General features: G+C 39.9%; 1 protein-coding gene across 1 annotated transcript; it reads right to left on the bottom strand.

Moving 5' to 3' along the window:
• Positions 1-26,119: 26,119 nt before the first annotated feature.
• On the bottom strand, positions 26,120-55,241 carry LOC148016992 (proteasome subunit alpha type-1-B-like). The gene is made up of 2 exons (XM_087662539.1): positions 54,758-55,241; positions 26,120-26,891 (listed from the first exon to the last, which is right to left on the bottom strand). The coding sequence occupies exons 1-2, from the start codon at positions 55,106-55,108 to the stop codon at positions 26,433-26,435; spliced, it is 810 nt and encodes a 269-aa protein (XP_087518665.1). The 5' UTR covers positions 55,109-55,241; the 3' UTR covers positions 26,120-26,432.
• Positions 55,242-72,089: the final 16,848 nt, after the last annotated feature.

The following is a 72,089-nucleotide window of genomic DNA, read 5'->3' as shown; positions in this document are numbered from 1 at the left end:
ATCAGGGCACGCACTTCATCAATGAAGTGATATCCCACCTACTCTCAACCTTCCTAATCATTCATAGAAGGTCCTCGCCCTACTACCCTCAAGCAAATGGCCAAGCAGAGTTCACGAATAAAATCCTCGTCAACGTGCTTACCAAAATAGTATCCACATCACGAAGAGACTGGGATAATAAATTGATGGCGGCCTTATGGGCCTATTGTATAGCTTATAAGACGACTGTAGGACAGACACCCTTTAGGCTGACTTATGGAACAGAGGCCATTCTACCCTTAGAGTTAAAAAATCTACCACAAAAGCCTCTACAATCAGATAGGAGGTGTCCTCACAGCAATCATCGACGATGCTATCAAGGATGCCAGCGTAGAGGAAGAGCAAGCTATGCACCAAAGCTCACCTCACCACGAGGAAGAAGGCTCGAGCGAAAAGATGGCAAGCGACGAAGGAGAGCTGGGAATACCACCCACTCAAACGACTAAACCACAGAGGCATTTGAAGACTGAGAAGAGCCAGAAAAAGAAGGAGAAAAGACTGAGCAAAGAGGAGTGGGTTGAGGTGAAGAGGGCTCAAAGAGAGTCAAGGAGGGTGGAGGAGCAACGAAGGAAAAAGGAAGAGGAAGAACTCGAAAGAGTTAGAGAAGAGTCAAAAAGGGCAGATGAAGAGAGGCAAAGAAGGGCGGAGGAGGAAGCCGACGAGCTAAGGATGAAAGAACTGGCTAAGTTGGCAAAGGCCACTTGTAGATCTGTTGAAGAAACCCATGGAAGAGGAGAGATCAACCCCTTGAGTCCCCACCATGAGGCCGAAGCAAGTGGTAGCACGGAAGTAGCCCTAGTGATTGTAGGTAAGGGCAAGTCACTGTTGCACCCCCTACCTTCCTCCTTTGTACCGGTGCCAACCGACACCACAACAGCCCCGCAATCCACCCCCTCTCTGGACACGACCCAACTGATGAGCATGATGCAGATGCTTGTCAATAAAGTGGCTCATATTATCGGAGACTAGAGCGAAATGACCCACCGCTGTAGATGCTGAGTCCAGGAAAGATCCAAAACGGCAAAAGCTAGAGGCATCAACCACCACATCCCCTACTCCCATGCCACCTAGTGTGGACTACGATGCTTACGTGGCTGGGCTCCTGGCACAGTTGGAAAAAGCAAAGGAAGAAAAGAAGGTGGCCCTGGTGGAGCTGGTGGAGCTGGTGGAGCTGGAGAAGGCAAGGGAAAATTTGGCAGCGTTGAGGCTCAAAGTTTCAAGGCAAGGAGCCAACCGAAAAAGGGAGGTGAAAGTATTGCAAGATCAACTAGAAGCAAAAATGAAAGAAGCCCATGACAATGAGAGCCGCCTGAGACAAAGGCTGGAGGACGAAGAGCAAATCCTGGTGGCAGAGCAGCAGAGCTTAAAGTTGCTAGTGGAGCAATATGCTGACCTGGAACAAAGAACTGCTAGACTAGAAGGGTATGGACAGTTAGCAGCTCAAGAAGGCGAGCCAAGTGAGCGGCAGGAGGATACCATAGCAAAGCTATGGTATGAACTCAAGGAACAAGACAGGTTGGAGAGAGAGATAGATTTCATAGCATAAGAAAGGCTGGCAATCCTCGCAGCAGAAGCATAAGGGCGGCATCAGGAGACACAATGACTGCAAGGTGCGTTGGAGATTGCCAAGGAAGACACAGAGGCCCTCATGGCCATGGCCTTCACACAACGAAGATTGCACCTTGCGGAGATCCAGAGTCACAAGCAGTTAGCACAAGAAAGTCAGAACTAATTGATGAGGCAGAACAGAGATTCAGCATTGCAAATCAAGCAAAAGAAATTGTTGAAGAATAGCTCGCTCAAAAATCCAAGGAGTGGCACCAACTCTGGGTCTTAACAAATGAACAGCAGCAGGTAACCACCTTGGCAAGTGAGCTGGAAGAGGGAAGAAGGAAGATGGACGAGAGAGCCAACAAGTGGGAAAAGAACAACCTTGAAAGGGGTAGGCAATTAACGGAATGCTTGGCGATGGCTGAGTGCGAGAGAGTGCTTGCTGAATCCAAGGCAGAAGCAGTCGATGTATGCGCCAACGGACAAAGGCAAGCCTTTCTCAGTACATACTACATGTCACCCAAGCAGAGGGCAATGATTCAATGGAGAAGGTAAGAAGGAAGCTAGAACTAACTACCCAAGCACTAAGATATGGCCTTCAAGAACAGGAGCTTCCCATAGGCACGGGAATCATGAAAGAGCAGCAATTTCACTACCTGCGCCGTGCCGGCCTCTCCACTGTTGAGCTTAAGGAACTAGGGTTCAAAGAACAAGAGCAGCCAACACCACCACCACAAGTGGCCCCAACAGTGGCTGAGCAAAATGCTGAAGAGGGTTCGGACTTGGAGCAAGATGCTGAAAAACAACAACGAAGAACGCCCAATCCGCCTCTACCATACCTCTCGCCTGAAGAGCCCAAAGATGCCCACATGCCCGAGCGCATTGTGGCAGCCAGAAGAAGAAGGCAGGAATCGGCAGAGGAAGCATAAGGTAGAGCACGATCACTGCCCAAACAATTCCCTCAAGAGCCGGTGCCACTATGAGGGGATCCCAACCCTATCGAATGACCTCAAGAATTGATCATATGGCGTGATCGGGAGTTCCAAACGAGACCATTTGAGCTTTCATTTGGTTATCCACGCTCTTTGGACCGTGCGTTGCCTCTAGGCATTCTAGCCAAGATCAAGGACCTGGCCAATGATCTGGTGAACAGATGGATAGAAGAGAGGAGCCTTATAATAACCAGGTGGAGGCAAGAGCTTGCATATTACTGGCAGGACAAGGCAAACAGGGTTCCCAAAATCACCCAAGGCTACGAGGCACAACCAAAGTGGCGAAGGAGGATTTGGGATACCAATTTTGATGCCTGGACTGCCTTCTGTAGCTCACTTCCTGAAGAACGAAACGACCCCATCTACATGCCCTACCCCCATAGGCATGGAGTTGATTATGACCACACCATTCATGGGGATTTTGACTTTCCTAGAATATATAACGTAAATGCTCGGAGTCCTAAGGAATGCCTAGTTTTTAGAGTAGAGGGTCTCCTCCCATCCATCAACCACTTCCTCGCGGATTTTTCTTCTTGCCCGAATCCAACCTTCCTAACTACTTATAATTATCTTAGGCTTATCAAATTCCCATTAATGCAGAGACCTACAGCCGAGGAAGCCTGCCTCCCTCTCCTCTTTTTTGACATCAACCTAGGGATAGATAGTAGGGTTATGACTAGATTAATGATGAGGGCAGCCCTGCTTCCCTCCTTTTGCCTAGAAATCTTAGAGAATATAAATGATACCCACTTCACGAGGTGTAATCATCCCTTCTTGTCATCCACACCTCTGAAGGCTCGGGGCGCTATTAAAGAATATCTACAAAGTCGTGCATTTCTATCCCAATGCTTGCAACCACCCCGTGCTCCGGCTGAAGGTGATAGAACGCCTTCTTTGTATGCAATTGGCCAAAAAAAAAAAAAGCAGCACGAGGGCTCACTTTGCTCACTACACCTAGGGTTCACCCCTAGCCCCTCCCCCCACTTCACGCTTAGGGCACATCAAGGGCAGGACTTTCAAACCTGTCACCCTAAGTTATGCACTGCACCTCCAAAAACACACAAACTAGGTCCTTAAGTGTGGGACATTACCAAGGGCCTACCCAATGTTAGACCCATCTCCTAGTTCCACTACACATGCACTTACACCACACCGTGAGACAGACACACCCCTTAGGGAGTGCACAACTTTCTCTTGCAGGCTATGATCATGACTCGTTGACTAATGACCCAGCTAAGGAGGACCATCCACTACATCCGCTAATGACCATGCATTTTTCCATAAGTCGGACAAACACCACTACAGCAGCTTCAGGAGCTTTTGCATACTCCGATGGTTAAATGGACCAACATGCTTGATGTGGCCGACCATATGCCTACTGATGGCTACCATGACTCAACAAAATCAAGTAGACGGAAAACTCAGTGATGGACCCACCATTGGCATAGATCTTGGAACCACATATTCTCCAAATGATTACGAAGCCCCGGTTTTGACAGTCGTCGCAGAAGGGAAGTTACAACTGTGTGACAAATGCTGAGCATCTTCATGAAGATCAAAGCACGTCGGGATCTCTCCCAATCATCAAGAATCAAAACTCCATCATCTCTCATTCCCAACAGCACCTTTTGATTGTGGTCATCTACCCACCAATTCCACTTAGCAGCAACCCCAACTACCCTACTGCTCCCCACCCAGTGCCATGGGATTGGCACTCAGCTAGGAGGGGGATAATGTTTACCGCAGCACAGAGGATCGGAAAATGGAGCAGAGGTGTGGAAAAAATGGAAGAAGGAGATAACCGAAAGGGCACAGGACGAAGGAAGGAAAAGGTGCCCCGGATGGAGATCAGACCCTGAAAATTTGAATGACAACCTCTCTAGAAGGCTTCAATGTCGCCTTGAGAAAAGAAAAGAGTAAAAGTGCGCCATTAAATGTGAAGGCGCTCCTGAATCCTTGTAAAAAGAGGGCTGGGCTCACTCCTATGCAAATTGTATGCATTAGTGGGAATGGGATAAGTTAGAATAGGGGGAAATAGGAAAAGAGGGCCTAGGCTAATGGCCGGCCATGTAAAAGTTGGGAATGACCGCCCAAAAAGTAGGGCATGTATATAAAGTTCAAAAGTGAATGAGAAGCTCATTCTTGTGTGTGGCCAAAGCTTCTTCTTCTTCTTCTCTTGTCTCTTACCTTCTTGCTTGTGCTTGAGTGAGGGATTGAGGGAGTGTGGGGGAGTGAGGGAGTGAGTGTGTGAGAGTGAGGGATCGTGGAGAAGAAGCTCCCCATCTTCCCTCTTCATCTTCTATTCTTCTCTTCTCTTCTCTTTTCTCGCACAGCTATGGAGGATGGAGCTTGATGGAGAGGGCTTTAGCTTCTCCATGATCATATTCAATATACAATGGTTTAAAGTGGTATTAGAAGGAGTAGGACAACCGTTCAATGAGGACCCTCTAGATTCTTGAAGTTAGACTCCGAGAAAAGATGAGCCGATCTGTGCGACATGTTTGTCTTGCGGGTTACCTATGAAGAGGTACATAACCTTTTTTGTTAATTTTTTCACAATAGAAACGGCCACAAATGCTTTTTCATTCTTTATGGCAAGCTCTCATTTGATACTATTGAATAGGTAATCTTCTACCTGAACCCATGACAACCTCATTGGTGGTATGTTGTGCCATAGACACCTCAGAGCACTTGAGTGCACAATAAAAGTAATGTTCCTAGCATACACAAGGAGAATTCGCATATAGATAAGTTACTATTGCAAGGGATGGAGGAGGAGGAGGGCTTGCAGTGTGCAAGTGAGACAATCATGGATAATCTAGGCAAAGAGTCTAGAGTATAAGAATACTTTGAGACTGACGTAGACTTCTCTTTTTGTGGGGACCTATGCATAGACCTTCTAGTGTATGCTGAGCTATGCCAAGAGCTTGATATGGAGCTGTAGAACCAGTTGTATATGCCTTCGCTTATCAAATTTGTTGACTATTCACTTCTATCAATATTTTATCACATATGTATTTTTTACCTAACATCCTTCTTTGCAAATAAATATTATCGTGCTTTACCTTCACCTTTATATTGATTTTGCTGTCATCTTTAATTTGGATGTGCAGGTCACTATAGATGATCCAAAGAGCAAGATGAGCCAAGGGATGACAAATGAGGATCTATAAGAGATCTGTATGTGTATGTCTCTAGATCAGATGGTGTGCTTCAAAGACATGGTAGACTAGGAGTTGTCTTGATCATCATTTGGATGTTTAGTGCATTCTACCTTGGCACACTCCAATGCATCAATCTCCAATAGTGGATTCAACACTCAATGCTAGCCATAGAGGAAGGCTCAAAAACGCACCTCGCTCGACCTGTGGAGGTGATGGTTATCGTAGATACCTCAGAGAGCCACAAAATTCCTCTCCTCCTTTTAAGGGTGGTTCTTAGTAATGGTGGAGATATATATGATATGACTCCACCGTCAATCGCTACCCCTTTCTCCTATGCCAATTCCAAAGGGAGTGATTGAGTTGTGTGTTGTGGAGACACCAATGCAGTGTCTCCATCCCGTTAGTCAAGTGGATCCTTATCACCTCTAGGATTTGCTACAACTATAGAGATGTCTACTCCCTTGACTCCAAGTTTCACTTAGCCATCTGCATGTGGCACCACTATGGGTGCTACTCCAAGAGTACCACCCCTACAAGTTGTTGAAATGTATGGATCTAGAGCATGGCTATGGTGGATGGAAGAGAAAGAGAAGACTCATGATAAAATTGACTTAGAGATATGACTATCACACAAGTGAATTAGGTTTCAAGATGGAAGCTTGGACTCATAAACACAATCTTGTGTGTGTAGACAATGACACTAACTGAAAGGACAAAAAGTACAATGACATTCCATTCAAATGATATGCAAGTACAATGATTATAGTCTTTTGGGTAGGTAGCACTTTTCACCACTATGCTTATGGAATTCGGTCCCTTATCCTAGATTGCTTGTATTTCCCTTGGCCTAGATACTCCATACAAAGAGGCTACATTGGGTGTGATTGCCTAAATTCTCAACACCCCTCCTCAATCACAGCCAAGAAGTCACAAAGTGTGTAGAGGATTTAGTGAGTAACCAGTTACAAAGTGTAGGCACACCACAAACATGGTAATCATCTAGAGGCTGTTGCAAACAAAGCTAAGTGTGGGTACCAAAATACATGGTGGACATCCAGAGGCTGTAACAAGGGCTTCACAAAGTGTACAAAGGCTATAGTGCTAGGTTACATGAGGAGTTTACAAGCTTATAAAAGGAGCATTAGAGCAAGGTTAGACAAGTCTTCAAAAAAGTCTATCAGAGTAGAGTGAATAGAAGGATTGGTGAGGCTTGTCCTTCTGTTCTTGATGGTCTTCTTCTTCTTCTACTTCTTCATTTCCATGGTCTTCTTCTTCTTTCATAGCTGCAAGATAGGCCTTTTAATGCCTCTTTCTAGCACGACGGAACTTTTCAATATGTCTGATCTTTTTGTAGAAGTCACAAACTATAGCTAGTTCTTTTTGCCTTTGTATTCGTTTACTGACATACAACACTTGTTCATCCTTAGAGGTACCTTCTTTATTTTTTATCTTCTTTTCTTCTTCTAACAGGGAGGCCTGAATGTCAATCATTTAAGGATTTGTCATGTTGATTAAAGTAGTGGAGACATTATCATAATTTGGAGGCAGATTTTTTAACAAAACACCAATGCATACATCTTCATCCATTTTAATGTTGATCCCTACAATATGGGTTAAGAAACTTTCCATGTAATTCAAATGTGTTGTAAGACGTGTGTTAGGTTTCATGTCCCGTCTAAAATTTTCAATTAATAAACCATACTTTGAATATGCAACAAACAAAGTATCCAATCTTTTCCAAGTGTCATGGGACATGTCACAAGTATCCACATGGTGGACATAACTATTATCCATCTCAAGTTTTATAATGGCTTGAGCCTTGTTGTCACTTTTTTGCTGGGCAACTACAAGAGTTGCATCCTAGGGCTTCTTCTCTTGTCCACTAGTAATGGCCCATAGGCCCTTCTTCAAGATAAGCTTTATGCGTGCTTGCTAGGTATGAAACCCGAATCCTTTGAAGCGACATGTCGGAGAGTCTTTGCCCATGTTGGAGTGATTGGAATAGTAGCAAATTAGCACCAAATATCTCAAAAATGAGCTGACTTTAGATGTATCAAGAGAGACAAGAAATTGCAATGATAAATAGTATCAAGAGATACTAGTTGAACTTGATTGTTGTTACTTTAATCCTTCAAATCTTCACAAAGCTTCCCCTCCTTTTGTTGGTTTGATACCCAAATGTTTGCTGAGAACTGAGTAGGAACTCGGACCAGAGTGACAAGAACTTTAGTAGGTTTGGAGAAGTGAGAAAATGATGGGATTTTTTAGCTTGAGCTTGAAGGAGCTATGGTGAATTAGGATTTTTAGGATAGGCAATTGGTTTTTTGCTAACAATACCATGTATACATAATCATTGCAAGAGATATCTACTAGGTATAAGACCTATGAGGTGGGCTTCAAAATCCCTATGGTCTTAGGATAAATGGTGGACTATTCGCATAGCATTAATCGTACAACTTCTTGACGGCACGGATATCCAATTTCTACAATGCTAACCTCCAAAATGCTCAAAGTTGAGGTGTAAGGTGCTAGGAAGTTGCCCCTTGAGTAGACCAATAGGTTGGTAGAAGGAAGTTTAGTGACATTTGGCTTGTATGAAGAGATATGAGAGCTCCAAGCAGGGTAGGTGCAAGTTGGTTATGGCTGCCATGAAAGAAAGAGTGGAGTTGAAGTGAGAAATGAACTCATGAGCTGACTAGAGATGAAGAGGAGTTGAAGGAGGAGTTTGATGAGCTTAGCCATACTCACCATGGCTCTGATACCATGTTGAAATGCATGGATATAGAGCATGGCTATGGTAGGTAGAAGAGAAAGAGAAGACTCATGATAACATTGACTTAGAGATAATGGATGCCACACAAGTGAATTAGGTTCCAAGATGGAAGATTGGACTCATAAACACAAACTTATGTATGTAGGCACACTAGACTGAAAGGATAAAAAGTACAATGACATTCCATTCAAATGATAGGCAAGTACAATGCTTTATAGTCTTTTAGGTAGGTAGCACTTTTCCCCATTGTGTTTATGGGATTCAATCCTTTCTCCTAAATTGCTTGTATTTCCCTTGGGCCAAGTGCTCCATACAAAGAGGTTACACTAGGTGTGATTTCCTAAATTCTCAACACAAGTACGCTAGATAAATAGGGGTCTTTTGGTAATGCCCAGGAGCATGATCACAAATAGAAAATGGCACATCTTAGACACACCCCACCAAGGTATAGGTAAATCTATGAGAAAACCACTACTATGATCATGAATGTTGAGGGGAGGAGGGTGATGGTACACTTCAGGGTGCCCATGAGTGTGGTCGCAAATAGAAAATGGCACATCTTAGACACACCCCACCAAGGTATAGGTAAGTCTATGAGAAAACCAATGCTGTGATCATGAATGTTGAGGGGAGAAGGGTGATGGCACACTTCAGGGAGTTGTGCCAATAGATATTTAGACACAATGTTCAAGACCATTAGAAAAACATACCAGAGGGAGCCAAGGAGTATGTGATTGCATTCTTGCACAAGGAGTTCTCAATACCTACAACGGTTGATCGATTCTCCATCTTGGTTTTGTATGTTGATGACATTTGCTGGTAGGGATACTCATGCCTTGGATTCATTGAAGCAAAGTCTTCATGGCAGCTTTGACATGAAGGATCTTGGTGATGCAAATCATATTCTTGGCATGCGAATACTCAGAGATAGATCGAAAGGCTTACTCTATCTATCTCAGCAGGAGTATATCTTCAAAGTTTTGCAGCGTTTCAATATGGAGGGGGGAAAAACAATTGGGGTTCCATTGCCTCCATATGTGAAACTTAGGGTAGAGGACAGCCCTACATCTGATGATGAAAAGGCTGAAATGGCCAAGATACCATATGCTTCAGCTGTTGGCAATTTGATGTATGCGATGGTTGCAACATGTCCTGACATTGCCTTTGTAGTGGGAGTGGTTAACAGATACATGGCAACCCCTGGCAAGAAGCATTGGGATGCAGTGAAATGTATTATGAGATACCTCAAAGGCACAAAGGAGTTGTGCATCTGCTTTGGAAAGCAAAAGGCATCTATTGTTGGCTTTACGGATGCACTGTATGAGTGTATATATTTCATATAGATTGTCAAATGCATACAAGTCAATCAAGAGTGGTGCTTCAAAGCTTAAGTGGTTGGACATAGAGGATTGGTGGAGACTCAAAATGAGGTTACAAACTCTCCAAGACAATGGCGACAGTAGCAGGAGGCGGTGAGGACACGGCTAGAGGTAGGGGTCATGCATCATCTTGGAAGTGGCGAATATAGAACTTATTTGGAGGATTTCATAAGTTTTCTTTTGGTGGTTATGCTTACTTTCTTATTTGGCATAGTACTTGTACTAATAACCTTATTTCTAACAATGCTACTTTGTGTTCCTCGCATCACTCAATCACAAACTGTGATCCCACAGAGTTGGAGACTTGATATGCAAAAATCACGGTCTCACTTCCCTTATCGATAGATTTTATGTGTGCAATGGTCTAGTAAGCTATACCTCTTTTCTGTTTTCAATTTCTAGTTTTCTTGTGATGCATTATGTTATGTAGATTAATCTCTATTTGTTTTATATTGCAGAGTCCATTTGATGCTTCATTGTGTCAGGACAAGCTCTCAAACAATGAGAAGTTGTAGTGATCACTTGGATTCATGAAGCATGCATCCCTTCCTTTTTTGACCCTATAGTCCATGCAGGCTCTTTCTATGTATGCTTCCTTCGATGTACTTCTCATCTTATGTATGAAGTCACATTTTGTGATATTTATTGATACATTTGTCTATTTTGGATTTTGATCACTCAGCTTATTTGTTGAGAGGCTCTCTCTCTCTAAAACTAAAAGGGCCAAATGTTAGTCCAAATCTCCCCTAATGATAGCCAAAGGCAAAGACTAATAGTCTATCACAATATCTGTCTTCAGAAAACTTCTAAAGTTATGAGTCTTAGTCACTTCCATACTCCAAATTTGAGCTTGATCTTCCAACATTGGACAATCTATAAATACAAAAATGATGAATCAAGTATGATAAACTGCAAGGCTTCATGAGTGCATGAGCCCGCTTTTAATCCCAAAGAAGAGGGAGTTCATTTTTGAGGCCTCAATAGAGGCCAATCCAACCAATAGGCCCACAAGCATAGTCACTCCACAATGCCACCATCAATGCAAATAAATCAAGCAAGTTATTTTAAGATGGAGGGCTTTGCAAATAAAAAATTATGATAGAGGAGTTTGCAAAGAAGAAATTATGATAGCTTCAGCTAGGAATCAATTTCATGCCAAGCATCTTGCCCATTTGCAAAAAGAAGTTAGAAGGAAAATGGCACTGCCGTTTGCACCAAGTCCACTTGTTGCTATTGAGCATCCATAGATTACATAAACTCCTCTTCTCTCAAGCACATAGGTTAAGAGATAAACCCTTCTCTCAAGAATACACATTTCTTAAATAAACATGAAGTTGTTGCTTGCTAAGAATCCATAGATTACATATTGAACTCCTCTTCTCTTAGCACACATGTTAAGAGATAAATTATTCTTCCAAGAATACAAGTTTCTTAAGGAAACATAAAGACAAAGAGGAGATTTCAACCAAAAAAAAAAGACATACTAGAGAGATATGAAGACAATGCATTGTTGATTTTTTTTGGAATCAAAGCCCTACCTATACTTAAAGAAAGAAGATAAGAGGTTGTAGACTATGATTATTATTTTTGCCTTGGCTGTTTCATCATTTCAATAATATTTCTTTCTCCCCTTCATTTGCATGGCCCTAGATTGCACTCGCAAATAATAGGGATTTCAAAATATTATGTACTGTTTTTTTGTCTATTGGGCTGAGAGAGAGAGAGAGAAATCCATAACTTACAGTGACATTGCCTAATTGGGGTAGGCGATGGGGAAGATAGAGAGAGAGAGAGAGAGAGAGAGAGAGAGAGATGATTAGCAAAGTTTTGAGGGAAGATCCATGGTGAATGATTTCAATTAGGCAGCCATGGGCCACTACCTTCTGCCTATTAGTGGTGGCAGGTGGGATCGTGTTTTTTTCTTTCAAAGCCTATTGGCCACAAAGTCATCCCCACACTCATTACTCCACCTTTGCCTCTACAGTTTGACACTATTGAAGAATCCACCAAGCCCACTAGTGATGCGCGTCCTACACACTCTAAATAAGCATTCTTATATTGTATAGAGCTCTCTATAGAAGGGCAAACCTCCCAAAGTTGTATATTTGGGAAGAGGAAGAAAGCAAATTATTAAAGAGGCCAAAGAGAGATAGAGACAGAGACAAAGACAAAGATAGAGATCAAACTTTGGCAGCTTCAACCCTCCATCTCCAAGTTTGATGTCTCTATGTTATCGGAGAGAGAGAGAGAGAGAGAGAGAGAGAGAGAGAGAGAGAGAGAGAGAGAGCTTGATCATATATGAAGGCATGCATGTAAGACAAAGCAAGATACACTCTCACTCCCTATCTGTCATCTCCATCTCCCACCATTGTGGCTCCAAAGCCATCAACCACCCCCTATTTCTAGCCAAGCCGTCTCCTCACATTACCTCCTTTCTTCTGCCCCTCTTTGAAAAGGCACAAAGAGAGAGTGGGCACCAAAAGAAAAAAATGATGCCAAAACTTGTACTGTAGAAAAAGAGAGAGCATGTGTGTGAGTGCATTGAATGAGCAACTCCACATGATTCATGACATGAGAGCAAGAGAGAGAAGGAAAGAGCAACCATGCAAGTGGGGTTTTTTTGTGGGTTTTTAAAGCTTCAAATGAAATGTTTTTTTCATAATTTCATATGTTTCTCTAAGGATTCTTTGAGTGTGTGCCACATCAATTTTTATCAAGCTTGGTGATATGCCTGGTATATCATAAAATAAAAGATAATAGGGTAAGGGAGCCAATTCCTCTTAATACCCCTACATGCTCATATATTCAAATCTCAAAAATTTTGCAAAATGTGAAATCCCTCCTCCCCCAAAAAAAAACATATTTTTTCTTAGGTGTTCTATAGTTGGCCCCCTTATCCTACACATGTTCTTAACCAAATGCAATGTCCTTCCATGTGCTTTTCTCTTTCAAACCATGCCTTCCTTCATCTTTCCGAATCCCAAGTATGGTCTTACTAAAGAACAATATTCTTAATCTTTTCTCTTTCAAAACATTGCCTACTTTTTTCCTTCCAACCACAAATGCAAAATGAAACCCTCTTTGAGACTTTTTCACATGCACATGAAAAAAAATGCACTTCTTGCTATATTCCCACAACAAGAGTAATTTTTCCCTCTATTCTTTTGGACTTCTAGAAGATCAATGCCATTGATGCCTCGCTCCAAAATATATTACAACTTGCATGGGGGTGTGCCTCTCTTTTAGAATTAATTTACAACATAAAGTTCTTCAAAAAATTGCATGTGTTCCAAAATTTGCATTTGTGCTAAAATTCACATGTGTATTCGACTGTGTTTATCCACACCTTGTGCTTTTAATTTAATTTTTAAAATCCTTTTCCTTCCTTTTTTTAAAAGAGGAACAACTACTCACTACAACACAAAACACATTAGTCCCTTATCATCTATCTACCAAGCATAATGCCACCAATGACACACACGTGTGCTCATGCAACAAGTCACTATCATGTGGCAAATAGACAATCAAACTCCACAAGACTAAATAAATATGAAATCATTTTATTTTCATATGTCGAGATGCGTAGCTATGTTTCTTGTATTAATCGATGTATAATATATTATTGATCAATGTAATGTTGCTTGTATCAAATGATGTATGACATTAGTCAATGTAGAGTGAAGTAGTTGATGTATAGTTGCATTGTGTATATTAGTTTATGTATGGCTATGTGTTCGTATTCATCACTTTTTTGCCCATATTATTCAATGTACAACTATGTGTTTGTATTCATCAATCTATATCCATACACCTATATGTATGTATTCATCAATAGTCAATGCATAGCTGTGATAGTTGCATGTTTGTATTCAAATCTATAGTCGTGCATATGCATATTTGTATCCATTGATTTGTAGTTGATGTATTATAATTAGCCAATGATATATATGGTAGTATGAGAACATATATATGGTAGTATTAATTAGCTAGCATATAGATTGTAGCATTAGTTAATTAGTCAATCTACATGATAGTGGCTGATATATGAGAGAAGAGATGAGAGCATATAAGGAAGAGAGGATTCATGTCCCCCTAAGAAGACTCGTATAACTTGTCACCTTTTAAAGTACATGAATACAATCACAAGTGCAATTTGATTGGTGGAAGTAATCAAACTTCTAAAAATATTCTTGAAATTTGATTGGTGGAAGTAATCAAACTTTTTAAAATATGTTTGAATTTTTATCAAAGTCCCATTGGTCTGATAACCAAAGATTTTCCAAATAAAGCTCTTAGTATGTGATTTCTCGCATATAGAAACACAAAGGTGCATAAGACTACACTCAAACATTGCCATAGAGATACACACACATGCATCGACACACATATAGAATAATAATAATAATAATAATAATAATACTAAGTTAATAGAGCTATTATATGAGTTTAGTTATTGTAGTGTTATTAGTCTACTATAGTTAATACTCTGGCTAAGTTTAAAGATAGTAGTTAACTCAAGTTACTCAATGTATAATTAAGTTATAGTTTTATACTTGGTAATGTATAGTTAAATTAAGTTATAAGTGCTTAGGCATGGTTATAAGCACAATGAATTCAACAAGATTAATGTGAAGCATTAAAAACACGTGTTCAATTCTCACACATAATTCAAAAGAAACATTTATTTTGCTCAATACATCTAAAAACTTTTTTTAATAAGATTAATATAGTCCATCTAAACTCAACGAAAACAATCTGAAACAAGCAAATTTTTCAAATGTAAAGATTAATGTGTAAAACCATATTTGATGACAAATTGTACTATGATGACAAATAAACACACCTTCATATGCTAATAGAATACATAAGAATGATCAGCTAAATGCAAACACCAAATCATAGGGCCTTATTAAGATCTAGAAAAAGGAAAAGTATGACTTCCAAAAAAAATCACCAAAACTATAAGCAACAACTTGGTTGCATGTCTCAACCTAGTTTATGTTTTTGTGGCCTTTATACTGCTAAACTTTGTATATGTGAACACATAAAATCTTTTTTGAATCAACAAACCATTTTTCCTATCTATCTACAACAAGCATTTCAAAAGTTAGCTCTGATGAAAGCCTCCTAATTCATTATGTGGTGAGAGTGCAATGACCTCATGGTTGAATTGTCCTTGATCCCTACAACATAACCAAAATATTGTGCTTCATGCAACAACATGCAGGACTTTAAGAACGGACGCTTGTTCCTTCAAGAGTTTCAAACCACATTGTCGGAGGGGTTTTTGTCGAAAGGTCAAATCCACTAGGGATCAGAAGTAGAAGGAAGTAGAGATAGGAGATTGAAGAGAAGATAGAGAATACCCAAGTGGTAGACACTACAAAAACAAATCACAATGAATTGAATCAATATGTATTGAAAGAACCTAGAATCTTCGCACTACTCAGAAGCAATCTTCAGGAATTAGATCTCTTGGAGCTTCTTCGTAGAACAAAACGTGCATAAAAAATACAGCTCCTTCTCTGCTACTCGGAACCTAAATCTGATGGCTCCGTTGGCTCCGAAAGGGAGGTAAAACCCCAAGACGCTTGATCACGGATCTCCCAGATTACTCCTTCTTCTTCTTTCTGTTCAATTTGCAGTTTTTAGCCTGTTTACAACAATCGCAATGCGCACGATTTCGTCCCTCTGTCCTTCTTGTGAAAATCCCCTAATTGTCTGAAAAAGCAACTAGCTTTTTGCATGCCATCCTAATCTAGAAGCTTTTTCTCACTTTTTCGGATTTTTACCATAAATAATATCAAAAATAGACTAAAATTATCCAAAAATCTAGTGTTTTCGGATAATCCATGCAACTCACACTAGTACTAATGGCTCATATCACATTGACTCTCTAGATCAATAAAGAAGTCGAATAATGAAGCATTCCATACTTTTTCACATTGTGTCCTCATAACATCACGACATCCACCCCCTCTGAACCTGCACATCCTCCGGTATGTGTCAAAATCCTAGTTGTCACCGGATTCTGAGTCCTCATCCTTTGCAACCATATCATTTACTTCTTCATCTTCCATATCTTCCTGGCTAGCCCCTGTATCAGGATCACTATTTTCTTCCAATTATGGCAACTCATAGGTAGTAGATTCTCACCTTTTGAATATTTTGATTATTTTCCCTACTACTGAAAGTTTGATGGATGTCCCATCCATCTCATTTAATGCATAAATAGCATTATCAAACACATGTCTTACCACATAGGGTCCAAACCATCTTTTGGAAACTTTACGCATGGCACTATGTTGGTTATCTAAACTGCTCTCATAAACCAATACCCAATCCCCATCTTGTATGGTTCTTGGTCTCAGTCTATGTCTTTTGTCAAACCATTTCTTGTTCTGTATCCTTGCTGCCCTTAACTTTGCAGTTGCTGCCTTTATGTCTTCTGACTTTCTTTCCAACTGTCTAATGCGTGATGCCAATAACTCCTCTCCATTCAACTCCTCCTCCCAAGGTAACACACTCCATGTGACTATTGTCTCTTCTATTGACATGATAGATTTTTTACCATACATCAATTCTGCAAGCATATATCATGTAACAGCACTATGAGTGTTCTGTCGGCCCACAAAGCATAAGGGAGCAATCGTGGCCACTCTTTTACCTTCTCTCCACATGCTTTTGCCAATGCCTTCACAATAGGTGGATGACGTCTTTCACTTTTGCCATTTCCTTCAGGGTTGTAGGCTGATGTTAAAGCAAGCTTTATCCCCAACCGTGCAAAGAAATCATGAGCCTCATTTGCATCTAGATCACCCCTATCTGCTGTAATTTTTCCCACACAGCCATGTCGACAAAAGATCTTTTCTAAGAGAAAAGTACATACGGCATTTGTCATCTTAGAACGTAGAGCTCTCCCTTCCACTTGATTAATCAAGTCTTCACGAGCAAGCACAAGATACCTCATTTTCCAAAGACCTATAGGCATTGTGACCAAATCCACCACCCACTTAAAATGAAGAGACAATGGATATGTGGGTTGCAATCCATCCCGTTGTCTCACAGTTGAATTCATTTGACATGCCGTACATGTTTCCACAAAGTGAGCAACATCCTTATACATACCCTGCCACCAATATCTTTCATTGATCTTTATAAAAGTACCCCAAATGCCTCTATGACCGCCCACAAGCTTTCATGAAATTCTTGCATTGCTTTTACTTGTGAAGCTCTATCTCTCAAAACTCGCAATGGCATACCCTATTTCTTTTTAGCATGTTTCCATAAGTATCCATCTTTTTTTTTAAAAACCCATACGCTTTTCTCTTGATTTTCTTAAACTCCTCATCTGACCATTCATCTCTCTTTGTTAATGTACTGAGGTATTGACCAATTCTCAGCAACTCTCCTACATATTTATCTTCCAGAAACACTTCTACACAAGATACAAAACATCTAAAGTGTCTTCTCTTTGTTGTCCAAGCTTTTGTTAATGTTGTAGCAACACATTACATTGCTAAATTCACTCTTGCAACATCATTTTCAACCATAATAAAGTCATGTTCTTCCTCCTCATCCATCATCCCATCTTCATTCTCATAGCGTGCTCGAGATAACATGTCTGCCACACAGTTATCTCTTCCTGCAATATGCTAAAATTCAAGGTTCAAAGATTTGATGTATGCAATCCACCGGAGCATAGCAATGTCCGAAGTAGCACAACTAGTAATCATACCCAATACTGGCAAACAATCGGTCTCAATGACTACAAGAGCACCCATAAAATACTCCTTATCACATTTAAGGGTTGTCACAATTCCCCATAATTCTCTTTTAACCTGTGGATATCTTCTTTGTCGTTCAGTCAATACTTTAGCACCAAAGCGATTTGCATATCTTTGTCCTTCCTCATCATCTTGCCCAATTGCCCATCCAATCCCGATTGGGCTTGTATCAACAGTAATAATGATAGGCTTTCCATGTGAATAGTCAGCCTTTCTCAATGTAGGAGCAGATTTTAAGAGTTGCTTCAATTTCTTCATTGCTTTTTTATGCTTCCTTTCCCAGTAAAATTTCTTACCTTTCCTTAGAAGCTGATAAAGAGCATCGACTACATGTGCAAAGTGAGGAATCCATATCAAATAGAACACACATGCACCGAAGAATCTACGCACCTCTGATACATTCGTGCATACATCTCGCATTCTATCAATCCCATCTATTTTTGCTGGTGATGGCCTTTACCCATAAGGCCCACACATATGCCCAACAATCAAAACCTCTTCAACTCCAAAGACAGACTTTTGTCCAGAAAGAGTTAAATGCACCTCTTCTAGACGTGTCAAAATCCTCTCACAATCCACAATATGGTCTGCAACAAACTGTCTACATCCATGAGCATCCATCTCTTCATTCTTTTCATCCATTGCACACCCTTTGATTGGAACATCATCCAAGAAGGGCATAGTCAATTGTGGTATAAAATCCCTGAGCGCCCTATTCATAGCATTTGTCATGTGTGCCACTGAGTTTGTTGCACCCTGTGGGAGAGTACACATCCGTACTAACCCCAAAGGAGTCTTCATGGTTGTGATATCCCTGCTTTCAATTGCAAGCTGAAACTGATCATAACCCAAGTAAAGATCACCCAAAGAATAGATCGCTCTGCCTGCAAAAGCCTCTGCAAATTCATCAACCACAAGGCCTGCACCCACATTTCTTATGGTCACTTTATTGACCAATTGCATGTCTTGAATAAATCTCAAAGCCCCATTCTTTTTTGGCACAGTAAACCAACGATTTGAGTATGGGGCTAAAGAAGGCTCCAAGATCTTCATACGAATCTTTTCATTTAGAAAATAAATCAGCTGTGGCAAGTAAGCTTTAGGCACTAGAATAGGCCTCAAGTTCCATGGTACATGTGACACAGTAAATATGACCATAGGAGAGACAACATTTGGATCCACACAACCTATTTCACTTGGCTGAAATGCAAATGCCTTCCCATGTCTAGCCAACATCTGCATAAAATAGTCTCTCTCAACAGGCAAAAGAAACCCTTCTGCACCAACTTTCAATTCCTGTAATGTTTCAGATGTAAATTGATTACCTATATCTTTAGGATCCCATAAGCTTGGCTGCCTTGACACTTTTTCATACATACCCTTACTCTCTAGTGGAAGTGGCAAAGCAATTGGTTTCACCTTTTTGTCAATTGTCTTATACTTTGTCTCCACAAGTGCTTCAGCCCATTGTAATCCTTCCTGCTGAGAAAACAATGCTATAACATCATACATATCCAAAGAACATACTGACAACACTCTATTTTCAGCCTTATTTTCTACATGTATAGTTGCTGAAATTTCAGCCATAGTGTCAGTAATATTCAGCCCATAAAAGATGCCTGAAATGCCATCATTTTCAGCTAACAGTCCCAATGCTCTCAGTTTCTTAATAGCCTGTTTCATAGATATGCATTCAACCCTACACATAGCTTCCATAGGCTTAAACCAATATGAATTGTTTGCCGTAAACTGAGAATTACCAATAGTAAATACATGCTTCATTTCATCAAGAGGCAAGTACACCCTCTGAACAGCACTACTGTAGCCCCGCATTACAGCAGTGCTTAATGAAAATCCAGGTCTTTGAATTCCCTTGCATTTGGGACCAAAGGAGACTCTCGAAGTGTATCACGATTTCTAGGATGATTAACACAAATAGTAAGAAATTGGACTGCTTTTCTCCCATCCTTACTTCTGACTCTTGCATAAGCAGAACCATCATCAAGCACCTTTGTTTCCATACGCACATTTGTAATATAGGGCTGTCCTAAAATCACTGCATATGAGGAATTATCTTGCACAAAGAAGTGTTGCTCTTCCTATACATCACCAATCGTCACTTTTACATTAGGACATGCAGCATAGAGCTCCCCTGAAGAATTATTTGCAGCCCTCATATGCCAACCATGATCAGTGTCCATAGGCCATGCACCATTTTCATACAATCCCTGCTCAATGACATTTATCTCAGACCCATGGTCAAGTAAAGCAACACAAGGAGTTTCACGTTCCCCTATTTTCACTACCGTTTCAGTGGTAGCTCTAGCCCAATGATTTCTTGTGTAGTGACTTCGAGGAATAAATCCTAGAGTCTCTTCTCCATATTGTTACATTTGCCTTACTCCACCATGCATATTGCTACAAGATAATGCATTTTCAACCACTTTCTTCTCTTTTCCACATGGTGTCCACTAATTAGTAGCATCCTACATAGATAATCCAATACTTACTTCATGCTCATATTCAGCTTGAATACCCAACAAACCAGTTTCCTCTTCAAATTGCAACAATGCACTAGTAGTATCACCAAGAAATTGATGCTTCCTTTTAATTATGTCAATGATCTCATTATGAAATTCTGGCTTGGCAATGCCAAGCACCTCTCCCAAGGTAAATTCCACTTGATTGTTTAAGATCCATTCTTCAAGAACCTTCTTAAGATCTGTGGTTGTCTCAATGTCAGATTGCAACTTATATCATGGCTGCTTGCCCTTCTTTTTACCCTCTTGTTTGTTATCCTATTTTTGCTCCTAACTGACCTCTTCCATAACATGCTCGGGAGGTGGCTGATTTGCAGCTTTAGGTTGATCCACACTTCTTCTTGTCATTCTTTTAGATGCCCTGCAATATCTTCATCTCTTTTTCGTTTTTCTTCCACAAGTACATCCGTGTTTTGTACCTTTGCTAAATATGCATCTACCGATGATTCCCAACCAGTTATGCCACGAATGTCTTGCCCTGCATGAGACATTTCGCTATTAGTGACCTTTCTCTTTTCAGCTACATGTAAAGCATATGTCCATATTTCAGCCTTTGGACATCACTTGGCCATGCATTCTATCCAACTGTAGACCAAAAGTAGAAGCATGTACCGCCGCATAAGCATTTCGGACAGCCAAGTCTTCCAACAACTTCTGCATATATCCCTTTCCAAAATTCAAAGCAAGAGGCAATCCCGTTTCTTGTGCATGGATCTTGCCATCTTTCCAAAAGATAAGCTGTTGTGCCAAAGCCTCCTGATAGGCAGCACAATCCTTTCTCTCATGCTACAAACTGTCACACCACATACATCTTTTTCCAAGTTTAGGGGCTGTTGCCCGTCCCCTTTCCTCTTATCCTTTTTCATCCAATTTTGTAACCTTCAATTGAAGATCCTACATCCCTTTGACCAATTCATCCAAGACATCTTCCCTAACAGAGGGAACAATAGCAGGTATAGCCATAGGGTTAGCCACAAAAGCGGGTGGCTTACTGGATACTTCAACTGTTTTGCACGTAACAGTGGGCAAGCTAGAGACATGCAATCTTTTTCTTCTTCTATGCTTCTTCACAAGCGCAGTAACAGCTTCCTTGACATGTCTCCACTCTGTTTTCAAACCTGTCTCTGTAGTCTGATCCTCCAGCAAATCATCAAGCTTCTCTTGAAGCTCAGGATCAGCTGCCTATAGAAACAATTCATTTTCTAACTTGCAAGAGCTTGCTGTTCTACAAAATCCAACTGCTCAAATCGACTTTCAAATTCTCTTAACAATTCTATAGCCACAAGACCCTTATTGGGTTGTATAACCCACTCCTGAAAAGTCTTGCGCATAATCAAACTGCTATCCTCAATATAAAATTCTTCCCTGAGTGTCTTCTTGAAGGCTACCCAGTCAACATCCTGCAAGTATAATTCAGTAATCCGTGTTTTCAATTCATGAACAGTAACACGTACAAAATACCGGCTCCATGCAGATTGAGACACTCCAAAGAATTCCATCTTCTGAGCATAGGTATGTACATATACAAATACATTCTTGCCATTGAATAACTTCACCTCACGCTCAACTGCAAAGCATTCATCACAACACTTTCTGTTTGAGCTGAAGCTTGCATCACCTGTTGTTGTTGTTGTACCTGCATAAGCATATTCATATTTTGCACCAACTGTTGCAAAACATCACTGGAGAATGTATTCGAAGATTGTCCCATCTTGCATTTCCTTCTTCTGACGACCTTTCACCTCGAGTTCACCAATGTTGGAGGGGTTTTTGTCGAAAGGTTGAATCCACCGAGGATCTGAAGTAAAAGGAAGTAGAGATAGAAGATGGAAGAGAAGATAGAGAATACCCAAGTGGTAAACACTACAAAAACAAATCACAATGAATTGAATCAATATGTATTGAAAGAACTTAGAATCTTCGCACTACTCAGAAGCAATCTTCAGGCATTAGATCTCCTGGAGCTTCTTCGTAGAAGAAAACGTACATAAAAAATACAGCTCCTTCTCTGCTGCTCGGAACCCAAATCTGATGGCTCCGTTGGCTCCGAAAGGGGGGTAAAACAGCAGGACGCCTGATCACGGATCTCCCAGATCACTCCTTCTTCTTTCTATTCAATCTGCAATTTTCAGTCTGTTTACAGCGATCGTGACGCACACGATTTCGTCCCTTTATCCTTGTGAAAATCCCCTAATTGGCTAAAAAAGTAACTAGCTTTTTGCATGCCATCCTAATCTAGAAGCTTTTTCTAACTTTTTCGGATTTTTACAATAAATAATATCAAAAATAGACTAAAATTATCCAAAAATCTAGTATTTTTGGATAATCCATGCAACTCACACTAGTACTAATGGCTCAGATCACATTGACTCTCTAGATCATTAAAGAAGTCGGATGATGATGCATTCCATACTTTTTCACACTGTGTCTTCATAACATCACGACAACGAATGGCAATAGCTACCTCTCACATAACGTCTACTCATAATCCTCTAACCAATCACACACCTATCCTTCCTATCCAAGAAATAATAAATGCAAATCAACATCAAGTTGTAGCAAGCATCAACTTACATCTTCGCTTTAGTCTTACTCCAAGGCTTGTTGCATGCTCCACAATCTACTTGTGGCTCCTCAAATCATCCACATACTTGCCACTAACTTCACATGCAATGTAGAGAGGAGCATATGGAGAAGAAGAGGAGAATATAGGCAAGAAGAGCTTCAAAACACATTCCTCTCTCACTGAATTTCACACACCCCCTCTACTTCATTTCTTACCAAGAAGGGATGCATAAAAAGAAAGGAGACTAGATGGAACTTCACCTCTCAAGTCGCACTCTAGCTCTCACTCACACTCTCCTTCACCCTCTCACAAGGATGCAAAAGAGAATTAAGAAACTAGGAGAGTCAAGTCTGCGCACATATGAATAGCTTGCTTTATTCTTTTTAATCACTTAGATAAAACTTTCAAGCTTTCCACCCTCTTGAATATCTTGCCCACTTATGGCCTCATGACTAGTCGTTCCCTAATTGCATGCTTTATCTTAGGTTTATGAGCCTTCATAAGATGCAAATTTACATAGAACACTTTGATTTAACCTTGTGAATCCATGGAAATTAATACAATTGGGATCACAATAAGCCCAACTCTCATTTTAATAGAATTTAAAACAAATATCCTTTGAAAAATACAAGTATCCCAATAAATAATCTCAATGAGAGTTGCAATTTATTTACTGGGATACATCCTTCACAATAACTTTTAGCGCTTGCAAATTATCTTCCTTTGGTTTATCTTTCAAAAAAATGCAATTAACACAAAAGCTCATGGTATTATTGTGATTAACGTGGGAATTATAGTAGGAATTTATCTAAAAATTCTTGTGAAGTGACTCTCTCCCATCTCCTCTACAAAGGTGATTTATGTATACTTTATGCTTTTTTTGTATTAATATTACAAATTCTTGCATTTTAATAAGAAATTTACTTTAAAAATCTAAAAAATGAAGTAGACAAGTGCAAGAGAATGCATGCCACTTGGTGGAAAGGCAAGGATCATAATCTAACGTCAAGAGCATCCCTAAGTCGTCAGAATATTACGAACATGTCAAAGCCTCAAATCTTATACATGCCTACATTTATAAAGGAATGAGCTGAATACAATGCAATTCTCATCATGAAGGTGCCGAGTATTTGCATTAGAAATTCTCTTACAATATATCTTTAGCAACCTTCCAAATTCTCTGTCAATTTCAAAATGCCTTATATGTGTATACATTGTGAAGCCGTCCACCTATTTTTCTCTTGTCCAAAATCTAAATAATGTGGAAATGTTACTATGTTTAAGTATTGGTGCAATCAATCCCTCTCTCTCTCTCTCTCTCTCTCTCTCTCTCAAAAGACCCCCTAAGAAGAGGGTCTCTTTGTTGGGTTTGCTTTACTTGGCTGTAATGTGGTTTTTAATCTAGCTCTATAACTTGGTTTGGTGATCTTTCATCTAGGCAAGTACTCAAATTTGCACTTACATTTTAGAAGTACATGTTCATGATTCCTAATGGCAACAAGGATGGTGCAAACAAGTAGCCCATGTTATTCATGGCAAAGTTGATGAATTCAACTCCTTTCTCACAAGCTTTGACTAAGCCATTTACACTTCCTCAAAAGCCAATGATTCTGGCTCTTTTCTAAGAAGCCTCACTAAGCCATTGACATTTCCTCAACCTCTTTTGGCTTCTACTAATATGTTGTATAAGGTGTAAAACACTTTACTTCTCTCAACATTATGATGGTTGCATCTCTGCAATTTTTAGTAAAGTTAGCCACTATTGCATTTGCAAGGATCCAAGCTTTATGTACTCCATGTTTATATTGCTCACTGGACGAGATTTAATTTGGAGAATGTTAAACCAACAAAGATCAAGTATGTAGCTACAAAGCACGATGTGCTTGTGAGAATAATTTCTTCATTGGCTCACATTAAAAACTTCATACATAAACATCAGATGACCATACAATCTTTACCAATTGTCAGCTTAGTCATTACATGATATCCTGTCTCTATATCTAGCAAGCAGTCCATACTGATCCCCAATTTCAACTTTGCTACATTGCATGGTAAGGTAATCGATAACTTTCTATTCAAGTGTCTGAAAGAGCCTCGACCTTGAAACAACTCATAAGTTATGGATCCTTTAACTGCATAATTGTCAAGGAACCTATTTCACACCCTGTTTACTAACCCTCTTTGCGCCATCATCTTGTATGTGTAAGCTTTATATGTCCATTCAAGCATTGAATTTTGTCCACACATTACATACACTCCGCATGCCTTGCTCACTTGATCTGCAGCCCAAGCTACTTAAATGGCTCGTTTCCCTGGCATTTGTGAATTATCTACAAACCCAAAAACTACCATTGTGTTTTTGCCATCCCCAAGGCCTTGTAAAACTAAAGGCCATGTGGGCATGACAATGAGTCATTGCAACATAAACTTTTTAGTTGCGTTCAGCTGGTCTTTGGCTCTACACCTGCTCGCTTTGCATCTTTGCATCTCAGTTCACTCTGCATCTATAAACTTTGCAATGAAGTGTCTCTTTACTTTTCAACAGTTCCTCCTGATTCAAAAGCCAAATCCATGCTAAGCCGGAGTCCAAGATAGTTCGAGTTTGCCTGTATTGAGCAGGCCCTGTCAAGACAGTAGTACCTAGCAACAGTAATAACTCAACTCAGAGTTGATTTCCTAACCATATATTTTCCTATTGTGATCTTAAAGTCCGCAGAATCCAGCAAACTTAACAGACTTCCAGTGAGCTTTCAACCTATCTTCAAACAAATATAATGTACCATATATGGTTTTTCATCTTTCAGCCATTTTCAATCACAACCAAAGCCCTTCAATAACTACAATAAAAATAACAGTAAACTGTTTCAGGTTGCTAAGGTCTAGCAGGTTTCTTCTCTAGACAATTAACCAACACCCACCATCAAAGTCACTCTACTACAAACGAGGCTAAATAAATCCTATGTGACCTTTTCCCCATTTCTATCTCTGCAATGGAAAAGGTTATTAGATCAGAGTCTTCAAAAAACATGAGGCATTTTTCAGTATTCCATACTGTCACTTGAATAACCTTTATGGTCTTCTTCTAAGCCACAACATTCCACAACTTGAAACCCTCTATGGTGGTTGGTCTCCACAAAACTCAGAAGAAAATCTCCACAACTTCGGCTGTCTATGGTGGTTGGTCTCCACAAATTGGGCAGTCTATATGGTGAACTTGACAAATATAGTCTTAGAATTAATGCTAGACCTACATTGACTGACAGCTAAGAGCATATTGATACTTCGAACCAGAGGACAAGCTAGAAGACGAAAGTAAGTGCAAGCAATAAAAATAAATGACTCCCTGCATATTTCATGTTAACAACCATATTTGATTGAAGGGATGAGACTTGAGTGGCCTGGTAACATGCCCTGGATCGTCTATTATTAAAACAATATGTTTTCTCTAGTTTGCAAGGGGCTCAAATTTTTGTGATAAAGGTTGTGTATAATTCCATGTCTAATCAGTCACAACTATGGAACCTCAATTTCAAAATGTCCACTCAATCCAACCATCAAGAAAATGAACCCTTAGGAAGTTGGGACAATTATCAGTCAGAACTAACTGAAGTTCTGTATTTGAGCAACACTACGTCCAGTTTTTAAGTTTCCATAGGTGCTGCACCATCAGCTTGATCTGCTCCCCCTGCACCTGCTTCTGCATCCTCTGCTTCCTCTTCCTCTGGAACCTGTTCTTTTTTCTCTTCTAAACCCTCAATATAGTGTTGCAGTGTCTGGAGATCAAGGATATGGAACGGCTCACCAATTCCTAGCACAGAAACGCTACAGTTTGAAGTGCTCAATTCCTCGTCTTGCAAAGACTCCTTCACTGCAAATAGAGCGTGGCGTATCAGTTCATCCTTGGAGCAATCCATAAATGTATCAAATTTTCTTTCGAGGTAGGTTTTGGCTGCTTGAGAACGAGAACCAATGGCAAATGCCTGATATTCAAAGTAGTTTCCCGAAGGACAATTCTGGTAGAGATGGGGACCAGTCTCATCAAGGCCACCCACAAGCAGACCTACTCCATATGGGCGTTTCCATGACCTTTGGGTACAGACCTGCAAACAACAGAACTGAGATGCTAAGAAAGCAGGAGCAACTTCGTAAAATAACACCAAAGATAATTCGGTTTGACACTTCAACACAGATACCATTGCCCATTGCTAACGAGAGAGAATGAAACCCAATTGCTGCCAGTAACTTATCAGAGGAGAGAGAAATGTAGGAAGAAACCAAGTTGCTATCAATAACCTATGAGAGAAAGCGAAACGGACAAAAGCCCCAAACACACAGATATAGATTCTGAATATCCAATGTATGCCTTCTTTGACCTAGGCTGCTAAATACATCCTACAGCAGCTGAGCTCACTCAGGAATCAATGGTGAATTCAATCAGAGCAGGAAGCAGATGCAACTTGTCTGTTGGAAATGGAACAATTGAGATACACTGAGCTTATAGGTTGCAAGGGCAATCTTACTTCCTGCCCCTGAACAAGTTGTGCTGTGGAACTGATGTCACCGGTAGGTGTTTTGCATTATTTAAATTCCATTTTCTTACAGACAAAATTTAGCTCCTATATTGCAATATTTGCTTAGCAGAAGCAGGGCCCATTTGAATGCAAAGCCAAAGAGGAAAGATAAATGTGCCAGGTTGGTGGCCAAACCTTTAACTTGAGGAGTACTTGTGGACCTAAAAAATGAATCGGTCATTGTTTTTAAAAAAATTAGTATACCTGTAGTCTCCAAAAGTCCAACAATACAGCTTGATTGTAGAATTCCTTGATTAGACCTATGAACGGTGCAGAGTTCACAACAATTTCCTTCATGTGTGGCTTTTAAAACACATTGTGACACACTAATGCCATATTCCCACATTCACAACCCTTATGCCAACATGTCAATCAGCTTGCAAAACCCCAACAAAACAGCCAACAATACTAAATCTCAAAACATAGGAAGATCAAATTTATGAGTATGTGATTTTCAATATTACAACTAGTAAAGCAGTCCTGAAGTGACGCTGCCCCTTGCCCATGTGCTGCTGTTGCTTGCCAGCCTTCAGCCGCCTGCCATACCACCCTCATCCCTGCCCTCTGCACCCATGCACTGACCTGAGTCCTCATGCTGTCCCCTTCCCCTGCCACCTGCCTCCCCATAAACGTCACCTGCCAGTTACCCCACTGTTGCCAGTTCTCCTCCCGTGGTGTCAGCTTCCTGCCACTGCCTTGCTGCTGCCCCAGCCACCTGCAACATCTGCTTTGTCTCCGCACCTCTCCAGGCACCACTGGTCAGAAAACTACCTGGTCTGGCTACCTTCTACCCGCCACCAGCAGCTGCTCCAGTCTCCACCTTTACCCATTTGCAACATCCCCCTCCCCTTTATCTTCTCTCCCCCAGCTATGTAGCAGGTCACCATGAGCTGCTCCCTTTCTATGCAGCAGCATTCTCTTCGGAAGAACAGCAGCACACTAGGCTGGTGTTCAGATAGAACAAGCCATGGAAACCTTTGGTCTAATGCCAGAGCACTCCATGGGCAACCCCCTAGTCAAACACCTTGCATGTGGGTCACTCCCCCTCTAGAGCACTACTTCAAGATTGGCTTCATTCAACCTTTCACATGGGCACCTTGTGGGTGCAGTGCTGATTGTTAGAATTTGCCAATTCTAGGCAATGTCCAATGTTATTTGTGTGGTGTGAATACTTATTAAAGTGTCAAAGTGTGGTATGTCTAGGACTTTAAAAGTGGTCGCACTAGGCTCTAGAGTTAAGTTAATCTAACTCTAGTTAGGGTGTGGGAGTTTGGTTAAGTCGACCTTAGACTTTAGTTGTACTTTGTACTTTCATTGTATCGTGCAATCTTGAGCTAATACACTCTCTTCAGCTCACACTATCCACTATTTATTGTCTCTCATTTCTCTCCGCCATATCCAACTAAATCTCACATTTGGTATTAGAGCCACACACACGGGTTCCATTGCATCACCATCAACTAGTACCACCCACTCATGGTTCGTGTTGCTGCCAGCTCGGCTCACGCAAGAAAAGGAGGAGCTACTGAAGTTCGAAAATCTGCTGCAAGCCCTCCAGTTCAACCCATGCCTTGCCACCCTATCAGCTACTCCAGCTCACACGTCTACCACAGCCGTCCGTCAGCTCTGCAGCTGATTGCACCACCTCAGCCTGTTCCTGCACCCTGCCCGAACCCAATTCGCTTGCACTGCTGCTGCTACAGCGCCACCCTCACCAGTAGCAGCACTGCCTCTACTGCCTTTGTCTACTGCGCCACTAGCTGTACCACCAACTACCTCCCGCTGCTCCTCTGTGCCACCAGTAGTGCCCTGCTGCTCTAGCTCCAGCCTGTGACAGCCCAGCGCTACTTCTGCAGCACCGCCCAGTCCGCCCCTTGCTCTACACCGCCCAGCTTCCCTCTGCCACCATTACCTCTGCGCACCACTAGCTATCAGTCCACCACCACAGGACTGCCCACCACACAGCTCTCAGACCAGCTGAAACAATTCCTGAGGAGGTTAAAACACTGGAAAATTTGGGCCTTTGCCCAATTTGAAGACTTATACGTGCATCTCCAACAAAATCGCCAACATCGAGCAATTTCTCTGATATTTTAACAAGAAAGTTGGGGCTTTTGCAATTTTTGGGTCTGACATATATCCCAGAAGCAGTGCAGTTGCTGGTTGCTGTCAACACACATCCCAAAGCAACATTTCATCAAGTCCTAAGGCTTTTAAGTATAAAATCTATTCAATTTCTCAAATTTTCTTCAAGGAAATTTGAGGCTTGTGTATTTCACACTTCCCAAAGCAGCAAACAGGTGCACTTGCAGTTTGATACACATTTGGCAAAAAAATTGGTGAAATTTTGGAGATTGATAGCATTAAATTGCTGAGATTGACTTTCTAGGCATGCATTTCGAGGTACAGCTGTGTATTGCTGTTCTAAGCAATTTGGTGCACTTTTCAAGGCATTTACAGGCAGATTTTGCTTTGAGACAGATTTGGATAGTTTTGTGATTGCATAATCTATCCCATGTTGGAATTTCGGTACTAGTGTGAGTACATTGGGCACTTCAGCTTGGAAGTGTTTGGTTGCAATTTGTGTACTTTATTACAGCAATGGCTCAACAAGGCCACAATGATCATAGCAACGTTTTGGGTGTCCTCACTCATGAGGACAAATTCGATGGCACCAATTACTCCTTGTGAATTTTCATGGTGTGCAATCTACTTGTTGCCTAGGGTCTTTTGGATTTTGTGATCAACAATTCACCTAGGCCAAAAGGGTTTGCACCTCAAACACCTCAAAAAGGGGCTCGAGGACAGCAAGCTGCCACTGCTGCTGCCCACATTTATCCTACAGAAGAACAAAGAAAATGAGACTCACAAGATACACAGGCCTTATCTTTGATTGCTCTCTTAGTTGAGAGAGCAATAATACCTCATATTCGGTCTTGTAAGACCTTGAAGGTAGCTTGTGATATCCTTGAGCAGCACGAAATGAGGACAAAATCTCTTCAAAAGAGAACTGGCAAATGCACACATGGATGAGGGTGATGCTATAACAAATCACCTTACTTACAATCAAGATTTAAGAGAGCAACTATTAAATATTGATGAGGAGATGGTCAACGTCACCTTGAACTCTCTTTCAAAGTCTTACTTCATTGAATTTGTCTTTGAGAGTCACATTCGTGGAGTTAACCGGCCTCTTATTGCAAGAGGATCTAACTCAAAAGAATGTGGCAATGAGAACAAATGATGTAGCTATACTCTTTAGGTACAAAAGCAAGGGCAAAGACAAGCAATAGATGAAAATCAGCTCAAGTATGATGTGGACCAGCCATCTGGCAAGGCTGCCCAAGATTCCAACAAAGGGAAAAAGAAGGGGAAATGCCATTGCTGCAAAAAACCCAGCCATTACATAGACAACTACCAAAAGAGATTAGCAAAGGAGAAGGACTCCAACTTGGCTGTCCACAAAACATCAGCCACTCGGTCTTCGAATGGTGATGCTACAACCAACTTGGTTGAAGCGGACTATGCATTTTTGACTCGCAACTATGACACATCTATGGCTAATTCAATATTTAATGCTGCTGAAATGCAACAACATAGTATTTTGATATTGGGGCATCCAGGCACATCACTTCATGAAAGTGTTTATTTACATCTATGCAATCAATCCCTATGGAAAAGAGAGTTTCTTGTGTGAACAGCTCTAGCTATGATGTTTGTGCCATTTGTATAGTTGTAATCATTGCTACATATGGGTTAGATTTTCAACTTATGGATATATTGTTTGTGCCTAGGATCACTAAAAACCTTCCTTCAACTTCAGCCAACAATAAGCAAGGCTCTCAAGTCATCTTTGAAGATGACAAATGCATTGTCAAAGATAAAGAGCTTGACTATGCTCTTCAATTATTAGGGACTTTGTACAAATGCCCCTTTTTGATACATACTTTTAAGAAGAGATCTCATCATGCTCTGACAATTACTACACTTAGTTCAACTATACAAAATGCAAAGCTCTAGCATGCTCGCTATGGTCACATGAGCTTTGATAGTCCGATGACACTTTAGCATTGTCAAATGGTGGATGCTCAATTGGTACTCCACCTCCCCATCCATGCGAGGGGTGTATGCTTGGAAAAATGCATCACTTTGCTTTTAAGAAGAATGGCACAGTGCACGCTGTCCAAAAAATGCAGCTCATACACTCTATTGTGTATGGTCCTATGTAAACAAGAGCACTCAATGGTCATTCGTATTTTGTCGCATTTATAGATGACTATTCTCATTACACATGGATATAAGGTCTCAAAGCAAAGTCAAATGTCTTTATGCGCTTTAAACACTTGGCTGCAAAATTGAAAGTAGAAACAAGTTTGAAGGTGCAAACCCTACACACAAACTGAGAGGGGAAGTAAATGTCTCGTGCATTTGAGACATTCGTGCATTTGAGACATTCTTGTTTGAGCATGGCATTACACATCATGCCCCTGTGAGGATGACACCTCGATAAAATGGGGTGGTCGAAAGAAAGAATCGCACACACCAAAGGTATGCTGAAAAGCAAAGGGCTGTCACATAACTTTTCGCTTAAGGGCCTACAGTGTGCAAATCGTGTACTTAATAGGGCTCCAACAAAGGCACTTAAGATGATCACTCCTTTTGAGGCATGGCATGATACGAAACCGAAGGTTGATTACTTTCACGTGTTTGGATACATAGCATATGCTCACATGCCTAAAGAGCTTTGTGGGGAGCTAGATGATAAGGCACTTAAATGTATTTTTGTTGGATATAGTTCAAAGAGCAAATGCTATCATATAGCATTTGTATGATCCTCGCACTCAAAAGATTTTTGTCAACAAAGATGTCATTTTTGCTGAAAATGCAGCCTATGCTCAAGATCAATTTAAAATGCCAGCCACCTATGACACCGGTGATGTCTTTGAGGGTCTTTTGCTACTTGCATTAGGATCTCTACATTCATTGGGATCTGCGCCTGCTGTAAATGCAAAGACAAATGATTATAGCAAGTTGTTTAGCAAGTTGTTGCTCCTCCACTTGCTCCAAATCAGCCCTTGGTTGATCTTGTTTTGACTCCAACAATGAAACAAGCAGCTGAACAAGAAAGGGCTGCTGTAAATGCAGCAAAAACAATCCCTAGATGGCTGTTACAGACTCTCCAAAAGAGTAAAGTTGATGCTGATCTACCTCAATGCACTAGAGAGGCTGCTAGACAAGCTGCTCGTGATGCGCGGTGGTTCTATTGCAAGGACATGAAATTTTATTGCTTTTCTTAGCACTTGATTTTAAGTTAATCAAATAAGCAAATGTGACTTGCGCATGTGAGGTGCTAGTTAAGTACTTTACAATGTAGGACCTAGGACCCCAAGATATTAGTTGGTGCCAAAGGAAAAAGTTGTAATAAGTTATGCCTAGCAGATACTAGATAGTATTAGGTGTTAGAACTTGGCTTAGAACATTTAATTAGCCATTAGTGTTAGTGTGGGGGGGGGAGTGGGGGGGGGCGCTATTGCAAGGACATGAAATTTTATTGCTTTGCATAGCATTTGATTTAAAGTTAATCAAATATGCAAATGTGACTTGCACATGTGAGGTGCAGGTTAGGTATTTTACAATGTGGGACCTAGGACCCCAAGATATTAGTTGGTGCCAAAGGCAAAAGTTGTAATAAGTTATACATGATAGATACGAGCTTTGCTATAAACAGAACGCAACTAATATGATTGCCAATGATCCTAGCCAAATTACTGAAATTAATGTCTTATCCTACTCTGAAATCTCGACTAATTTCTATCTTTCTCTTAAAGAGTGTTGCCAAAATTATCTTTATATTGATAAGATCTAGAAACAAGTTTTTAAAAAATGTAATAGCTTAGGAAGCTTCGGCAGTCCAAATGCCCAAAAGCTAGCTACTAAGACAGAGATGGCAAAAAAGTACCTCATTCGTAATGGATTACTTAATAAACAAGGTAAAGTGTGTGTAGCTGATGATCAAGATATCCACAAGAAAATTTTACATAAGCGTTATGATACGCCAAGCACTAGACACCCTAACATACACCATGCTTTAGCCTTGGTTACTCCCTTTTATTGGCCACATATTAAGACTATGGTTGACTCTTATCTGCGTCAATACCTATAGTATCACCTTAATAAAGTTGAACAGCACAAACAAGCAATGATGTTGCATCCTTTACAAGTTTGCAATAGAAAGTGCAGTAGCATTTCTATGGATTTTGTACTAGGATTGCTCCATAATTATTGAGGTCTTGATGTAATCTGGGTTGCCATTGACCAATTGACAAAAATGGCTCGATTTATTTCTATAAAGACGATCATGAAAAACCACAAGTTGGCTTATCTCTTTGTCAAACATATTTATAGACTTTATCGTTTGCTCAACAAGATACTCACTGACCAAGATCCTAAGTTCACTAGCCATTTTTGGCAAATGATTTTTCAAAAACTAAAAACTTGATTGTCCATGTTGTCCCCGAAACATCTGAAACTAATGTATAGACCGAAAGAACAAATCAAACTATGGAGGATATGCTACATGTATATGTCCTCCTGTAGGCAACCTAATTGGGAGCATTATCTTCCTCAAATTGAGTTTGCTTATAACAATGCTAAGCACTCGACTACTAGTTATAGCCTGTTTATGCTTATATATGATTATGAGCCGAAACCACTAATTATTGTCACATCGACATGAAATTTTGAGATGTTTTAATCTTGTTGATAACATCTAATTAAGTTATTAATCAAATATGCAAGGTTGTTTAGCACATGTGATACACATGGCATTTATTTCATGGTAACAAGCCAAGGACCCCGAGGGTACAATGGGTGTCAAAGGTAAAAGTTGTGATAAGTTATGCCAGCTAGGCTTTAGGGGTCAATTGGTGTCAATTTTAACCCTAGGACAGTTGTTTGGCCAATAAGTATCAATGATGACAATAAGAATTAGTATTAATTAATTAATTAATGTCGGTCTAAGGGTCAACAGAGGTTGGGGATCACTCCAAGTTGCAAATGGCCAATTTAATTATGGATAGGCACATTTAGATTTAGGCAGGGTCAGAAGGGCTGAAATTAATTTTCAATATTATTTAATTTTGAAAAATAATTGAATGACTGGATAATACTAAAAAATGGGTTTAGAAGACTGCCACTTGGCAAAAATACCTATGCAAACTAAGAAAACGTTTTTGGAAGCTAGGTCTCACCCATTCACTTAGTTTACAACCTCCTGAATACATGAATTGAAATATCTATTCCTAGAGAGAGAGAGCACACTATTGGTCTATTTTTTTTAGACAATGGCAATTTGCTGCAAAAGACAACCATCTAGGGGCCTCAACAAGCAAGGGACAGCAAGGAGACACCTTCCAAGAGCTAACAACAACATTGTTGATTAGATGATACCATTTTGGAGATGCTTGGCATCAGAAATGCAAGCTGGAGCAAGTAGCAAGCAAATTTTAGGGTTTTCTTACAAAGAAAATCAGATTTCTGTCTCATCTTAGCTATCTCTCACCTTCTCTAGTCAAGTCTCAAAAAATCTTAGCATTTCTCAGCCATTCTCAATAGATCTCAGCTAGATTTGATAAACAATAGGAGGATTTCTACTATAAACCCTAAATTTTTGCAAAATTTAGGGCTTAGCAGCCACCTCGAGACCTGTGCCAACAAGATAAGGCATCGTACACTAAAATCGGTACCTGCAAGTAGTTACGTTGACAAGGATTTCAAATATTAAGCCATCCATTGTGAATTGGGGTAGCATTTAGCCAATTGGTGGTTCCATTTGTGCAAGTCCTAGGTAAAAATCAAAGGGCAATTGGCTCAATTTGCTTACTAATTGACAACAAGGGGCTTTTAGATTAGCCAAAGAGATTAGAAAATCTCAACTTGTAAGTTATCCATTGGCAATTGAAGCTAAAGAACCACCGAAAGGAGCACCAATTTTGGGGCCAACAAGGTATCTATTGTCCAAGATTGTTAAGGTACTGTGCGCACTTTAATTTATGCTCATTTAGTAGTTGTTGTAATTAAGTGCTTAATCAAGTTTTACCACCCTATCCGAGAAGAAAGGTTGGTTTCATGGTTCAATTGTCACGATACCACTGAATCCCTTAATTTGCTAGGCCCGAGGCACCTAATTGCAAGCGAAAGCTTTGTGCCAGTGCTGATCTTTGCCCTCAACTGAGAAATTACAACAATATGTCTTCATACAATGAGATGGAATCAAGCAATGATTATGCCTCTCAGTATGGACATTCACATGGGGAAGAAGGAAATGCAACGTCTAATCTTGGACAAGGCTCGAACCATGGACAGCAAGCTGAAAATGTTGTTGTTGGGCAAGACGTAGGGCCTTCAAGGCAGAATGAGGCTAATGACCAGCAAAGTGAAGAAGAATCTGATGACCAGTTCAAGAATGGAACGAGGACAACAGCAAATCTCTTTGCTGAATTGGCAAAGGATCCTTAATTCATCTGATTTTTGAATGCTCCGGAGAAGAAGTCATCTTCTACACCTGAATCTGATGACCAGTTCAAGAATGGAACGAGGACAACAGTAAATCTCTTTGCTGAATTGGCAAAGGATCCTTAATTCATCTGATTTTTGAATGCTCCGGAGAAGAAGTCATCTTCTACACCTTTGAGACAACAAGGTGCACCAAAGGTAATGTCAAAGCCTTCACTTGAAGCTCCCAAAGATGCTAATACGAGGCAAGGAATGCAAATACAACGCCATCATGGAAGTGCCCATCCAATGGATTTTGGACAGCCAGGCATGCATGCTATGATGGAGCACCCAAGTTACTTTGGTGATAGCACGATTTTTCGTGCTATGGTTGAACAAGGACCACATATGGGAATGTATAGCATAAATCCCTATGGTATCCAGCAACCAATGCATGGTGTGCAAAGCCCAATGTATTCGGATATGGCTAGAAATATGCAAAACCCTATCTATGGCAACATTGGCTTGATGCCTTAGGCATGTTTAGTAATGGATCTCCACCCCCAAATGTTTATGGTGCTCAAGGAATGAGTCCTGGTCATGCGAATGCTTCAATTGGTGCTAGTTTTGATGTAACTTCAGCAAATGCACCCTTTTTGTAGCAACCAATATATGACAACTTGACACCCAAACGAGCAACAAAAGACTATGATGAGGGTGGAAAGACACTGAAGTTTGAGTCCTACATAGATAAAGAGAAGCTCAATACTTGTTGTCCACATGTAGTATATAGCAAACTACTGTGAATACACAATGGACATGAAATTTGGAGATGCTCTAATCTTACCGATAACATTTGATTAAGTTATTAATCAAATGTGCAAGGTTGTTAGCACATGTGATGCACATGGCTATTATTTCATGGTAACACACCAAGGACCCCGAGGATGCAATGGGTGCCAAAGGCAAAAGTTGTAATAAGTTATGTCTAACAAGTACGAGGTGGTGTATCAAATTTGGGCCTAGACCAATTTATTGGCCATCAATGTTAGTGGTGGCATTAAAGACTAGGCATTAAATAATTAATTAATTAATGTCAATCTAAGGGCTAATAATTGCTCAAGCATACTTGAAAGACAAATTAGCCTAGCCAATTTAAATATTGGCTAGTGAAATAAATTTTTTGAGTATTGGAATAATTATTAAATCAATTTTTAAAATTTAAAAATAAATTAATAAGCTAAAATGCTGAAAAATAGGATTAGAAGGCTGCCACTTCGCAAAACTTATCCATGCAAGTGGAAAAAACGTTTTTAGGTGTTAATGGAAGTTTATTCCAACCATTGTAAAAGAAAAACGGACTATTAAAGAGCAAGGAGAGGTTGTTGATGTGATTTGCAGCCACCAAGGATCAGTCCTACAGCATGTAACAGTAGTTTGGAGCCCTCCGGAAGTAGGTGACAGCATCCCAAGGTCCTTCAGTGCAGATGACAGAATATAGGATAAGGCAACGGTCTTTCTAGTAGTCCTAACCTGCAAGTTACAACTTCCATGGCTGTTTGAGCAGGACAGCAGCAGTTTTTCAGCATTTCTCACAGTGAAACTCTGAAATTTCTCTCTCTAGAGATTCTCTCTCATCCCACAGCCATCTCAAGTTCTCTTAACATTTTCTAGCAGTTTGAGCCCTCAGAGGAAGAGATTTCAATCAATCTTTATTGTAAAATCTAATTTACATCAAAAATTAGGGTTTTGACAATGGCCTCAAGATACATGCTCAAAATTGAGGATCTAGGGCTTGAATTCCAACAGTTGAAATTGAGAAATTTTCGACCAATTTAAGAGACCAACCAGTCAATATCAGATTTAGGGCTGAATTTGTCTTTCAAACAGCAAGGTGAAGACCAATCCCCAAGCAAACCAAAGGGCAAATTGGTTTGGAGGCTTGCTGGTCACTTTTAACAAGAGTCACTTGGATTGGTGGAAGAGATCAAAGGATCTCAATTGAACTCCTTCCATTTGTGATATAAGATAAAGAAACACTCCAAGGGGCGCCAGTTTTAGGGCCAATAGGATGTCCAATGTCCAAGATTGAAGTGGTAATATTTGCATTTTCAGTTTATGTGAATTGTATGCTTATTGTTATCAATATTAAATCATGTTATCACCACCCTTTCGAAGAAGGAAGGTTGGTTTCTCATGGTGTTATCGTATACATGTAGTGATTGATTCTCGTGCAAAAGAGATCACTATTCAATATAAGAAAAGGACACTCACACTTGATGTTAAGTTAAAAGGGGAATCTATCCTTGTATTTGCAACTCTCATTTCTAAAGTAATGAAAAATCATCTTTCAGCGTACTTGGTTTTTACTAAGGATAAAGATGATAGTGAGAATGTTGGAAACATCTCTAAGTTAGAGAAGGAGTACATATCATTTCTGAAAATATACATTAATTGCTTTCCTCGATCACTTCCAAGGCAACTACCACCTAAACAGCCTTAAAATCATGGCATAGAACTTATCCCTAGAAGTAGCCCACCTAATAAGCCGCCCTATTAAGTCATGCAACCCAACAGGAGAACATTATGAGTTAAGTGAATAAATTGTTAGAAAAAAGGCTGATTCAGCCCAACTTATCTCTTTTTTTTTCTCCAATGCTTTTGGTACAGACAAAAGAATGGTTCATGGCATATGTGCATTGATTATGATGCTCTTAACGAGATCATGATAGAGAATTAGTTTTCAATCCCTCAGATTAATGATGTTATGGATAGATTGTAGGGGACAGTCATATAGATTTAAAAAGTGGCTTTCATCATATACGCATTAGACTGGAGAATGTGCTTAAGACAGCTTTCAAGACACCTTTTGGATTATATGAGTTTCTTGTCATGCCTTTTGGGCTTACAAATGCTATTATCACTTTGAATCAGATGATGGATTGCATTTCAAGCTGCATAGAGGATTTGTGGATACTTCCTTTGATGACATAATTGTCTATTCAAAGAATGAGACAAAGAATAGAAGATACTTAGACATTGTGTTCAATGAACTGCGTAAGCATACGCTACTTATCAATGACAATAAAAGTGAATTATTTTTACATGAATCCACTTTTTAAAACATATTGTAGCAACTAACGGTATTCATGTGGACCTTGTAAAGATTGAGGCAATACAATCATGGCCACATTTGAGAAATGTACATGAGATCCGTAACTTCTTGGGTTTATGTTCATACTACATGAAGTATACACACAGGTTTGCTGAAATTGCATCTCCATTGTATGCTTTACAAAAAAAGAATGTGCCATTTAGATAGACAGCAATGGAAAATTCAGCATTTGAAAAATTAAAGAGCAATATTACTTTAGATCTTGTGCTTGTGTTACCGGTCTAAGGAAGTCATTCATCATTCAATGTGACACATGTGGTAACAGCATTGGGGCTGTTCTTATACAGGATAGCTGTGTTGTGACTTATGAGAGTTGAATTCTCTACGGTGCAAAGAAAAATTTACAAGTCTATGATATTGAACTCTTGGTTGTAATTCATGCACCATCTACGTGGAAACATTATTTTTGGAGGGTTGATTTTAAAGTGAAAGTACATCATCAAACTTTGAGGTACTTTCTAGTGCAGACAAAGTTGTGAGAGAAATAAATGAGATGGGTGAATTTTCTCTCTATTCATTTTCAGATCGCATAAATTGATGGTAAAAAGAACGCGGTGGCTGATGCATTGTCAAGTAAGCCACAAATTTCAGCCGTCAACAAAGTTTATCACATTGAGTTGGATACCATGAAAGAGCAATATGCTATTGATTCGAACTTTGCTCATGTTTATCATCAACTTTACAATGACCAAAGGCATGAGCACTTTGTACTTAGAGATGGATTTCAAATCATGCATGGATGATTGTATGTAACAAAGCAGTTGAGACCTAGAGTTGTCATTGAAAGTCATGCTCCTCCGTATGCATGACATAGAGGTATTGATGCCACAGTCAAGACATTGGAGTATTTCTTTTATTGGCCAGATTTAAGGCATGATATAGAGCAATTTGTCAAGACATGTATCGCATTTCAGAAGGTGAAGTACGATAGATAAAAGATATTGGACTTGTTGCAGCCCTAGCCTAAATAGGCCTTGGAATAGCATTGCAATGGAATTTATTTTTTAGCTTCTCAAGACACCTACACCTATAGGGAATGATGGTATATTGACTATCATGAAGAGGATGACTTGGCTAACCATCATCAATTGCTGCAACTTTACTTAGATGCCTTTCAGTTAGAGCCAGGTTCAGTTCGAGCTCACTCACGTTCAACAAAGCAAGGGTCCGAAATATTATCTGATGTTGAAGGGGAAGGTAGCACTTCCACTCCTCTAATTGTGGACAGCTCGCTTATAATCATTTTTGGGATCAATTTTGCATCATTTTTTCTTCAATTGATGCTCATTTTTTTGCAATCAGTTTGGGATCACATTTGCAGCAGTTCTCAGCCAAATTCAAGTGGAGGTACCAGCAAATCAATGAATTTAGGGCATTTTCCATCTTCTTCAAAGCGGGTTAAGACCAATTGATTGCCTGAATCAAGGGGTAAATCACATTGAATGCTTGCTAGTCATTTTGGACAGCAAGGGGAGTTGGAATACGGAAAGGGATTGGGAAAATCCCATTGTACATCAACTTTTTCTTCGATTAAGTTAAAGAAATACCGAAAGGGGCACTAGTTTTGGGGCCAGCAAGGTGTCCATTGTCCAAGATTGTGAGTTAATTTGCATTTCTCGGTGTTGTAATAGATGTTGCTGCTGTAATTAAATTGTAATCAGAAAATTACCACCCATCCACAAAAGGAAAGTTGATTTCACATGGTGTGGGCTGATGGTATGGAACGCCAACTCTTGAGATGTGGTCATAACCTGAAGTGCTACTAACTCCAGGGTAAACTCATTTGGCTCTATGGCTAGGAGGTAAGTTTGATGTCCAATCCCTTTTATTTGTGGATATGGCTTGTATCATGTATCGTGTGCAAGTTGGATTCTAGGGGGCTGTTTCGAGGGGGGGAGGGGGGAGCGGGGGGGATGTGTGGAGTGCAGAATGGATGCGGCAGCAATAAACACAAGGCAAGAAACGTAAAAAATACAAATAATGAACAAGAAAGAACAATGAAATCAAAGGAAGCTCATGAAAAAGTAATGAATCCATAATGAAAGCATGAGAATGAAGTACAATGCCAACTAGGTAACCAATACTCAAATGACTAACCATGGTGCTTACAGTCTCCTCCTCTCCAAGGATACCAAGCACTATGATGATCAGTGAGGAATGGAGGCCTATATATACACAATAATAGAACACACAAGCAACAAGTCAACCACATATGGAGAAACCTGTCAACCAGCATAAATGTTATCACACGCTAATTGAAATGTATTGCTGCAACTGCTTGAGATGCTATCCACTAAAGTCCATAATAAATGTGGTGCTCATACCTATGATATGTGTATATATGGCTCAAAATTTAAAAAGCAAGCACCCAAGAAGAACCCCTCAACGTCCATCATGTCCTATACCATAGGAGACACCAAAAAGCTCTAAACATCATAGTATATACAATAATGACAACCAGTAGTACCATGGATACTCATAGCCTTAGGTGACCAAGCCAATGCTCAAGTGACTTAGAGAAAACACCCCCATGTGAATGCCAATTATACTTGAACCTTGATTAAGTAGAGTATAAATAGCCAAATTCTCTGTGTTAGTAATGAACAGCCTTGCAGAAGTCATCATGACAATGGATTCCCTGTCTTCAAACATCTTGCCAAAGGGGTCCCTCATCAAGGAACCAACTAGGAGCAAAGTCAGCTTATCGTTGTATCTCCCATCATATACTTGAAGGCACACGAACTTCAATGTTTCAAAACCACAAGATAATTGAAATACATAGAAAGCCACACTCAAGAACCACAACACCAAAGATATAAGTAAGACCATGATGCCCCACTACCAACTCACACTCTCTCCAACATGAAAACTCTTGAGGAATCACAACTATGGCCAAAAGAAAGGTCCTTAGTCACGATAGCTTGGATTGCTCAACTAGAATCAAAGTCAATAACAAATAAGAATGCAGAATCCAAATCACCCTTGTCCTTTGTCTCCTTCCACACACTTGCTAAATTCTTGCAATCCTTTTGAAGATGTCACTTCTAAGTAAGGCCGGGATTCCCCATTACCACCACCAGCTCGTAGTCCCTGCCCCATTGGCCACTTCTGCTACCCACTCACAATCCCAATGCTCTCACTCTCCGACGTGAAAACTCATGAGGAGTGACAACATCACTACGGCCAGAAAAAAGATTCCATGGTCACAACAACTTGGGTTGCTCAACTAGAATCAAAGTCGATGCCAAACAAAAATGCAAAATCCAAATCACCCGTGCCTTTGCCTCCTTCCACAAACCTCCTAGCTTCTTGCAATCCTTTTGGAAATGCTAGTTCTTGCCATAAAAGTAGCATTTCCCCTTTTCTCTTTGCCACTACTCTCTTCAATCGTATACGTTGTCATATAGCCACTTCCATCTCAAGAAGGCAGTCTTCCCTATAACATAAGAGGAAATTCATATTGACCTTGGATCTTGTCCTTCTTGTTAGTAAAAGTACATGGGGGTGCCATTAGAGAGACAACTAGAGAGAAATGAGGAAAGTTAAAAGAGATACCTATCGAAACTAAAAAATCCATTATATCTTGATAAGCTCTTTATTACAAACCCAAAACATACTTATTACTAGAAGTATCATTAAATGACTACTTTCTTAAAGAATGTCTGTGTACCACATGCCAGACCCTCATTTGAAAGGGTCAACTTATTTATAAATAGACAAGCTGCCCATCGCTCAACCCTCATCTTGTTTTGCAAATGTCTCCATCAAGTGGCACCATCATCCATTGTTGTCTATATCCCCCCATTGGTTGATACCTCAATTTGTGGTGCAACTAGCCCTCCATCCCCTTCAAGTGATCAATCCACTCAGCCTGACTATTGTTTTTGTTGCAAGCACCCTCTCTGCAGCTCATCTACATATCTAACCCGCAATCGCCAACCCTAAAGGTTGCCTTTATTGCTGTATAGACTTAGCAAATTGCTGACATCATCATATAAGCAATCACGTTTTTAGTTAGATATACATCTCGTTGTTCTTCTTTGGATACTTCTCCTTTTCCCCCCTCAACATTGACATCTTAGGGAACAAGGGGGTGTTTAGTTCTCCTTACACCATCCGATTGTGAGAGGGGGTGGTCTTATTCTCTTAGTGTTTACAAGATTTTGGGTTTTTTGCTTTACAGGCATTATTTTTATACTTTGTATCATTATCTGTATCATTAGGATGATTATGATTATAAAAGGATGCTTGGGCAAGTGAGCAATTTCTTTATGAGGGCATTGTCTAAGTGGCACCATTGCATAGCATTTTGCTTGAGCATGACATTTTCCATTACCCCATGCATTGGCATATTATTCCTGTAAACATACATTTGTGCATATTTATTCCTTTTCGGTTAGAGAGTAGTCAACTTTATATCTACCATATTCATGACGACTCACATGGCAATCTCCCTAGGCAATCTCTATGATAACATTACACACATACTCCCCCTACTTTTCTTCTTCACCAACACCCATAGGTGGTTTGGTTAGCTTGTCTGCTTTGTGGTGTATTGGATCTGACTATCCTTGTCATTTTTTGAAGGGCCATAGGTACTTAAAAGGATCAAAACAATCTCACCAAAATAAATAAATAAATAAACAAACAAATATGGAAAAGTTTAGAGTGGTTCTATTGCCTTCGCAAGTCCTTACAGGCCATTGGGTAGGCACCCTTTGTCCAATGCCTTAGTCTCTCTCGCGTGACCCTTTGGGTCCCCCTTGGTAAGATAAGTGAAACCAGCCTTCGTTCTCGCATAGGGCGGTTTAACCTGATTAAGCACTTAATTACAGCAATTAGCAAATGAACATAAACTTAAATGCTCACTTTACCTTCATAAACTTGGACAATGGACACCCTGTTGGCCCCAAAACTGGCGCCCCTTTCGGTATTTCTTTAATTTCAATTGCTGATGGATAAATTACAAGCCGAGATTTCACAATCTCCTTGGCTGATTCAAAAGCCCCTTGCTGTTCCAATAATCAGCAAAGCATTCGGGCAAATTGCCCCATGATTTCCACCCAAGACTTGCTCTAATGGAACCCCAACTGCTCAAATGCTGCCCCAAATTCACAATAGATGGGCTGGCATCTGAAATCCTCACAATTCCACAAATTTCCGGTGCTGATTTCAGTGTACAATGCCTTTGATTGATGGCAGCGTCCCTAGGTGGCTGCTAAACCCTAATTACTGCTGTAATTTAGGGGTTACAGTAGTAAACTCTCTGCTGTCCACCAAATTTGGCTATACTCTGCTACCCATGGCTGAGAATTGCTAAGAATACTTGAGCATAAACTGGAGGAGATGAGAGAATGCTGTAGAAAGAGAGAAAATCAGCTGAAATGTATCTTCTGATCCGTACCTCTGATGACAAATCTGATGGCACCAACAGCTTCAAAAGGGGGGTAAAACACCAAATCAGCTAGCGAGCCCTCCTCTCCTACCGCCGCCTCTCTTCAAGCGGAAGAGAAAACCTGCTGCCCCCTGTCCTGTCGCGGCGCACGATCAGTCATCGTTGCCTCTCAGAGCCAAATCTGATCACCTCCTCTCCCTCCACCAAGCTCCAAATGGCTGCCATTCAGCTTCCACCACCCTCCAACAGCCTTCTCCCTAGTTGCATGGGAAAGTTTTGCCAAGTGGCAGCCTTCCTAATGCATTTTCAGCCATTAAATTAATTCTAAAAATTAATTTGAAATTAATTCTGAAAATTAATTTCAGCCCTTTTGACCCTGCCCAAAATTAAACATGCCCATCTGGAATGAAATTGGCTAGGCCATTTGCAACTTGGAGTGGTTCCCAACCTATGATGACCCTTAGACTAGCATTAATTAATTAATTAATGCTAGTCCCTAGTGTCAACACTGACACTTAATGGCCAAACAATTGTCCTAGGATCCAACCTAGCACCAACCGACCACCAAAACCCAGTTGGCATAACTTAACACAACTTTTGCCTTTGACACCCACTGCATCCTCGGGGTCCTTGGCCCGTTCCCATGAAATAACTGCCATGTGCATCACATGTGCTAAACAACCTTGCACATTTGATTAGTAACTTAATCAAATGTAACTAGCAAGATTAAAGCATCTCAAAATTTCACGTCCCCGTGACAAATCTCCCCCTTGAAAACCTTGCAATCGTCCTCGATTGCACTGCATTGGGCCAAAGCAAAAGTATATTGCACTGAAATTTCAATTTGGCATGACAGTCACCACAACATTGGCCACTGTTGTCAAACCATTGCATATGTGCAAACTTATTGAAAATTTCCAGCCAGCAAAACATAATAGAAAACTGAAAAACAATCCAAAATTGTTGCTAGAAACCATTGGATGCATCCATATCTCATATTTCTCAACTGTTCTAACTTCAAAACCATAGTAAAGCATATAAACCATGGCTGAAACTTTCAATAACATTCATTTACATGCGGCTGTCCATGGAATCAGTTGTAAACCATTAAAAACTGAGCATGACCTGATCATAAACTGATCATGGACTGATATGAGAACTGATCACAAATGGCTGCACATGTGACTCCAAACTGATGGTAAAAAAAACTTATCAGAAACTAATGCAAAAGCTGATGCAAAACTGATCCCAAAGTGATCATAAATGGTTCTCAAACTGATCAAAAACTAAGCTGAAACTAATCAGAAATTGATCTCAAAATTGAGGCAAAAACTCATACCAAACTGGTCCAAAAACTCATGCATAAGTATAGTCTCAAAGCCCCGTGACAACCATACTCATATACATGTATCTCACAGTGACTAGTACACCGAGTAGTGACCCCATGGCAGACATACTGTCAACACAGTACCTTGGATGCATGCTAAATACATCCAAGATCCACTACATACGAGAGCTGTCTAAAACCGGTGGAGTGGAAGTGCTACCCCCCCCCCTTGAGCATCAGGCAATGCTCCGGACATCCGCTATGCTGAACCTGAGTAAGCCCGATCCAAAGTCGGCTCTAACTGAAAGGCATCGAGATAAAGTTGCAACAACTAAGGATGATCTGCCAAGTCATCCTCTTCCATCCATTTTGCATCCATTGGTGAATAATTTTGAAACTTCACCAAATATCTTCTGGAAACTTTACCTCTGACCTTCCTTTCCTTATGTGCCAAAATCTGCTCGAGTACCAAAATCTCATCTAGTTCCTCAACCTCTAGCTGAATTTCAGCAGATACATCTTCTGGCATATCACCACGAAAAGGTCTCAACAAACTGACATGAAAGGCATTGTGTATCCACCAATGTGGAGGTAATTTCAGCCGATGTGCAACATCACTAACCTTTTCCAACACTTGAAAGGACCCATAGTATCTCATGCTTAACTTCGGATACAACCTCTCTCTTCCCTTCATCTTTTTTAGCCTTGCCTTTTTGAAACGCAGCAATACATAATCGCCCTCTGCAAACTGCAAAGCATGTCTATGCAATCAGCTGCCCGCTTTTGCTTGTCTTGTGACCTCTGAAGTGCATACTTTATCTTTGCATAGGCTGTATCCAAGCTTTCCACAAAGCGATCAGCCTCAAAGATCTTATCCTTAGTGTGCAAAATAGGTGGAACCTTCTTGCCACCCTTAACCACCTCAAATGGAGCCTTGCTAGTGGAACTATGCACCGTATTATTGTATGAAAACTCAATCAATAGCAAATACTGCTCCCACTGTGTCTTGTGGTCTGAAACATAGCACCTCAAAAGATCCAACACTGTGGAATTCGCTTCCTCATACTGACCATTTGTCTACGGATGGAAGGATGATGAGAATTTTAGCGTGGTACCCATATTTTCAAACAATCCCTTCCAGAATAGACTAGTCATCCGAGAGTCTCGATCACTGATGATCGACTCAGGCATACCATGATACTTGAAAATGTGCTACATAAATAATCGTGCCATATAATCAGCCTTTATCTTCTTTCTCACCGGAATGAAATGGACTTGTTTGCTAAACCTGCAAATAATAGTCCATATTCCATCATTCCCTATAGGTGTCCTAGGAAGCTCAAAGATAAAGTCCATAGCAATGCTCTGCCAAGGCCAATCTGGAATAGACAAGGGCTGCAACAAGCCCGGCATCTTTTGCCTATCATGCTTTACCTTCTGACATATAATGCATACCCTAACAAATTGCTCTACATCATGCCTCAAAGCTGGCCAATAAAAGAAATGCTCCACTGCCTTGACTATGGCATCAATACCTCCGTGTCCTGCATACGGAGGAGCATGACTTTCAATGATCACTCTAGGTCTCAACTGCTTTGTGACACACAATCGTCCATGCATCAACAAAAATCCATCTCTTAACATAAAATGCTCATGCCTTTGGCCATTGCAAAGCTGATCATAAACATTAGCAAAGTCCGAATCAGCAGCATATTGCTCTTTCATGGCATCCAACTCAGTGTGATAAACCATAGTGATAGCTGAAATTTGTGGCTTACGTAACAATGCATTAGCCACAACATTCTTTTTACCATCAATGTGTACAATCTGAAAATGAACATAGAGAGAAAATTTGCCCATCTCATATACTTCTCTAACAACTTTGTTTGCGTCAGAAAGTACCTCAAAGTCTGATGGTCTGTCTACACTATAAAATCAGCCCCCAACAAATAATGTTTCCACATAGACAGTGCATGAATTACATCCAAGAGCTCTTTCTCATAAACCTGTAAATTCCTCCCTGCACCGTAGAGAATTCGGCTCTCATACGCCACAACTCGGCCATCTTGCATAAGGACAGCCCCAATGCTGTTACCACATGCATTACACTAAACCACAAATGACTTCCTTAGATCAGGCAACACAAGCACAGGATCTGAAGTCATCTTTTCCTTCAACTTTTCAAATGCAGAAATTTCCACTGCTGTCCATCTAAATGGCACATCTTTCTTTTGCAAAGCATGCAATGGAGATGCAATTTCAGCAAACCCGCGTACATACTTCCTATAGTAAGAACATAAATCCAAGAAGATGCGAATCTCATGAACATTCTTCAAAGCTGGCCATGAGCGTATTGCTTCAACCTTAGCAAGGTTCATACGAATACCATCAGCCAATACAATATGTCCCAAGAAGTGGATTTCATGTAAAAAGAATTCACTCTCCTTGTCATTGATAACCAGCCTATGCTTACGTAGCTCATTGAAAACAATGTCCAAGTGCTTTCTATGCTCTGTCTCATTCTTTGAATAGACAATCATGTCATCAAAGAAAGTACCCACAAATGCTCTATGTGGCCGAAAGATGCCATCCATCATCCAATTAAAAGTGGTAGGAGCATTCGTAAGTCCAAAAGGAATGACAAGAAATTCATATAACCCAAAACATGTCCTACAAGCTGTCTTAGGCACATCCTCCGATCTAATGCGTATCTATTGATACCCACTTTTCAAATCTATATGGCTGAATATTGCTGGCCCCTGTAATCTATCCATAACATCATCGATCCGAGGGATCAAAAAGCAGTTCTTTATCGTGATCTTATTCAGAGCAGGATAGTCAATGCACATACACCATGAACCATCCTTTTTCTGCACCAAAAGCACTGAAGAACACAAAGGAGATGAGCTGGGCTGAATCAGCCCTTTTTCTAACAGCTCTTTTACCTGACTCATAATCTCCTCCAGTTGGGCTGCACTGACTCTATAGGGTGGTTTATTACGAGGGCTACTTCCAAGGATAAGGTCTATGCCATGTTCTTCGGGTCTTTCAGGTGGTAGCTGCCCTGGAAGTGACTGAGAGAAACAATCAGTATACATTTTCCGAAATGACATGCGATCCTTCTCTAATTTAGACATATTCCCAACATTCTCACTATCATCCTTATCCTCAGCAAAAACTAAATACGCTGAAAGATGATTTTTCATTACTTTAGAAATAGCAACTACAGATACAACAAGGACAGATTCCCCTTTCAACTTTACATCAAGTGTAAGTATCTTTCCCTTATGTTGAATAGTGATCTCTTTTGCATATGAATCAATCACTACATGCATACGGTGGCACCATGGCATACAAAGCAATACATAACAACCCTCAAGTGGAGCAATGTAAAACTCTTCATTGTCTACATATCCCTGTATGTACAACCGAAGCTTTCCAGTGAGTGGTGTCACAGGTTCTGCATGACCCTTACATGCCATTCCAACTTCTCCCATGGCTCCCATCTCATCCTCTTTGATGCCTAGACGGGCTGCCATGTTAGTAGAGATGAAGTTGGTTCGTGCACCATTATCAAAGAAAATCAATGCATGCTGATCCCTAATTTTGCCCCATGCTCTGCACAACTCAGTAGCATCATCATTGGGCTAATCACTAACAACATCGAGCACCAATCCCACTGATGTTTTGGGCCTTTTACCCTTAGGATCTCCCTGATTTTCTGTTTTTACAGCTTGCTGCCTATTGGGACAGTTCTTTGCAAAAAGACCCTCCTGTTCACAAATAAAGCATTTATTTGCAGCCATCAATTCCCTACGTTGTGCCAATGTTTTCAAGCCCTTTCTTTGCTGTTTTGGTCTCTTTTCAAGCTAGTTTTCAGATATGCCCCTTTTCTCAATCTTAAACAACTTTTTATTCGGCTTCTCCCCGCTCTCTTGGAAGCCCGAATCTTTTCCACGCAACAAAGCATCGGCTGTAGTAGCAGTCTCTATGAGCTGAGACATGCTAGACACGGTCGATTTTATGCAAAATCCCTGATTCCTTTGGGCAGCCCACATACATATTTTTCCACTTGCTTATGAAGGGGTACGGCACGATAAGAAGTGACGGGCAGCAATGCATCCCAAAACTTCTTATTGTGTTGCTCTAAATTCTTGCATTCCTTAGCATCAAGCTTATTCCAAGCTGTCATGATGTCCAACTCAAAGGTACTAGTCAACCAATTCGATGCAAACATTTGCTTGAATTGTACCCCTGTTGACGGTGCTCTACCTTGCATCAAGAGCGTGGACCACCACTACAATGCATTCCCCTTCAAGAAAGTGGCTGCCTTTCGAATCTTAGAGGATTCGGTGAAGTTTCCCCCTGAATAGGCTGCATCAAACTGCCGAATGAAGGTCAAAGCTTTCAGCCTATCTTGTGCACCACTGAAGGACTCAAACTTCACTGCTTTTCCACCCTCATCATAGTCTTTTGCTTCCCCTTTGGGAGTCAAGTTGTCATACACTGGCTGCTGAAAAAAGGGTGCATTTGCTGTATTTACATCATGACCAAGCCCAAATGAACCATTTGGATGACCAGCAATCATTCCTTGAGCCCCATAAGCATTCGGGGGTGTAGATGCATTTCCAAACATTCCACTTTGTGTCCCAGGCATCAAGCCAATGCTACCATACATAGGGTTTTGCACATTTCCAGTCATACCCGAAAACAATGGGCCTTGCACACCATGCATTGGCTGCTGCATACCATAGAGATTTGTGCCATGCGTTCCCGTATGCAGCCCTTGGCCAACCATTGCATGAAAAATCGTGCTACCACCAAAGTATCCTAGCTGCCCCATCATAGCATACATGCCCGGCTGTCCAAAATCCATTGGATTGGCACTTCCATAATGGCCTTGCATTTGCATTCCTTGCCCCATAGGTACCAACTGTTTAGCTTCATTGGCCTCTTTAGGAGCTTCAAGTGAAGGATTTGGCACTACCTTTGGTGCATCTTGCTGTCCCGAAGGTGTAGAAGTTGACTTCTTCTTCTTCTTGCCCTTGCTGTCCTTTGGAGCATTCAAAAATCGGGTGAACTAAGGATCCTTTACTGATTCAGTAAAGAGATTTGTTGCTGTCCTCATCCGATTCTTGAACTGGTCATCAAATTCCTCTTCACTTTGTTGGTCATCTACCTCATGACGGCTTGAAGGCCCTGCATCTTGCCCAACAACAACATTTTCAGCTTGTTGTCCATCATGAGAGTCTTGTCCAAGATTAGGTATTGCATTTCCTTCATTCCCATGAGAATGTCCATACTGAGAGGCATCATCACTGCTTGATTCCATCTCACTATATGAAGACATGTTGCTGTAATTTCTCAGCTGAGCATAAAAATCAGCACTAGCACAAAGCTTTGGCTTGCAATCAGGTGCCTCGGACTCACCAAATCAAGAGATTGAGTGATTATACCGGCAATGGAACCATGAAACCAGTCTTCCTTCTCGGATAGGGCAGTTTAACCTGATTAAGCACTTAATTACAGCAAATAGCAAATGAACACAAACTTAAATGCTCACTTTACCTTCATAAACTTGGACAATGGACACCCTGTTGGCCCCAAAACTGGCACCCCTTTCGGTATTTCTTTAATTTCAATTGCTGATGGATAAATTACAAGCCGAGATTTCACAATCTCCTTGGCTGATTCAAAAGCCCCTTGCTGTTCCAATAATCAGCAAAGCATTCGGGCAAATTGCCCTTTGATTTCCACCCAGGACTTGCTCTAATGGAACCCCAACTGCTCAAATGCTGCCCCAAATTCACAATAGATGGGCTAGCATCTGAAATCCTCACAATTCCACGAATTTCCGGTGCTGATTTCAGTGTACAATGCCTTTGATTGATGGCACACGTCCCTAGGTGGCTGCTAAAACCCTAATTACTGCTGTAATTTAGGGGTTACAGCAGTAAACTCTCTGCTGTCCACCAAATTTGGCTATACTCTGCTACCCATGGCTGAGAATTGCTGAGAATACCTAAGCATAAACTGGAGGAGATGAGAGAATGCTGTAGAAAGAGAGAAAATCAGCTGAAATGTATCTTCTGATCCGTACCTCTGATGACAAATCTGATGGCACCAACACCTTCAAAAGGGGGGTAAAACATCAACTCAGCTAGCGAGCCCTCCTCTCCTACCGCCGCCTCTCTTCAAGAGGAAGAGAAAACCTGCTGTCTCCCTGTCCTGTCACGGCGCGCAATCAATCGTCGTCGCCTCTCAGAGCCAAATCTGATCACCTCCTCTCCCTCCACCAAGCTCGGAATGGCTGCCATTCAGCTTCCACCACCCTTCAACAGCCTTCTCCTTAGTTGCATGGGAAAGCTTTGCCAAGTGGCAACCTTCCTAATGCATTTTCAGCCATTAAATTATTTTTTCAGAATTAATTAATTCTGAAAATTAATTTCAGTCCTTTTGACCTTGCCTAAAATTAAGCATGCCCGTTTGGAATGAAATTGGCTAGGCCATTTGCAACTTGGAGTGGTTCCCAACCTATCTTGACCCTTAGACATGCTAGTCCATTGTGTCACCACTGACACTTAATGGCCAAACAATTGTCCTAGGGTCCAACCTGGCACCAACTGACCACCAAAACCCAGTTGGCATAACTTAACACAACTTTTGCTTTTAACACCCACTGCATCCTCGAGGTCCTTGGCCCATTCCCATGAAATAACTGCCATATGCATCACATGTGCTAAACAACCTTGCACATTTGATTAGTAACTTAATCAAATGTTACTAGCAAGATTAAAGCATCTCAAAATTTCACGTCCCCGTGACAATAAGCATCACTTCTATAGTCTTGATAAGTCGTTGGGCAACCGACAAGACCCTTGGCCCGATGCCTTGGTTGCTTTGGGATGGGACACCTTGGAATGATAATAGACTGAGCTACGCTGTGCAATCACTTCCTAGTTCTAGTTTTGAGTGCGAGAGGGAGTGTTGAGATAGAAAATGCATTATATCATGATTAGCTCTGAATTACAACTCCAAAACATACTTGTTTGTTACCAAAACTATTGCTAGATGACCACCTGCCTAGAGAGTATTTGTGTCCCACACACCAAACCCTAATTTGGGAGGATCCACTCATCTATAAATAGACAAGCTGCCCGCCACTTAGCTTGAGCTACGCTTTGCAATCACTTCCTAGTTCTAGTTTTGAGCGCGAGAGGGAGTGTTGAGATAGAAAATGCATTATATCATGATTAGCTCTCAATTACAACTCCAAAACATACTTGTTTGTTACCAAAACTATTGCTAAATGACCACCTTCCTAGAGAGTATTTGTGTCCCACACACCAAACCCTAATTTGGGAGGATCCACTCATCTATAAATAGACAAGTTGCCCACCACTTAGCCCTAATCTTGTTTTGCAGATTTCTCCATTTGCTAGTGCCATCATCCACTGCTGTCTATACCCCTCCATTAGCAAATACCTCAATTCATGGAGTAGCCAGCTCAATCCCCTCCAAGTGATCAGTCCACTCACCTAACTTCTGCGTTTGTTGCAGGCACCTTCTCTGCAGCCTGTCTATGCATCCAGCTTAGAGTCATCAGCCCTAAAGGCTGCACTTCTTGCTCTACAAACCTGGAAATTTGTTGGCATCATCATAAGAGCAATCAGCAGCTCCAGTTTAGGTGCAACGAGGCTGCATTTTGCAGTTACAGCAGCCGCCTACATCATCAGCACACGAGACATGAAACACAACACAATCAACAATGGACACGAAAGAACAATGAACTGAGAGAGAACTCATGAAGGGGGAGTGGAATCCACAAAGAACAAGAATGAAGCACAATACCACTGGAGTAACCAAGACTCAAATGACCAACCACAATGCCTCCAATCTCCCTCTCTCCCAGTATGCTAGGCAAGGTTATGTTGATAAATGAGGAGCAGTAGAGACCTATATATAGGCTGCCACCTAATAACTAAAATGTGCCATCCCAGCTGCCTAAGATGCTGCCCACTAAAGCCCGTGAAATGCACAATGACTAAAGTTCCCATACCCAAGATTTGTAGATCCAAACCCTTAGCACATCACAATGCCCTCAAGAGGTTGTAACTTGTTTTAAGTAAAATTTGATAATATAATCCATGCTTATTTTTACCTAGCCAGTTCAACAATCAATGTAAGCATGCTTATGTATTTTCAAGAGTAGGAACAGAGCTTGAAAAAGGTTGCAATCCAGCTGTTTTACTACAGTGGTTCCAGTATATCTTTAGCTTTAGCTAGATTTGAATAAAAGACATACAACAATTCATCTACAAACCACCTCCTGAAGCATTTTAATTCTTCCAAAAATTCTTAGTCTCCCTTGCTCCCTCTCTGTTTATACTCCATACAGTTGCTCTACTAAAAAGGCACGTAAGCCTGAACACCAATATCCTTCTCCTCATGGAAAAACAAATGTGCCTATTCATCATGATAATTCTTAGCATAGCTACTGTGACAATCAGGAACAATAACCATCCCAGTCTCTCAAGGCTGGACGATGATCCATGATCATAGAGCCAAATGCAGGTGCAGTTGTTTTCTCTACCACAGTTCAGAAAACATTAGCATGAGTGGAATGATGAGCTCTAGCCCTCTTCCCAGAAATCCCAGCTCAGAAAACTCAACAATAGTACCATGATGCTCTCTTTCTTTTGCCAACACTCCAGCAACCCTGGACAAGACATGTGCAAATGGAGTGAATTATGACATGTCAGGTGCTGGGACCAGATATCTGAATATTGGCATGATCACGATGCACGCTCTCCCATTCACCATACTCCAGCACCCTTTCAACAGCACACACGCAAAAGTGGAGTGAAGTATGACATGTCACATACAATCAAATGACTTGCAAACTAGAATGGGGAGAAGGACTCTGTGAGATGCACCAACCAAGACACACAGCTGATTTCTTTTCTCTTGTGAGATCAAAAACCAGCTCGAAAGGAGGCACGCACCTGCGCTTTGTCTGCGACCTGCACAACTAGGCGGCCAACCGGCAGCGATGCCTCGTACACAAACTTGTGGTTGATGCACTCCGATCTCATGTAGCGAGAGAGGACTCGGCCATCGGCGGTGAGGCCCGCCATGGCAATGCCGATGTGGTCGTCAACCTTGAAGAGCTTGCGCTGGTAGGAGGAGAGCTCGGATGTGGCCTTGTTGACAGAGGCCATGACAACGTGCGTGCGGGAGCGGAGGCCAATGGCGGCACTGCCCTGCTTGACGGCCTCCATGGCGTACTCAACCTGATGCAAGCGCCCTGCCGGGCTCCATGTGGTCACATCCGTGTCATACTGGTTGCGAAACATGTTAGTCTGCTTCTGCGTAGAGCGAGCTGCCTTCGGTCTTGCGTGCGCGTGTGTGGCTCTGTGTCTGTGTCTTGTCTGCAATAATCTGATTGCCTCCTTCCTCCTAAAGTTTTGCTTGCCCCCAAAGTTATTGTTAGTAGGGTGTTCCAGCACTTAAATGGTAACTAAGATTAACAAATATTACGTAGAGTCGAGCCCCACGCAGGTCTATTGATAACCACTGCGCTGATATGCCGAACTCTTGTCAATCAATTTGGTTCAACTCACGATTCCTAGAATAATCTATTGGTACAATTTGGCGCACATGACAACCGGTTTAACCAGGTTGTAGCATCAGAATATCTACTTTAAAAATGCCTTTTTTTAAAACCACTAGAAAAGCTCCGCGTAGTAACCGTTGCTAGTTGGACAACATAGTTCACCATGAACACATGTTTTTCCTATCGTAAGCGTGGGGAGCCTAGTTAAACTATATGTCCATTGACACATTAATAAAGTATTCACCACGATGATGCTTTTTCCATGGCAGAACCTCATCTTAAGGGCTAATAAGAGAGAGAGAGAGAGAGAGAGAGAGAGAAGGACCTTGAAAGGAGAGTCATTTGCACAAAAAGAATGTCCCTTTGAGGAGAGAGACTCCTAGATGCCAACAATCTACTTTTGCCACATATTGTGGACTTGAACTAGTTCACCAAGTACCTTTATTTTGAGAAGCACTAACCAACTGGCTACAATTGTGCTTTTTTCGAAGCCCAAGTTCTAGTGACCCATCCACACACCATTAAACTCAACTATCACAGCTCATGCAAGTCAAATCAACTTGCATGTGGCTTAGGCCTTACATGTTGACTACAAATAGCACTTTTTTTCAATATAAGATTTTAGAATCGATAAAATTGCACTCTACGATTTTATGTGTTTAAAAATGGCAAGAAAAAAGCATGACTACTACAAATTTGCTCATAATATAGATTGTTGTAAATGTTTTTTGTGAACATTCTTTCATAGATATGAACATGTTTTCCAGAATTAGTCTCAAGCAACTAGGAAATTTTGCACATATGGACAGCGTTTGCAAAAGTAATATCAAGTAGATCACAATAATTATGAAAAAAAAGTTTTAATTCTCAAAGACAAGGTTTTAGAATTCATAAACGTGAATCCATTTTAGTTTTTTTTTTTTTTGCCTTAGAAAATGATTGTAAAATGTTTTTCTCAAACATTGCATGTGTTCCCATTTCTCAAACTCTAAGACCTTGAACAACAGCTGAGTGGGTGCAAGGAAGCTAGTAATCATAGTCCCCCACTATAATATGCTAGGCACATGATAGCTCCTTGCAAAAGCTTACTAAGGTTATTGAAATTCAAGAAATGGGTGAAACATCTTAATCTTTTTGTGTGTAAAAAGGTTATTTAACTACAAAGGGAATGCAAGTAGCAATAACTTGGGGAGCATGCCAATGGTCCTCATCTTCCCACTGCCAACAAGGCATGTATGGGGTGGCTCACTTGTAGGAGACCATAATGTAAACATTGCTATATGTAGAGCTTCATAGTCTTGCATTTTACTAGGTTTGGAATTTCTAAGGACTTGACTCTATCGATGGGCCTTACATCATAAACAAACCCACGGCTAAAAATGTGGTTGATGGTTGATGGCACAACTCAAACATGGTGTTAATCCATGCCTAACAAGATAAGCAAGCTAAACCAAGACAACAGATTGCAATGGTTTTTCCACAATCATAAGGGGCATCAAAAAGAGAAGCTAATGCAATCCAAATGCTAGAAAAATATACATCATATAAGAATAACATGCTACAAAGTCTTATTTATGCTACAAAATTATGATCACGTGAGAATAACCTACTACAAAGTCTTATTTATGCATAGCCAACAACACTTGTAGAGCATCTAGACTATAATGAAATTCAATGTATGAGGGTGAGTTGATGTACAAAATCTCACACGTTTGTGAGGAAATTCAATCCTCTAACACAATGGTTAAGATACATAGGATAAACTAGACCATCCGATAGTTTATACATGAACATTGTCTCCTTCTCTAACATAAGAGCTCCTTCAGACTTAAGAGTGTGCTACCCATGGTTTGCAAACAATCAAAAGGAGCATCTCTAGAGCATACAATAAGAAATCCAATAAGACAATAGTACCAACACAAAAATACCATCAGCTGACTTGCGAGCCGTTTAGAAAGCCAAACTCTCAATGTTTCTCTACAAGTTGAAACTCTTCACCATGAACACAGAACCATAAACCCCAAGGAGTAGTTTGAGGAGACCTTTAACTTCAAACCAAGCTCAACTTGGCTATAATTGTACAGGATTGCCATGTGTAATTGCCTAATCTAACACACAAAAAACACTACATAGATCAATATCATTGTTCACAAACAAATACATCACGCAATTAGAGACTACAAACTTGTAACTCTGAACCACAAATAACAAAGAATAGTAGAACAATGACAAAAACATGATAGAATGCAACAATAGTCATCTTTAATTCTATACAAAATTCCACACAATCAACCCCACAACATCACATTATGCTACCAAGAGATACATCTTTTAGCTTGCATGTCACATGAATATGACAAACATCCTTACACCTACAATGCATAGACTAAGGTTAAGAGTGTAGTCCATTTAGGCCTCAATACCTAGCCCCATGGATTGGCTTTGTGAAAGTTGAGACCTAAATCCACTAATTCGCTTGATCTTTTATTATCCCAAACCAAGGATAGAGCAATTAACTAGACCCCACCTAGAGCCTTGTGCCCTAGAATGAACCATACTAGAGCAATTACAAGCAAAGCCTAGATACAGTACTAGGAGTACTTGCAACCCTCTTGCATAGTTGCCTAGCTAATGCATTACATGGATAAAAAGAGAAGCTAACATATCATGCATATTACTAGTATAAGTTTGGTAGCATATACAACTAATTCAATCAAAGGTGAATAAAGCTCTATATGAAAATAGCACCCAAGAATCTTTAGACGTCTCAAAATTAGCTATACTACTAGTCCCTTATACTTTTTGCTTCCTTGAATTCTACCCATTCTTGCTATGACTTGAATTTCATAGATATCTACTTTTGACACTAGCATAATTCCATTTGTTGCAAGTTCACTCACAAACTCATTAGCCTCCTCAAAAACTTCAATAATATTATAATGAATTAAAACATGAATAACTTGATCGTATGATGCATACAAATTCTCGAGAATAACCTTTTCAAGATCAAAAGAGAACCAATGAATCATTGCAATTCAAAGATTGATTGATAGAACACATCTCTTATGAATCTTCAAGAAAACCACACAAATTGACTTCTTATAATTTTTTTCTTTCAGTCAATTGTTGCAAACTTTAAAATTGCCACAAAAACTAATCATTTGTTGTTAACAAAGTTGGCATCTAAAAACTGAATATATAGGTAATCAAAGTGAATGTTTACAGCAACAAATACTTGTTGTCTTTCATCAGGCAGGATAATGCAATAATCCGAAATAGTCACATCCATGTTGGAAACATGGGTTTCTTGAACAAATACATCCAAGGATGGTACATTCCACACTATGAGTCATAGTGCTTCATGGCCTTGAAAAGCCTCTTCATTGGAATCTAACTTATTAACAACATCATCTTGCTCAAAATCAACATCCTTATTGAGAAAACCATGATCTTCAAACTTGTCATACATGAAAACACCATCTTCTTAATTGCATCACTTATCTCATTGCTCACTTAACTAACCATCATTGGTTTCTTCTTGATCGCTTCCTTCTTGATTGAAGCAAATGGAAGATTGATTATAGTCACTCAAAAAAGACCAAAACATTACCTTGAATTTGTCGATACAAGATGTGTGAGGCTCCATGTCCTCATTGGCAAGATTCTTTGGTGGATTTGGGACATTGGAGGATTCTCAACTTCTTTAGCTCTTTTTACTCTCTTGCTCCCTTCACCTCAAACTTTGGCAAAACCATAGGTGGAAGGCACCAATCATCATCCTCATCATCTTCACTTGAACTTGAATACAAATCCAAATCTAAAACATCTTCATACTTCTCTTTGACCTTTGCAATCACTTTTCCAATCTTTTGACACTCTTTAAATTCAAGCAAGGCATAAAATTTTCACCTTTATGATACTCGTGCCATTCATAAGCTTCTTCAAGCAAACTTTTAAAAGACCATCACTTGTCCCATGCTTGCTCCATCTTTGAACTTGAACCTTTCTTTGCTACTGAAGAAAACCTTTTTTGTATGCCATTATATTCCTTACATAAGTTAACCATATAAACATACTTGCAAGACTTCCCTTCTTCACAAGGCTCATGAACATATGGGTGATGTTTTGAAGTGTGTCCATGCTCAAAGCAAATTTTGCACCTCTCTTTTTTATTCTTCTTAGCAACCAAGAAAGATTAAATCATGAAAACTTTCAAAAGTAAATGTATAAATTGCTTGAAGACCCCACAAATGAATGAACTGCCTGAAAGTTATTTGATGCATGATTTGTGTGAATATTTTTTGATTTGGGAAATCTCATAAATGATTATACTATTGAAGATTGATTGAACTTCTACACTTCTATTTTTTAAGAACAACCTAAATTTATGTATTGCTTGAAACACTTTATATTTTGTAATGCATGAAATAGCATGAACTGCTTGAATGCCTAAATGTATCTAGAATTGTATGAACTACTTGAATGCTTAAAATTGCTCGAGACTACTTGAACTCCATGAATGCTTGAGACCACCTGAAATGCTTGAATGCTTGTCTATTTGAATGTCTATCCACTTTGTAAATGCATGAATGCAAGGACACGATATCCTCTATTGATAGAAACACACAAAATGCAAGGACACGATATCCTCTATTGACAGAAACACACAAAATGCCTGAAGATTAAAAAATGCCTTGAATTCTTGAAACGATTTGAGGCTTTTGTCTTAAAAAACCAACCACATCTCTTGTGCATGCATGCAAATACAAAGACTCCTCTCTTCTGCATAGACCCAAGTCATGAGTAGCTCCTATGCCATGTGGACTCCCTATCTCCCAAAAAGAGCCTCTCCCATCTACTCTAACTTGTCCTTTCTCCTCTTCACACTATAGACTAGATCCTTCAAAGCTTTCACCTTAATTTAGGTTAAATATGCCACTACCTAACCCTTACGGTGTCGCAGCGGGTAGGGTTGAAGGTCACCACATGGGTTTGGCTAGAAAACTGGATAAGATAGATGGAGATGTGTCTTCAAAAGATAAGTAGATTACAGTGAATGTTTAAAGGTTCAAGAGGTACTTCATGGTCAATCACAGGGGTTTGAGAGAAAATAATGTATGGGGGTTCAATAGCTTAGAATCCGGAGATGATAGAGATAAGAGAAGGGTTGAAGGTTTCAAGCCAGGTTCTTGAAGATGTTAATAGAGCTTCCAACTCTATGTTATTAGCAAAGATCACAAGAGTATTATCTCAAATCAAACTTGTTTTCTTGACTGTAAGAGCAATCACAAATTATAAAATCAAGTACAGTATGCTGTCATGTATCATAAACAACTCTGCATCCCATCATTCATATACGATGCCATAGCATGAACCAACTTTGCATGCTTACATTCAATGTAGACTGTTAGGGGCATAAGCTTATGAGTCAATTACAAGGCTTGTAGGGCAAAGAGACTTGCTTCAAGAGAGCTTCAAATTGAGTTCTTGATAAGGATAAGCTACCGCAGCCAATAAATAAGAGAAAAAGCTCCTTTCAATTCAACTCAAAGCATCTATGGATGATCTACAAACATTGTCCTGCCATAGGGGCACATAATACTTGCATATTTTGACAAGAAGTCTTCTGTAGATTAAGAAATGAATTAAAAGAACATTGTTGTAGCTAATTCTTTGAATATGGCTGAAGATATTAGCCCCAAATCAACCCAAATATCTTCCGAAATTCACATTTGATGATAGCATAAACTTCCCCTAATACGGTGTCGGAGCATTTGGTGTCGAAAATCCACCATGGGGGTAAGAGATAGTGGGGTGAAGGTAGATTCAGGGAGAGGAGTAGATGGAAGAGAAGGGGTTCAAAGAAATTGAAGACGTAGAAGAATACTCCCAAAAAGAATTAGAAAATGTAGAAGAATACTAACAGAGATGAAGCATGTCTGTTTCTTTCAACATTATGAGAATATATAACTCTAATAGACAAAAACGTGTAGAAAATAATACCTTCCTCTATGCTGCTCGCCAATCTGATGCTTCCATTGGCTCCAAAAGGGGGGCAAATATCGACACACTTGGCCAAAATTCTGCTAGATCACTCCTTCTTCATCTCCCACTTTGGAGTGCTATTCACTGCTTGAAAACAACAACCGCGTGTCTCGCGATTTCGCTAATCTCTCTTTTTACATAAAATCATCTGAAACTAGTTGGAAGCTACATGCTTTCTTTTACATGACATCCTAATCTAGAAGTTGTCTATAGTTTTATGGATTTTTACAAGAGATAATATTTAGAATATAAAAAATTGGCTAAAACTTGTCCAAAAATTCAATATTCTTGAACCATGGACACTAACACTAATGTCTAAAATGGCATTGGCTCTCTAAATCTATAAGGAAGCCGCACTCTAGATTTTTCTACATGGTGTGCGCGTAGCGCCACGACAACCGGGACTAGGAGATATACTACAGACATAGTATATATAATGTTAATCTTCCCTTCATTTATTTATATCCTATACACTTGTATCCTAGTATAAGGCAAGGAGAGTTCTATGCACCTCAACTCTCCTTTACACCACTACATGGAATTGAACAAGGTAACCATGTGAGGGTGGCGACTAAAAGAGCACCCAAGCCAAGCTAATGACACCTATAATGTAGTTAAAACCTCCTTGATTCTTACTAGTAACTAGATTTTTGTTCAAAGTAGCAAGCTTGTTCCTCCCAAAGTTTGTAGCCTTGTCTTGTTCAAATTTCATGCTTTGTACTCCTTGGTTATTTTTGAAATTGCAATACATATGTTATAATATTCCAATGATTTGGGCTAATGCAAGAAGACTTGGCTTATTGTGGGTTATTATTTTGTTTTCTCTTAATTTATTTATAGTTGCAAGAGTTCTTCTTCTAAGTATTACCTCTTGCTAACACAAATACATTGATGGTGGTGGTGTGAAATGGAGCCACTTCCTATAAGTTATATCGATTAAAATCGAGATTTGCATTTCTCTTATTACTAGATGAAAGTATATTATATTTCTCTATCTCATATCAAGCTAACTATATCCAAGTTGAAAACACTACATGGCAATTTGGAACTCCTCATCAAAGAAGATGAGAGGAAAACCAGGGTCTCAATCCTATAATCCCATCATAAGAAATATATTTTCTCACATGAATATACATTGTTAGGAGGAGAATCCCAAGCCTAAGAAATCCTCAGGCATTACCACGCCTTCTCCAAATGTTGGTGAGTTAAAGGCTCTAATCTCATGGGATTTCACCAATGACAAGGTTAAATTCTTAAATGAAACTTGGGATAATCATGATCATGGCTCATATATTAATGCTTTTATCCCTTCCAGGCTCTAGAAATCTACTTACAATCCTACAACCACTAGCCTTAGATCTATGCCATGTTCACCCTAGTTGCCCCTATCCCTTTAGAGATGTGATTGTTGTTGCTTGGTGAAGATTGCTTGCCTATGGCTAAGGATCCCTTTCTCATTAGAACTTCCACTCTCGATGGGCCCATCACTATGAGCAATTTGAAGTGAATAGGTGTACTTCTTTTGGGGTTTGTATCTCCACCCAGGCCAAAAAACCCATGGATAACAAACTTGACTCAAAATTTGTTTATCAGGTTTTCAATTATTTAAGACCATTTATAAACTTGACTCAAAGTTTGCTTATGGGGTTTTCAATTATTTAAGACATTTATATAATGTTGTTATGACTTGGCAAGGCATAGGGCAGATTGCAAGAATAATATAATATCGTGGTTTGACCATTCACTTTGGTTCATCATGCATGACGTGGAATCTATATTTATTGCCAAAATTTATTGGGGCTTTATGCTACTCTTCTTTAGATGGATCTCTAATGAGGCACATGAGGCCAACAAAGCTTCATCGGAAATTTCTTATTTCTAGAATATTGTTATTTTTGTTGCCAAGTGTCTCACGGTTACAAGGGATGGTCCAAACCAACTTGGTTCCTTGAAAGGGAATGGAGTTAAGCTTATAGAATGGTGCTTCACCCCCCCAAAGGCTACAAACAACACTAGCAATCTACAATCAACACTAGCAATCTACAATCTCAAAAGACTTCAGTTAGCTTCTAGAGGCAGCAAATGTCCATCAGGACAATGCATGGCTAAAAACTTTGGGTCTAGATCATTCTCTATTTCATCCCAAAGTTCTAACAATAACCATGCTACTTCACATGTCTTGAAATGTAAAGGTGTAAGCTCGGAGGATTGTAACTTAGCTATTAAAAGATTGCTTTTTGATTGATGATGCGTATTCCTACACAACAGCCTCATGGTCGTTTGATCATTTTGAATTGCAAAGCCAAAAATCATACATATCACCTTTTGTAATGGCCTCTTAAAAAGTGTCTCTCTTATAGCTTTTCTCAAGGAATTCTTCTACCTTATCGATGTGCCCCTTCCACCTCATATCTTTGGTTATGTAACCTTTGCTTGGAATTTCTTCCCCTCTTCACAAATTTTTTTGTACTACCCACATGATACCTTTTCTTATGGGCATGCCTCTCGTAATTGCTATGTGTATATCAAGGATTAGTACTTTAAACAATATTCTCCTATGGGCACTATCAACCTAAGCATTATATAAAATAGCTCATTGTGATCTCTACTCTCTAAATAGATGAATCATATCCCTACTTATCCCTTCAACATTAATGAGGCCAAGGAGTCACTCATCGATGGGTTTAGTAAGATATATCAACCTTTTGCATGTACATCGTAACATTCTCTATCTCATTGCCAACATCAACTTTAAGCTTTACATGGGCTTATAGTCCATCATTCCATGTTTGAGCAACATATCCTATGCATATTGCGTATGTAGCTTCCAAATCCCTTGAAGTGTAGTCACTACCTCAATGCCAAGAAAATATTTTAGCTATCCCAAGTCTTTCGCTTTGAACTCTACACGTAGCATAGATTTAATTTCAACAATTCTAGAGTCACCATCCCTCGTGATGATCAAGTCATCTACATAAATGACCAAGAATACATAACATGTCTTCGTCTTCTTAGTGAAAAGAATATGATATGCATTTCCCATTTGAAATTCAAGTTGTTGTAGATACGAGTTGATCCAAGCTTTCCATGCTCTCAGTGCTTGCTTTAAAGCGTAAAGTGCCTTTTTTAGCCTACACACGTGATTTGGATAATTTTGATATACATCCTCAAGTTGCTCCATGTACACTTCCTCAATCAGATCCCCATTCAAGAACACATTTTTGGCATCCACTTGCCACCATTTTAGCAACCAGGCTAAAAGTTTCCTCATAATCAAGTCCATACTCATTTGTAGCTGAGGGCTGAAATGATGAACGGGTTGCCTCTTACCCATCCAACCTCCAATCCTCACTAAGAGAACTAAAGAGGGGCACCACCTAGCCAAAGAGAGGATGGGCTAGGACATCCCTATTCTCAAAGAGAATCAAGAGAGCCAAGACACAAATTTACAAGAGAGAATATATGTGCTAGACACCACATTGGAATATAAGAGAGAGAGATGAGAGGAGAGGGAGACAAGAGGAGAAGAGGTAGAAGAAGCTCGCCATTATGCTACATGGAATGAGAAGATGAGAAGAGATGGAGATAATAGGAGAAGAGGTAGAGGAAGCTTGCCATTATACTACATAATAAAAGAACTCACTCATAGCTTACCTCAAAGAGATGAGGGTATTGTAGAGTGCTCTCATGGACTTGTCATTCTCCCTCCTCCCCCTCTTCATTCTTCATTCTCCATGGGCTCTTTATATAGCCTTTATGAGGGATTAGATTAAGCTAATCTTCTTGATTAACATAATCCTAGATGATGTATGGCATCTTTGAAAATATGGAGAGTAGTGGATGGGACAAGTCCCCACCTTGGTCATCATGCAAGAAGCCAAGGGTGGTGGTAGACAAAATAGAGAAATGGAGCTAGATTACAAGAGGTGGGTGCCCAAAGCACATTATTATAATATATTTACAAGAAGGATAGAGTGGAAAGTTGGTGTGGTGAAAGAGAGAAGAAAATTGCATATAGCCAGCAGTCTGCGCCTTCGTAACTTCAAATCCGTGAGGAATTTGGAAAAAGTTTCTTCTGCAACTTTGTAGACCAGATTGAAACCGATCGGCCCTCGCGGGAATTTTCTTGAAATTCGCTTTTTCTTGGGAGTTATTGAGATTATAAAAAAGGGCTTCCAAAAGCTACTTTGACTTTAGTATCCCATATGTACATAAATACATATAAGCATGTGACAAAAGGGGTCCATGCTTGTAAGCTTTTGTGCAAGATCCAAATGACACCATGATGTGGATATTGACTTGTGTGCAAGGGTGAGGTGTCCTCTAATGATGGTGATAGATTCCAAATCTTAGTGATGCAGACGGAGCCCATATGTAGTTGGAGGCTAGTCCTTTGAAAAATCTATGCATTCACTCAACTCCTAGGTGTAATCCATTTTCATCTTCACTAAGATAACCATCCCATTTACCCTTTACATTGACATGCCTTCTAAGAACTTGTTCCCCCCATTTGCTAGAGTTATCATAATTGAGAAGCAATGTAGCATACCTAGTGCTTGAAGAGTAAACCTAAAGTGATATGGTAAGCTCTTGATAGGGGCTTTGGCCAAATTTTGTGGTAATAATCCGGGTTGTAAAAAACCCGGATCAGTAGCAAATGGGTGTTTTACATTTAGGCAATTTGAGCAAATTCCAAGTGTCATTTTCAACCAATGGAGCATACTCTTCATCCATACATACGCATCAATTTTCATCAACAACTACTTCATTGAACTTTATTAGTGCTTAATGACCCATCACTTTTGTCATGTAAGCAAAGTGTCCAGTTGAATATCCACTGTAAGGCTTTCTAACTCTCTCTGACCTCCTCAATTGTGATGCACTATGAGATCCCCTCTCGTGAGGTGGTACATATATGTTTTTCCTAACTCCATTCGTAGTAAACTGATGGTATACCAAGTTCACTATCTAAACCATCACTACCAAGTTACTAATGACTAGAAGTAAGTGGCCCATTAACATCTTCCCTTTGCCTTTATCTAATCTCCCCCTCACTAACATATATGTGTCAGTAGACATAGAACCATGATTTCACAAGCGGTCTAACAGTAGGAGGCATATCAGTTGTAGACATAGAACCATGATTTCATAAGCGACCTATCCATGGTCTAACAGTAGAAGACATATCACATGTAGGTCCACTAATGGTACTATCCATAATATAAATTTTAGAATGAGTATCATCTACTGGTCCATCAGAAACAACCATATTTTGACTACCATACCAAGAAGCCAACTCATTAAATACATCTCTACTAAATAGTGTCTCACACATAGAAGGATTGTAGTATTTGTATGTTTTTTTATACAGTGCATAGCCAACAAAGAAAGACTTGACTGCCTTTGGATCCAACTTCTTCATTTTCTCATTAGGCACATGCACATAGAAAATACATCCAAAGACGTTTAAATGGTTGATATCAGGTTTGTGCCCATACAATTTCTCATAAGGAGTAATGTCATGAATGCTAATTGTGGGTGTTGTATTCAAGACATACAATGTAGTCACAACTGCCTCATCCCAATAATAGTTTATCAAATTCTTCTAATTCAACATAGCTCTTGTACCTTCCATAAACACTCTATTCTTCCTCTTTGCTACACTATTCTATTGTGGTGTGTAATTGCATGTGAGCTACCTTTTGATTCCAGTCTTAGCCAAATACCTATCAAATTTAGGAGAGACATATTCACCTCCTCCATTTGATCTCAAGCATGAGATATAACACCCAAACTCTTTTTCAACATGGTTTTTGCAATATTTGAAAATATCTAGCACTTCATCCTTATGCTTCAAAATATACAACCCCAGTGTATCTACTGTGCTGAAATCATCAATAAAGGAGACATAATATATTGCACCACTAAATGATGCATTATGTGTGCTGGACCCCAAACATGTGAATGCACCAATTGCAATGGTCTAGTGTTGTTCCTGACATGTTTGAAAAATGGAAATCTAGCTTGCTTTCCAAATTGGCACACTAAGCATTTTCCAAATTGGCAAGCAAAGCATACATGTCCTAAATCCATATACTTGAATTTCAGCAAACCAAGTACAATCTCCTTCTGCTCTACTGCATGGTTTACAGCCATTGTATGTTAACATGTTCAATGTGCTTATGCCATATTTCTACATCTCTAACTGCTCCATTGTCATGAGCAAACATGGTTGCCTTTAGTTCAGGATTAGTAGCATCCAAGGTAAACATCCTACTATCCCATTTATCTCTTGCAATCAGCTTGTGACCATTTCTATATTGTTCAATAAAACATCCATCTCTATTAAATTTGACTTGTAGATCTTGCTCAAATCCATTCATCCAACAAACAACAAACATAGAGACTCTCTTTTCCTTTTTCCCATCTTACATGACTAACGGTACAATACGTATTAAAAAATCTTTTGCTATATGTTCGTACCTACCACAATAATAAAAATCTTTGTCTCTATTTGACTGATTTGCCAAGAACCAACTCTGCATCTATTTGATCTCCCCCTACCTCTAAAAGATCCTAATCCTCTTTGATCTTTTGCATTTTGATTGTTCCAAGCATTTTGTTGTTGTTGTCCATAGTTGTTTTGAATGTTGCCATGACTCAAGAGGCTCCTCGAGCCCTGCTAGCTCTAGCTCTCTGCCTAGAGTTAAAGATGGTATCTTTGCTTTGAGAGTCACTCACACTTGTATTCAAGCCAAGTTTGACTTCTTCATGTAGCAGTAATTCAAGCAACTCATCCTAATCAAGGGGTTTCAATCTTACAGAAATAAATGTGTCAAAAGCTTTGTATTCTTTGCCCAAACCATTCAAAGTAACTGCAACCATATCATCATCCTCAACCTTCAATCCAATAGGAGTAAGTTGATTAGCAATGGTTTTAATTTCATTGGTGTAAGCTTGTATGCTTTTGCCATTTCTAGTCATATTACTAAATTGCTGCTTGAGCTAAATTTTCCTTGCACGTGTTACATTTTCATAAATTTTTATAAGAATCTCCCATGCATTCTTCGAAGACTGATAGTCAGTGATCTACATGGCCATAGATTTGATTTGCCTAATGAGAACCGATGTAGGACTTTACTTATTCTTTCCATCCATTATTTATGTGCCCTTAGTTGCTCAGCAGGATTCCTCTTTGGCAATTTTGCTTTAACTTGATCTCTTGTACATGCATCCCAATAACCTCTTCAATCAGGAAGTTTTGCATTCTAAACTTCTGTAGAGCAAAGTTCTTATTGTCTAGTTTCTCCCCCACTATCTGTGTAATGTTATTAGGAAATTTTGCATTTGTCATAATGCTATAATCACAAGTTCAAGACAATGCAATGTCTTTGCACTCAGGCAATAGCAATGCCTTCAAACAGTTATAAAAATTGTCGCTGTTTGCTAAATGTAGTTGCAAATAACCACCAAGCAAGATTTTAGTAAGGATCAACTACTAAAGATATGTAAGACCAAGGAAGTTGAATGTAAGAATGCTTTACTGGTAAGAAGCCTAACGTATCACACTTGAAGGTATTTGGATGTGTTGCATATGTTCATGTGCTAGATGAGCTATGGAAGAAGCTTGATCCAAAGGTTGAAAAATGTATTTTTATTGGATACTCTTTAGAGCAGGAAGGGTATTGTTGTTATAACCCTATCACAAGTGAGTTTGGAGTGAGCATGGATGTTACTTTTGATGAGATGAATAGTTGGTATGCACCTGCTAGTGATGTATTAGATGATGATAATGATCATGATAGCTATGTGTAGAAAGAAAAGCAAGAATCATGGAGTCTTAGTGGACCAGAAACATCATCTGGTACTACACCTATATCAATTACAACTATCTACAAACATGCATTTACTACTCAGAATGTCATAAACCAAATGTATTTTAGACCCTTTTGGGCAACTCTTACTTAGTTGCAACTGCTTTAGTGTGTCACATACATTTGTAGCTCATAACAACATTGACATACATCAGTAACATCAATTAGAAGACTCAAGATTTTAGCCAAGTACAATAGGCATGAACTTTGTCAAGTAGGACAATTTCAATCCTTCAATGAGACCAGAAACAATATGTCTACAATAACTGAGATACTTTTAGCTCAATAACACCTCAAAACATCTCAAACATTTGTCATATCATTTGGGAGTCAGAACATATCCATATGAGCATTAATGATTACATATATATCATGTAAACATGAAGTAAATTCTTCATTCAAATAGTAACTAGCCAAAACCCTACTATAACCGATAATAAATCACTTTTGAGCGAGCAACTAATGCTCAAATCATCTCATAAGACATCCCACAGTAACCAAGCATCATTCATACACAAAGCTTTGAAGACATAACCATCACTAAAGCATCATTGAATCAAATACTTAATGTATACTATATACTATAGCACTCAATCTGCTGTATACATCATATGTTAGAGATTGGGAAGCTCAAACCAATGCCTAATGGTAACTATATCAATGCCAAGTTGTATGTAGATGATTGTTGCCAAGGTGTATATCAACTACTAAAGGCCACCAAGCAAGTGGTAGATGAGAGTGAGTTGTTGTCCTATCAGCTTGTGAACTAGGCGCATAATGTAAATTAGCCTTTGGGGGTTGCTGCACACATGTTGTTGATAATGGAGTAGGGGAGCACTCAATGGTACCCACTTAACTCTTTTACAAAGGCTTGGCAAGCCTCAATAGGGTTGGGAACAAAATGTAGCACGAATGCATACCTTGGAGCAAGAAGTCATGGCTGCCTTGAAATGAAATTGATTGAAGGTATTCAACAACTGAGTGATGCTAGGTCAACTTGGCTTTGATACCATGTTCAAAGAGAGGGGAAGAGATAGACAAAGGATGAAGCATTAGAATAGAGAGGGTAGTGTACCCTCATTCTTCTCATTATTCCATTCATTCAAATAACACACATTCAACAACCACTAAGTTACACATACAATTGAAGAGATAGGTCTCAGTTGACCATGCTAACTAATTGTCTTTGAGTCACACCTACTCGTTTTTTATGTCACTCATGATGGTGTTACGAGAACGGTGATCAAGAGCAAGCCTCACTCACAACCTGATAACGAGATGTTAAGGAGTGTTGGTTAGGATAATTGATTTTATTGATGAACAACTCAAACACAGAAAATTCTAAAATTTTACAATCACCACACAAGCCACACACAAAACCCAATGACCAACAATGCCTCTTGTAGCTCAAAAATATAAAAAAAACACAATTTAGGTAGAGCATCACACACCTTGTGCAATGTTCAAAAATACAAACTTCAATAGAATTCAATTGTACTATATTCTCGTACCTTGAAAAAAACTTGGCACTTCAGCTTCCAAATTCTTGATCATTCGATCCCAAGCTAAGTATCTTTGATTATGTGACTAAACATTTTTCATGATGAGGCTAGACAAAGGCTATTGTAAGATAAAAATGAAACATACAACAATATTCCATTGCAATTGATGTTTGTTTTTATGAGAAAAGGAGGTTGTGATATCTCTCTTAGTGAACACACACACACACACACACACACACACACACATTTTTGCTACACTTTTCCTATTGCTTTTTAAGGGAGCAACTTGCAAGACTAGGCTAGGGTAACGTAGGCTAGGGATTATTACGAACTGCTTGCCATACATGTCCCTTAGGTAAGCTACAGGATTATTGTCTAAACAAGCTTGAACAACCCTCAAGGCAAGGGATTCACTCACACATATTAAAGCAAACCCTTTGCAATCAATAAATGCACATACACTCCACAAAGATAAGGTTGAACAACGTCAACACTTGCTTTCATCCCAACACATATCTGTTCACATTGACTTGCTATACACAACACTCTCAAAAGCTCCTAACCCTAGAAACCTTAACAAAAAAACTAGCAAAGTTCAATTTAAGATAGCCTATAGTGCAAAAATGGTGCGCAAATTGGATGTTGTATGCGTGCGTAGTGAACGCCGAAAGGTCCCCAAGAACAAATAACTCTACTAAAACTCATAAAGTAAGAAGAAGGTTTTGCACCACATGAAGCAAAAAGACAAATTGGGTACAATCTCCCCCCATGCCTTGTCTGAGCCCTGCACAAGGCATGTATTTATAAATTTATTAATATCCAAGCTAAAAAATAACCCAATTTACAATTAGCATGATTTGGCTTTTGTGTTTGCTTTTGTCCAAATAAAGAATAAAGCAATTGGGCATCCCAAAAATCGGGTTGTGCCCAAACACAATGTCCAATGATGAAATATTTAAATCGAGTACCTATGCACATAGAAAATAATAAATATTTGTCAAGCACTTCAATAAATAAGTGCACCTAAATAAATATTAGCACCACACCTTTAATAATGGTAAGGTACACGCCCATCAAAATTGATAATTTCTTCTACGTAATTTGAATACATGCCATCGCCCAGTGCTTCCTAATGCCATCGCTGCCTGCTCTACACATCAATGGAAGCATTCATAATTGTTAGAAAATAATGAAATTAAATCAACAAAAGTGAATACCTAGCCGTCTTCAGCTACAAAATAAATAAATAAATAGGTTGGAACTCTGTCCTAACCTTAATTTAATATGAGTGTACTCTAAA

This window comes from Lygodium microphyllum, chromosome 22 (assembly GCF_053477565.2).
Source record: "Lygodium microphyllum isolate KBCC chromosome 22, Lygodium_microphyllum_v1.1.10, whole genome shotgun sequence".
NCBI classification, from domain to species: domain Eukaryota; kingdom Viridiplantae; phylum Streptophyta; class Polypodiopsida; order Schizaeales; family Lygodiaceae; genus Lygodium; species Lygodium microphyllum.
Note: the sequence above shows the minus strand (reverse complement) of the source record. Positions and strands in the feature narration are given on the sequence as shown.

Excerpts from the sequence above, each read along its gene's own strand:
- LOC148016992 (XM_087662539.1), bottom strand. The coding sequence starts at position 55,108 with ATGTTTCGCAACCAGTATGACACGGATGTGACCACATGGAGCCCGGCA. Across the intron at positions 26,892-54,757 it reads AGGTCGCAGACAAAGCGCAG|GTCTGTACCCAAAGGTCATG; the intron begins GTGCGTGCCTCC and ends TGTTGTTTGCAG.